Source organism: Chiloscyllium punctatum, chromosome 33, assembly GCF_047496795.1.
Source record: "Chiloscyllium punctatum isolate Juve2018m chromosome 33, sChiPun1.3, whole genome shotgun sequence".
Lineage (NCBI taxonomy): Eukaryota > Metazoa > Chordata > Chondrichthyes > Orectolobiformes > Hemiscylliidae > Chiloscyllium > Chiloscyllium punctatum.
In genome coordinates, this window is record NC_092771.1 from 38,700,131 (window position 1) to 38,772,219 (window position 72,089).

Here is a 72,089-nt window from a genome sequence, read left to right on the forward strand (position 1 = left end):
GGGGGCTGAGCGTGATGGAGGGGGAGGGTTGGGGAGAGTGAGGGTGATGGTGGGGCAGATTGCATGGGAGTGGGCGTGACGGTAGGTAGAGTGCAGGGGAGTGAGCATGACAGTGTGGGAGTGTGGCGGAGTGAGTGTTACTGTGGGGGAGTACATGGGGGAGTGAGTGTGATGATGGGTGAATGCGTGGGGTAGTGAGCATGACGGTGTAGGGTGTTCGGGGGAGTGAGAGTGACAGTGGGGTGTTTATGTGGGAGTGAGAATGATTGTGCCGGAGTGTGTCTGGCGAGTGAGTGTCACGGCTTCTGGTGTGCAGTGGAGTGAGCGTGACCACGTGGGAGAGTGAAAGGGAATGGAGTTGCCGTTAGGGAATGCGTGTGGGAGTGAGTGCGTCGGTGGGGGAGTGTGTAGGCGAGTGAGCTTGACAGGAAGTGCAGGAGAGGGAGTGTGATGGTGGTGGAGACTGCGGGGGTGTGAGTGTGACGGTGGAGGAGTGTGTGGGGGAGTGAGTATGACCGTGGGGAAGCATGCGGGGGAGGGAGTGTGAGGATGGGGGAGTGTGCACGGCAGTGAGTGTGACGGTGGGGGCTCGTGCGTGGGGGTGAGAGTGACAGTGGAGGTGTGTGCTTGGGAGTGAATGTGATGCTGGGGGAGTGTGTCGAACAATGATTGTGACTGTGGGGTTGTGTGCTGGGCAGTAAGCAGGATTGTCGGGAGTGTGCTGGGGAATGAGTGTGACGGTGCGGGAGTGTGCAGGAGAGTGAGTCTGACGGTGGTCGAGTGTTTGGGGAAGTGAGGGTGACGGTGGGGGAGTGTGTGGGGGAGTAAGGGTCAACCAAGGGGAGTGTGGGGTGTAGACTGTGCATCATGGTTGAGGAGTATGCAGAACAGTCAATGCGATATCAGGTGAGTGTGCAGGAGAGTGTGTGTGACGGTGGGTGAGTGTGAGGGGAGCGTGTTGGTGGGGGAAATGCAGGGGTGTGAGCTTGACGGTGATGGAGTGTGTTCAGGAGTGAGCGTGATAGTCGTGGAGTGCTATGGGAGTGAGCATGGTGGGGAGAATGCAGGGGAGTGACATTGACTGTGGGGGTGTGTGTGGGGAGTGAACGGGATGCTGTGGGAGTGTGCAGAGGGCTAAAGATGACTTTGGGGGAGATTGCAGGGGGTGAGCGTGATGTTGTGGGAGTGTGCAAGGGAGTGAACACAACATTGGGCGAGTGTCTGGGGGAATGAGTATGACAATGTGGGTGCGTGTGTGGGAGTGAGCGTGATGGTTGATGAATCTGTGAGGGAGTGAGCCTGACAGTGGGGAAGTGTGTGGCTCTCCCTGACACTCTCTGACACTTAGGCTCTCTCTGGAAACCTCTGACACGCTCTCTGACCCTCTGACACTCCGTGACTCTCCGAAACGCTCCAAATCTCTCCACGACATTCTCTGGCACTCTCGAAAACTCTGTATAACTCTCTGTGACTCTCTGACACTGTCTGGCACTCTCTGACTCACTTTGCGACTCTCTCCGAGAATCTGTGACTCTTCAACACTCTGTGTGACTCTCTGATGTTCTCTGACAATCTCGCAGACATTCTGTGACACGCTCTGACACTCTCTGTGACTCTTTGTGACTCTCTCTCACACTCTCTGATTCTCACTGACACTGTCTGTGACACATTGTGACTCATTGATATTTTATGCTATTCTCTGACTCTCTCTTTCACTCTCCAACACTCTCCGAGACACACTCTGACAGTCTCTAACACTCTCTGTGACTCTTTGTGACTCTATCTGACAGTCCGTGACTCTTAGGCATTCTCTGCAACTCTGTGGCACACTTTGACTTGTCTGTCACTCTCTGTGTATCTCTATGACTCTTTGACCCTCTCTGTAAATCTCTGACGCTCTCTGTGATATCTGACAGTCTGTGTGAGACTCTGTGTGACTCTTCGACGCTCCACGACACTCACCAACAATATCTTGGCTCTTGGTAGCTCTCAGTCACTCTCTGTGACCCTCTGTGACAATCTCTGTGGCTCTTTGTGACTCTGTCCGACACTCTTTGGTTATTAGGTATTCTCTTGGATTCTCTCACATTTTCCAGACTCTCTGACATTCTATGTGACTCTGCGACACACTCCAACACTCACTGACATTCTTGGTCATTCTCTGTTACTCTTTGAGATTCTCTCTGTCACTTGTGGACTCTCTAAATGTCTCTGTGACACTCTGACACTGTCCGAAGCTCTAGGACATTCTCCAACACACTATGTGTCAGTCCCTGACACTCTCCGACCCTCTTTGTGACTCTCTGTGACTCTTTGACACTCTCTGACACTCCTGGGAACTCTCTGACACTCTTTGTGACGCTGTCTGACACCCTGTGACTCTCTGACACTCTCTGTGACTCTCTGTGACTCTTTGACACTCTCTGACTCTCTCTGAGACTCTTTCACACTCTCCAACGCTCTCCGAGACACATGCTTACACTCTCTGTGACTCTTTGTGACTCTGTCTGACAGTCCTTGACTCCGAGACACTCTCTGTGACTCTGGCACTCTGACTCTGTCTGTCACTCTCGGTGTATCTCTACGACTCTTTGATACTCTCTGTAATTCTCCGACACTCTCTGTGACTGTCTGACACTCTGTGTGACTCTCTGTGACTCTTTGATGCTCTACAACACTCTCCAATACTATCTGTAACTGTCGTTGACTCGCTGACACTCTCTGTGACACTCTATGGCACTCTCTGTGACTCCTTGTGACACTGTCTGACACTCCTTGACTCTTAGGCACTCTCTTTAACTCTCAGACACATTCTTGGACGCACTGCCACTCTTTGTCACTCTCTGTGACTCTTTCACAATCTCTGACTCTCTCTGAGACTCTTTGACACTCTCCGGCACACTCCGAGACACACTCTAACACTCTGTAACACTCTCTGTGACACTTTGTGACTCCGTCTGACACCGCTTGACTCTTAGGCAGCCTCTTTGACTCTCTGATACTTTCTTGGACTCACTGACACTCCCTGTGATTCTCCAACACTGAGATACTCACTGACACTCTCGGTCACTCACTGTTACACTTTGAGAGTCTCTCTAACCCTCGTTGACACTTAGACACTCTCTGTGAATATCTGACACTATCTGTGACTCTCTTACACTGTCTGACAATCTCTGTCACACACTCCAACACTCTCTGTCGCAGTCTCTGACACTCTGACATTATTTCTGAATCTCTGACACTCTGCGACTCTTTGACACTCTCTGTGACTCTCTGATACTCACTGTGCCTCTCTGTGACCCTTGAACTCTCTGTGTGACTCTTTGACACAGTCCGACGCTCTAGGACACTCTCCAACACATTATGTGAGACTCTTTGACTCTCTTTGTGACTCTCTGTGACTCTTTGACACTCTCCAACACACTCCGAGACACACTCCGACACTCTCTAACACTCTCTGTGACTCTTTTGTGCTCCGTCTAACACTCCTTGACTGCTAGACACTCTCTGTGATCTCGGGCACTCTTTGACTCTGTCTGTCACTCTCTGTGCATTTCTGTGAATCTTTGACTCTCTCTCTAATTCTCTGACACTCTCTGTGCATGTCTGACACTCTGTGTGTCTCTCTGCGACTCTTTGACGCGCTACAACACTCTCCAACACTATCTGTGACACTCTGTGACTCTTTTTGAAGCACTCAGACACTCTCTGGCACTCCCTCACCCTCTCTGGCACTCTCCGACATTCTTTGTGGCGCTCTCTGACACACTCTGTGACTCTTTGACACTATCTGACTCTCTCTGAGACTCTCTGACACACTCCGAGACACACTGTGACACTCTCTAACACTCTCTGTGACTCTTTTTTACTCTGTCTGACACTCCTTGACTCCTAGACACTCCTAGAATCTCTGGCACTCTCTGACTCTCTCTGACACTCTCGGTGTATCTAGATGAATCTTTGACACTCTCTGTAATTCTCTGACACTCTCTGTGTGACTGTATGACACTGTGTGTGACTCTCTGCAAATCTTTGACGCTCTACAATACTTTCCAACTCTATCTGTGGCTCTCGATGACTCACCAATACTCTCTGCGGCACTCTGTGTCACTTTCTGTGAATCTTTGTGACTCTGTCTGACACTTCGTGACTCTTAGGCACTATCTTCGATTCTCTGACACTTTCTTGGAATCACTGACACGCTCTGTGACTCTCCGATACACTCCGACACTCTCTGAGACAATCATTGACACTCTTGGTCACTCACTGTTACACTTTCAGAGTCTCTCTGAAACTCGTTGACGCTTAGACATTCTCTGTGATTCTCGGACACTCTCTGTGAAAGTCTAGGTTTCTTGGACACATCTCTGTGACTCTCGGACACTCTCTGCGACTCTCTTACAATGTCCGACACTCTCTGTGACACATTCCAACACACTCCGTTGCACACTCTGACACTCTCTGACATTCTTTGTGAATCTCTCTGGTACCCTGCGACACTTTGACACTCTCTGTAACTCTCTGATACTCACTGTGACTCTCTGCGACTCTTGAATTCTCTCTGTGACTCTCTGACACTCTGATGCTCTAGGACACACTCTCCAAAACATTATGTGGCACTCTCTGACTCTCTTTGTGACGCTCTGTGACTCTTTGACACTCTCTCGCACTCTCAAACACTGTTTGTGATGCTCCGTGATTCTCTGACCCTCTCTGTGACTCTCTGACCCTCTCTGTGACTCTTGACACTCTCCAACACTCTCCAAGACACACTCCGATACTCTCTAACACTCTCTATGACTCCTTTGGTCTCTGTCTGACACTCCTTGACTTGTAGACACTCTCTGTGATCTCGGGCATTCTCCGACTCTGTCTGTCACTCTGTGTGCATCTCTATGACTCTTTGACTCTCTCGGTAATTCTCTGACACTCTCTGTGCAAGTCTGACACTCTGTGTGTCTCTCTGTGACTCTTTGACGCGCTACAACACTCTCCAACACTCTCTGTGACACTCTGTCACACTCTGACTCTTTGTGACTCTCAGTGATTCTCTGACACTCTCTGTGACAATATGACACTGTGTGTGACGTGTGACTCTCTGCAACTCTTTGGCGTTCTTCAACGCTCTCCAACATTATCTGTGACTCTCGTTGACTCACCGACACTCTCTGTGGCTCTCTGTGGCACTTTCTGTCACTCTGTCTGATACTTCTTGAATCTTAGGCATTCTCTTTGACTCTCTGACACATTCTTAGACTCACTGACACTCTCTGTGAATCTTCGACACATTCCAACACTCTCCGAGAAACTCACTGACACTCTCGGTCACTCTCTGTTACTCTTTCAGACTCTCTCTGACACTCTTTGATTCTCTCTAGCCCTCTCTGACACTCGTCGTGAATATCTCTAACACTCTGTGACTCTTTGATACTCACTGTGACTCTCTGATACTCACTGTGCCTCTCTGTGACTCTCGACCTCTCCCTGTTACTCTCTGTCACTGTCCGACGCACTAGGACACTCTCCAACACACTACGTGTCATTCTCTGACACTTTCCGACTCTCTCTGAGTCTCTCTGACACTCTCTGTGACTCTTTGAGACTCTCTGAGACTCTTTGACTCTCTCCGACACACTCTGAGACACATTCTGACACTCTCAAACACTCTCTGTGACTCTTTGTTCCTCTGTCTGACACTCCTTGACTCCTAGACACTCTCTGTGACTCTCTGGCACCCTCTGACTCTGACTGCCACTCTCTCTGTATCACTATGACTCTTTGACACTCTCTGCAATTCTCTGACACTCTCTGTGACTGTCTGACGCTGTGTGTGACCGTCTTCGACTCTTTGCCGCTCTACAACACTCGCCAACATGATCTGTGGCTCTCGTTGACTCTCCGACACCCACTGTGTGGCACTCTGTGAGACTCTCTGTGACTCTGTCTGACACTCCTCGACTCTTAGGCACGCTCCTTGACTCAATGATACTCTCTGTGACTCTCCGACACACTCCGACAGTCTCTGAGACAGTCACTGACACTCTTGGTCACTCTCTGTTACTCTTTGAGACTCTCTCTGACACTCGTTGACTATCTCTAGCCCTTTCTGACACACTTTGTGAATCTCCATGACATTCTATGACTCTTTGACACTCTCTGTAATTCTCCGGCACTCTCTGTGACTGTCTGACTCTCTGTGTGACTCTCTGCGACTCTTTGATGCTCTTCAATACTCCCCAATACTCTCTGTGACTGTCGTTGACTCGCTGACACTCTCTGTGACACTCTGTGGCACTCTCCGTGACTCGTCGTGACACTGTCTGACACTCCTTGACTCTAAGGCACTCTCTGTAATTCTCAGACAATTTCTTGGACTCACTGACACTCTTTGTGACACACTGAGACTCTTTCACAATCTCTGACTCTCTCTGAGACTCTCTGATACTCTCCGGCACACTCCGAGACACAGTCGGACACTCTGTAACACTCTCTGTGACACTTTGTGACTCTGTCTGACACTGCCTGACTCTTAGGCGCTTTCTTTGACTCTCTGATACGTTCTTGGACTCACTGACACTCTCTGTGACTCTCCAACACACTCCAACTCTCTCTGAGACACTCACTGACACTCTCAGTCACTCTCTGTTACTCTTTCAGATTCTCTCTGACACTCGTTGATACTCTCTGGCCCTCTTTGATACTCGTCGCGAATATCTTTAACACTCTGTGACTCTTTGATACTCACTGTGACTCTCTGATACTCACTGTGCCTCTCTGTGACTCTCGACCTCTCCCTGTGACTCTCTGTCACTGTCCGATGCACTAGGACACTCTCCAACACACTATGTGTCATTCTCTGACACTTTCTGACTCTCTCTGAGTCTCTCTGACATTCTCTGTGATTCTTTGACACTCTCTGAGATGCTTTGACTATCTCCGATACACTCCGAGACACATTCTGACACTCTCTGTGACTCTTTGTGACTCTGTCTGACACTCCTTGACTCTTAGGCACTCTCTTTGACTCAATGACACTCTCTGTGACTCTCCGACACACTCCGACAGTCTCTGAGACACTCACTGACACTCTTGGTCACTCTCTGTTACTCTTTGAGACTCTCTCTGACACTCGTTGACTCTCTCTGGCCATTTCTGACACACTTTGTGAATCTCCTTGACACTCTATCACTCTTTGACACTCTCTGTAATTCTCCGGCACTCTCTGTGACTGTCTGACAGTCTGTGTGACTCTCTGCAACTCTGTGATGCTCTACAACACTCTCCAATACTCTCTATGACTGTCGTTGACTCGCTGACACTCTTTGTGACACTCTATGGCACTCTCCGTGACTCGTTTTGACACTGTCTGACACTCCTTGACTCTAAGGCACTCTCTTTAACTTTCAGACACTTTCTTGGACTCAGTGACACTCTTTGTGACACACTGAGTCTCTTTCACAATCTCTGACTCTCTCTGAGACTCTTTGACACTCTCCGGCAAACTCCGAGACACAGTCTCACACTCTGTAACACTCTCTGTGACACTTTGTGACTCTGTCTGACACCGCTTGACTCTTAGGCACTCTCTTTGACTCTCTGATACTTTCTTGGACTCACTGACACTCTCTGTGACTCTGCAACACACTCTGATACTCTCTGAGACACTCACTGACACTCTCGGTCACTCTCTGTTACACTTTGAGAGTCTCGCTCACCCTCGTTGACTCTTAGACACTCTCTGTGATTCTTTGACACTCTCTCTGACACTCCACGTCTCTTAGACAACCTCTGTGAATATCTGACATTATCTGTGAATCTCTTACACTGTGTGACACTCTCTGTAACACACTTCAACACTCTCTGTCGCACTCTCTGACAATCTCTGACATTATTTGTGAATCTCTCTGACACTCCGCGACTTTTTGACACTCTCTGTGACTCTCTGATTCTCACTGTGCCTCTCTGTGACTCTTGAGCTTTCTCTGTGTCTCTCTGACAAAGTCCGACGCTCTAGGACACACTATGTGACACTATTTGACACTCTCTGTGACTCTCCATGCGCTCTAACCCTGTTCTTTGACACTCTCTGACACTCTCTTGCACCCTCTGAAACTCTTTGTGATGCTCTCTGATACTCCGCGACACTTTGACAAGTCTCTGCGACACTTTGACACACTGTGACACTCTCTATGACTCTCTGTGACTCTATGAAATTCTCTGCAACTCGCTGTCCCTCTCTGTGACTCTCTGACAACTCTTTGTAATAATCTCTGACACTCTGTGACTGACTGATACTTACCGTCACTCTCTGACACGCTCCGACACTCTCCGAGAAACACTATGACATCCTCAGAACTAACCTGTGACTCTCTATGACTCTTTGAACCGCTCCTGCACTCTCTTACACTCGTTGTGACTCTCTGTGATACTCTGTGACTCTAAGACACTCTGTGTGACTCTCTGACATTCTCTGTGACTCTTTGCCACTTTCTGTGACTATCTGATACTCACTGTGCCTCACTGCGACTCTTGAACTCTCTCCGTGACTCTCTGACACAGTCCGCCGCTCTCGGACACACTCTCCAAAACACTATGTGACACTCTCTGACTCTCTTTGTGACTCTCAGTGACTTTTGACACTCTCTAGCACTCTCTAACACTCTTTGCGACGCTCTGTAACTCTCTGACCCTCTCTGTTCATCTCTGTGACTCTTTGACACTCTCCAACACTCTCCGAGACACACTCTGACACTCTCTAACACTCTCTGTGACTCTTTTGGACTCTGTCCGACACTCCTTGACTTCTGGACACTCTCTGTGATATCGGGCATTCTCTAACTCTGTCACTCTCTGTGCATCTCTATGACTCTTTGACTCTCTCTGTCATTCTCTGACCCTCTCTGTGCATGTCTGACACTCTGTGTGTCTCTCTGCGACTCTTTGACGCGCTACAACACTCTCCAACACAATCTGTGACACTCGGTGACTCTCCGACACTCTCTGTGACACTCTGTGTCACACTCTGTGACTCTTTTTGACACACTCTGACACTCTCTGGCACACTCTTACCCCCTCTGGCACACTCTGACATTCTTGGTGGCGCTCTATGATACTCTCTGTGACTCTTTGACACGATCTGACTCTCTCTGAGACTCTCTGACACACTCCGAGACACACTCTGATACTCTCTAAGACTGTCTGTGACTCTTCGAGACTCTGTCTGACACTCCTTGACTCCTAGACACTCTGTGAATCTCGGGCACGCTTTGATTCTGTCTGACACTCTCGATGTATCTCTATGAATCTTTGACACTCTCTGTAATTCTCTGACACTCTCTGTGACTGTATGACACTGTGTGTGACTCTCTGCAAATCTTTGACGCTCTACAATACTTTCCACCTCTATCTGTGACTCTCGTTGACTCACCAATACTCTCTGTGTGGCACTCTGTGAGACTCTCTGTGACTCTCTGTGACTCTGTCTGACACTCCTTAACTCTTAGGCACTCTCTATCCTCAATGACACTCTCTGTGACTCTCCAACACACTCCGACAGTCTCTGAGACAGTCACTGACACTCTTGGTCACTCTCTGTTACTCTTTGAGACTCTCCCTGACACTCGTTGACACTCTCTGGCCCTCTCTGACACCCTTTGTGAATCTCCTTCACACTCTATGACTCTTTGACACTCTCTGACACTCTCTTGCACCCTCTGAAACTCTTGGTGTTACTCCCTGATATTCTGCGACACTTTGACAGTCTCTGTGATACTTTGACACTCTCTGACACTCTCTATGACTCTCTGTGACGCTTTGACACTCTCTGCGACTCGCTGCCACTCTCTGTGACTCTCTGACAACTCTTTGTAATAATCTCTGACACTCTGTGACTCTCTGTTAATTAGTGTGACTCTCTGACACGCTCCAACACTCTCCGAGACACTCTCTGACATCCTTGGACATAACCTGTGACTCTCTATGACTCTTTGACCCTCTCCTGCCCTCTCTTACACTCTTTGTGACTCTCTGTGATACTCTGTGACTCTAAGACACTCTGGGTGACTCTCTGACATTCTCTGTGACTCGTTGACACTCTCTCTGACTCTCTGACAAACTGACTCTTTCCGACATTCTGGGACACTCTCCGACATTCCCTGTGACACTCTCTGCGACTCTCTGTGATTTTCCAACACTTTGTGACTCTTCTGCCACTCCCTGACAACTCTTTGTAATAGTCTCTGACACTCTGTGACTCTTTGACACTCTCTGTGACTCTCTGAGACTCACTGTGAATCTCTGAAATGCTCTGACACTCTCCGTGACACTCTCCGACATCCTCGGACACAACCTGTGACTCCCTATAACTCTGTGACACTTTCTGGCACTCTCTGACATTCTTTGTGAATCTTTGCGAGACTCTGTGACTGTTTGGCACTGCGTGTGACTGTCTGAGTCTCTCTGACACTCTCCAACACTCTCTGAGACACTCTCTGACACTCTCTAACACTGTCTGTGACTTTGCGACTCTGCCTGACACTCCGTGACTCTTATACACATTCTGTCACTCTCTGTCACTCTATGACACTCTCCGAATCACTCTCTGACACTCTCGAACACTCTCTGTGACTCTTTGTGACTCTGTCATAATGTATTGAGCGAACCACAAAATAGACTACTCTTAACACGGAACACAAATAAAAGTGAGTAGCGAAATGTATTTTCAGACACATCTCACGTTTTGAGACAGGCCAAGGACAATGCGCCATAAAGTCATTTCGCAACTAGCAACAGGGCAATTCCAAACTGCTCTGCCAAGCACACTGGTGCCTCGGTGCACCAATACTTCGCAGGAAGCGCTGAGATGGGGCGGGGGGAGGGTGGGGGGAAGAACGCAATAAGAATGGACGATGACAAGTGAATCTTACCAATCACAGTCTCGATTTGATTAGCTTGCCCTTCCGATCAAGAATGCAGGAATGCCTCCAGCGTATCACCAGCCTATTCCTCCAACACACAAATGAAGGAAATAAGACAAATTGAAGAACATATGACATGGCGATTCATTGGAATTATATTCGCATTCGCCAGATCAGCAAATAGAGGTCGAATGGAGTCACTGCAGGATTTTATTTGACAACTGCAATGAAATAACAATTTCCCTTCCGTTTCAGTGAAAACGGGGAACAACCGAACTTGGCCAGCATTGGAGCTGCTTGAGACTGGCACTCTGCGTGTGGGGCGCGACTGTGATCATGACAGCATGGCTACTGACCCGCTGGAGAGTCTGCACTCTCCCAAATCTAAGATAAGCTGCTCCATATGGAACCGAGTCTGCTGCGCTAAATGTGAACACTTAACGCGCTCAGAACACACATGTATGATTGCAGTAAGATTCGAACCAACGTCTCATTAGCAATAGCCACTTGAAAGCAGCATCTTAAACCGCTCGGCCACACTTCCAAACAATTGAACAGCGCCTTTTCGTAATTGTTCAATGGTACACCTGCAAAACTACACAAGTAAACTTACAGGTTCTGCCATCCCGATCCTGCTCGCATCACTGCTATGATATGCCCTGCTGCAATATCGATTTCACAGCCGATGATAGCCCTTCAATCCACGCAATAAATCAATGGCAAGCTGAATCTATTACCTGAGATTTGCTTGAGCTACAAATGTAATGTGTGTGTGTGGGAGAATGTATATTCGGTTATGATTCGACAAAGAAACCATGAGCTGCACGATATCACTGGAATGAGGAGTATTGATTTGTTAAATGGTTTCACCCATTTCTCGAAGCAGAACAACATTTCAGGGTAACAGACAACATGAAAAATACCGCACTACAGGGAAAATGCACAAAGATGAGCAGGCCGTAATCGTGATCATACCGTGGTGCATAGTCACAGTTACCTCGCATGTTTTGCAAAATAAGCGCCCAAAGAATGTTCTCCACCTGAAACGCTGAGTTAGCATTAGAATCCGAGAAATGCAACTCACGTTGCGAGGTTGTTCGAACATCAGTGCCGTTACCAGTTGTCACTTTCCTTGTCTTTCACCTTCAACGTTCAATATTCTGCAGAGCCTCCCACACCTGAACGTGAGCCACATGGATGCCAGCTGAGATGGAAACCTGTGTGGCAACCGGAGAGGAGCGACTCGGGAAATTTTACGAAATACCATGCTGCTTAATACCGATGCGCAAAAGGCAATTTCTCAACAGAAGGCAAAAGGCGATTCTCTCGAGCCCAACCCCCACGAGCTGTCAAAGAGGTGCTAACTGTATGTGAGGGTTCAATTGTCTCGATGTAAAAAGCTCTCCCGCATGTGACCTTCACGTCACTTGTGGCTGACTGAATCAGACAGAAGAGGTTTTACCAGAGCTGCATGCGCCTTCGCTGTGTTATCCCCCTGCCCCCACCCCGTCTACATTTTCCTGCTCATCTCTTATTTAAGGAAAACCAAATGTCATTCGATAGCCTGTCTGTCATTTCGTCAGTTTCAGTAATAATATGGCTTAGATTTCGGGGCACACGTTAATATTAGTGTGTCTATGACAGCACAAGTCCAGAGATTCATCTGAGACTGTAAACTCATTAATTCATGTTGCTGATGGAATCATCCATTAACACGCTAACGACTCCAAAAAACGATTCAAAACTTCTGGTGCTGATGGTCGCACGTTGAAAAACGGCAGCCAGCTTGCAAATGACTACTTTGGGAGACATTTGACAGAGAGCATACGTCTGGAATCCGTGGTGCACAGTGACACAAGCACATCAGCTTTCTCCTTGGCTTTAAACCGGTCTGCCTGTGCAATGAAGCCAAATGCTGTACTGCTTTTAGTGGAAGGATCAGATAACGGTAACGACATCCTTCAACAAAATGGCCATCCATCGGCGCTGTGCACATCGGTGCATATTCAGAACCAGAGAGGAGAAGAACTTCACAATGTTTCACACAGTCATTAAATGGAATTGCATTCCTTTTCACCACTAAAGCAGACACTGGAGAGCAAATTCAAAGCCAGGTTTGCTGATGAAAGCAGCAAGCAAGAAAGATCAGTCCATGCCAATCCAAAGGACTGCCTTCATGAACAAAGCTGTTACTGCCTGGTTGCGAACCGGGGATCTTTCATGCGTGAATTGAATATGATAACCAGTACACTCCCCCAAATAATACGCCCCACGCCGAGCAACTGCTCAGAGTCGTCCAGCACTGAAATTTGAAGCCGTTCAACGCTTCATCTTTCTGTTTCCAGTTGCTCGATGCTGTCCAGCATAATTAGTATCTTTGAAAAAGTGAGAAAATCACCTGAAATTGCTCATAACATCTAAACAAACATGTTGTCAGGTTTGCGAGATTTGACCTGTAGGGCGAGGCTGAATAGACTGGGACAGTATTCCCAGCAGCGTTAGTGGCTGAGGTATGAGCTCATCGAAGGTTTATAAAGACATGAGGGAGATGGATGAACTTAATATTCAAGGTTTTATTCCGCAAACGGTAGGGCGAGTTGAAAGCTAGAGTACGTAGGTTTAAGGTGAGAAGGCTAAAATTTCAAAGGGAGCAGATGCACATTTTCCACGCGGAAGGTTATCCATGATTGGAATGAGCTCCCAGAGGAAGTGGCGGAGGCTAGTGCACTCTTAAGATTTCAAAGGCTCCTGGATGAGTGACTAGATAGAAAGGCTTTAGAGCAATAGGGTCAAATAGTGGTTAGTGGGACTTGTTTAATTGAGGCTTGCTGGTAAATGAGACTTGTTTAATCGAGGCTATGCGGTCAGCATGGACGAAGAGTCTGTTTCCAAGTGGTGCAAACCAACACGCTATGTTGCACACACACTGGCTTTAATAGATTCTTTTCAGCTGGGTTTGCCGTCCGTCTCTGTTTTGCAATAATTTAGTCACCGGACTGTTCACCAGAAAGGTAGTATTGTGAAACATTGCAGAACAGAAGGACCTGCTTACTTTTGCCCCCGCTGACCATACTCCATGAAATATGCTCATATCCTCCGTTGAGGACTTTTGATGCAGTAAGTTACCTCACAAACCGTGATACCTCGCAATGTATTGAGCGAACCACAAAACAGACAGCTCTTAACACGGAACACAAATAAAAGTGACAAACCAAATGCATTTTCAGACACATCTCACCTTTTGAGACAGGCCAAGGACAAGGAGCCATAAAGTAATCTCGCAACTAGCAACAGGACAATTCCAAACTGCTCCGACAATTACACTGGATCCTCGGTGCACCGCCACTTCACAGAAAGCACTGAAATGGAAAAAAAACACGCAATAATAATGGATGATGAAACGTGAATCTTAACAATTACAGTCTCCATTAGATTAGCTTACCCTTCCGATCAAGAATGCAGGATGCCGGCAGCGAATCACCAGCCTATTCCTCCAACACACAAATGAAGGAAATGAGAGAAATTGAAGAACATGTGACATCGTGATTCATTGGAATTATATTCGCATTCACCAGATCAGCTAATAAAGGACGAATGGAGTCACTGCAGGATTTTTTTTGCCAACCGCGATGAAATAACAATCTCCTTTCCATTTCAGTGAAAACAGGGAACAACAGACCTTGGCCAGCATTGGAGCTGCTTGAGACTGGCATCTGTGTGTGGGGCGGGACTGTGATCATGACAGCACAGACACTGACCCAGTGGAGAGTCTGCACTCTCCCAAATCTAAGACACGTTTCCCAAAAATGAAACCAAACCTGCTGTGTTGACCATAAATGGTTGGCATACGCAGGTGCACATGGCAACTCGCTCGCATGGTAGTGGTGAGATCCGAACCAACGCTTTCTTAGAGATTGGAGGCTTAATTTTATACCGCAGACCTCTCAACCACACTACCAGACATGCTCTGCATTAATTTTCGTACACATTCAATGGTACATCTGCAAAATAACACAAGCAAAGTTCCAGGTTCTCCCATTCCGATCCTGCTCGCATCGCTGCTGGGATATGCCCGGCTGCAATATCTCTTTCACAGCAGATAATGATAGCCCTTCATTCCACACAAGAATCAATGGAAAGGTGAATCAATCATCTGAGATTCGGTTGAGCTACAAATGTAATGCGTATGCGTTTGGGAAATGCATGTTTGGTTATGACACGACAAAGAAACCATGAGCTGCACGACATCACTGGAATGAGGATTATTGATTTGTTAAATGATTTCGCCCATTGCTCGAAGTAGAACAATATTTCAGGATTACACGCAACATGAAAAACACCTGACTACAGGGAAAATGCACAAAGCTGAGCAGGCCGTAATCCAGATCATAGGGTTTTGTACATCGCAGTCATGCTTTCTCTCAATCTTCTCTGCTCTGCGGCAAACATCCCAAAGTCTGTTCAATCTCTCTTCATAACTGAAACGCTTCAACCCACACAATATCCCGGTGAATCTCTCTTGCAACGTTCCCAGTGCTATCACACCCTGTTGAAACGTGATTTGCTGAGCTGCATACAATTCTCTAGCACGAGCCGAATGAACAATTTTAAATTGTGGAACAGAATGAGGGCTTTGCAGCATTTATTGCCTATCGCTAGTTGCACAGCGCCCAGTTGATACTCAAACCTATTGCAATGTGTCTGGTGTCATATGGAGGACCGTCCAGGTAAGGATGGCAGTTCCCTTCCTTCAAGGACATTAGAAAATCAGATGGTTTTGTTTTTCCAACAATTGGTCATGGATTTTAGGGGTCATCAGATTCTAATTCTAGATATATATTGAATTCCAATTTCATCCTCTGGCGTAGTGGAAGTCGAACTCGGTCCCCGGTTTATCAGCTGGATTACCGAATTGACAGTCCAGTGATACAAGCACTGTGCCATGGCAGAAACCCAGAGACGCTGGTCCTTTCTAATAAAGTCTCTTTCCCTCATACTGCCCTGTGTCCTTCTCCTGAGCCTGACGCTCCAATAATGTCTGCTCCATGTTAGTAAAAGCTGCAGCATGAGGATTGATCTCACAACTGCGCTATCTTAATGGATCAACTGGTTTGACCGTCCCGCTGGTGGGACAGGGGCGCGTTCACCCAGCAAAAGTGACAGCAGCAGCACAAACTGAATGTGAAAAAGAGTGTTATATTTTGCGTAGCCTTAACAAAATGAAGGAAAGGAGGGTTAGTGATTGTTGAAGGGAGTGGAATCTCGAGAACGGGTGAGTTTGTATTCTGATATATGAAACACAGAGATGTGAGCGAGTGGAATTTGAAGGAAAAATGAAAGCATCGCCTCGGAGAATATTACCATGTAAAAACAATTGACTTCTTACAGTGTTTCACAAAAGCTGGAGTGTGGAGAGCATCTAGGGCCGTGAGTCAGATTCGAAGCGCTGCTGCGTCGGTCACAACGCAGAGCACTAACCATTAACGATCACAGCACCACACTTGCAAAAGGCAATCAGTATATTAGCAGAGGAAATGTTAGGAATAGCACCACATACACACTATCAGTACTTATACAACAGTGACAGACATGTGGGAACTCAGAATGGGCTGAATGTTAAACACCGGTGTCCCCAGAGGTTGTAGTGATTCCAACATTAATTTGTTGAATGCTAAGATTGATAGATTTCGACAAAACATTCGACTCCGGGGACAGTGCAGGTTTTGTTGAAATGTCTGCTTTAATCACAATGTAGTTTAACATCGGTTAATTCATCAGTTTACCCACATAAGGCAGTACTCAATGCTGCAGAATATCATACTTAAATCCCAGTTGCCAGCCCTAAAATCAGAGAAACGGTGGCGCAGCAGCGAAGATCCGAACGGAAATCAGGACGGAAGTGAGTGCGCGGAGCTCTTCTCTGGCTCCAGTGACACAATAGGTGGTGCTTCTATAATGGTATTGAGGCGCAAGCAATTCCGAGGTTGAGAGTCCTCCTGATCAAAGACGGGGTGGAAGGGAATATTTATTCCCGATTGTAATATCATAGTAGTCTACAGTGCATCTTGCTGAGAAAGCTGAGTGCTGCAACTGGAGCGTGTTGAGCGCTAAGCTAACGGTAGCTGTTTTGAAATTTGAGTTTTCTATGTGGATCAGTGGTTCCAACATTGTCAGTAGCAGCTGCTTTTGCTTGCATCACCTCAGAATCAGCTTCTTGCTTCCAGTACATACTTCAACCTGTGGTAATATATTAAATCAGTCATTTTTGGCGACTGGGACACAGAACTGGTGACGTTTAACCTCCATGAATAAAACCTGGGATAGAGATCATGGCTTTAATTTCCTGAAATCCCGTTCATTTATGTCTCTTACGGAGGGGATTCTACCAAATTTACCCAGTCCCGTGTCCTTGTGACTCCAGGACCAGAGAAATGCCTGAATCCGAGAATCCCTACCCTGTGGGCAAGCACCCTTCGAATCCACACGGACACTTTGAAGTGCATTCCGCCAGACCCACACATTCTTCCCGTTCCCATTATCCTGCATTTCCCGTGGCTGATCCCAGTAACCTGCACATCTTTGGACTATGGGAGGAAACCAATGTAAACACGAACAGAATGTGCGAGCTGCACACAGGCATTCGCCCAAGGCTGAGATCGAACCTGTGCCTCTGGCGTAGCGGGACAGGGATGAACAATAAACACTGCCCTGGCCAACAACATCCACATCCTGTGGGAGAATGAGGAAGAATAAAACAAATTCACAACAGGGAAAACGGGACTTGTGTCTGTGTGGATACGATTTGAACCGATGGTCTACCCTGGTTAGATATAAGGACACGGACACCACAGTGATACCAGGGCAATGTGGGAACTGCTGGAAGAAATTGAATTATCAACTCATTTACTCAGTCACACAGAAGAGGCCATTCACCAGTCCCCTGTGTGGGGAGGGATTGCGGAGCAAATCAACCCTGGACGCGCCAGCAAGATTACATATCCCAGCAGGTGTTTGATTATGCTGTTATTGCTGCTATTCATCTCAACCCGCTGCCTGTTACATCGCGTCAAAGTATTACAGTCATACAGCATGAAAACACGCCCTACACTCCAACCAGTCATGCTGAACATGATGCCAAAGTAAAAGAGTCCCATCTGTCTGTTCAGTTTTCCTTGTAGTTTTATTGCCGTGTTTCTTATCCACAAGCCCAGGTGATATTATAGGGACACGTATTCAAATCATGGCATGGTAGATGGTGGAATTTGAATTCAATAAATACCAGGGATTGAAGAATCTTATGATGACCCTGAATCTGGAAAACCCCATTTGACTCACGAATGCCTGTTATGAAGTAAATTGCCATACCCATTTCGTCTGGCCTACATGTGACTCCAGACCCATAATATCGTGGTCGACTCTTAACAGCCCTCCAGGCAAAAGATGATGGACGGACAAAAATGAATAGTTTTTTAATGATCCCACTGAACCTTTCCCATTCATGTATCTATTCAGTTGTCATTAAAATGTCGTAATTGTCCCATCATCAATCACTTCCTCAGAAAGTTGTAAAACACATGTAAAACACCCACTATGAAAAAAATATGTCTCCATGTCTGTTCTTAACTGTCTCCCTTTTCCTTTTAAACATATACTCTGTCGTCTTGAAATTCCCCTACTGAGTAAAAGACAGCTACCGTTAACTCTAACTAAATTCTCAATAATTTATAAACTTCTATCAGGTAATCTCTCAAACTCCTAGGCTCGATTAAAAATACGCTCCACTAGGAGAAAGTGAGGACTGCAGATACAGGAGATGAGAGTCGAGAGTGTGCTGCCAGAAAAGCACAGCAGGTTAGGCAGCATCCAAGGAGCAGGCGATTTGATGCATCGGTCAAGAGCCTGATGAAAGGCACCTGCCCAAAACCTCAATCCTCAATTCCTCGGATGCTTCCAGACCTGAAGTGGCTTTCCAGCACCCCACTCTTGACTCAGAATAGTCTCAGCCTATCGTGCCATTCATTATAACTCAAACCTTCCACACTAGGAAACATGCTGCTATATCACTGCTGAACCCACGCCAGCTGAATAATTTCCTTCCTATGACTGGGTGAGCCAAATTGAAAACAATATTTTAAAAGTAGCCTCCCAAATGTTCTCACACAACATCAACATAACGTCCCAAATCCTATACACAAAGGACTGATCAATGAAGGCAAGTTTATCAAATACCTTTTTAACTTGCCTGTCCATGGTTAATGCAAACTACACAGAATTATGCAACTGCAAAGCTAGCTTTCGTGTTCTACAAAGTTACGCAGAGTCCTCCCACTAACTTTTTAAGCCATACTCTTTTTTGTCGTACAAACATGCATTACCTTCTTTTATCCAAAGTCATCTAATGTGACATGTATCAGTCCAATGACCCATTGGATGAAGATATTTTTGGAATCTTAGTTAACGTTCTTTCCTGTCTCCAAAGCTAGTGTCATCTGCAAATCTATAAAGCAGTTTGTAGATCATAAAACAATCAGTCATGTAGTTAAACGTAAGGAAGAAAATCGCAGATTGCAGCAAGTTATCAGCAATTGGAAAGAAAAATAGTGAAATGAATTTATTCCACAGAAGTGGGTGATAAAGAGTTAGGAGTGAAAATAATAAATGTATGAATACTAAGTGGTTTACATGAAAACAGAGACCTTAGAGTGGATAGTCTCAAATCTTTGAATGTGATTGGACAGGATATCATGTGCCCTCGAGGGTTTGGAGATACTTTCTGTTCTTGACCACAGGCTGGAATGTAAGAACAGGGAAGTGATTCTAGAGCTTCAGCAACTGCCTATTCAGAGAACAGTCAGAGGGCCGAGCACATGTCTGGTCTTTGTATTAATAGTCTTTTCAAAAGAATAATAATAGAGAAGATGGAGGACATAAGTAAGTCTTTTAGGCCATCAAGACTGGTTTACAGTTAAAAAAGGAGACATTGGAGTCTACAATCTCAAACTTTGGAAGTGATTGGACAGGAGATCAAGTGGCCTCGGAGGTTTGGAGATATTTTCTCCTCTTGATCACAGCCTGATATGTAAGAGAAGGGAGATTTTGCTAGAACTTTAGCAGCTGCCTGTTCAGAGAACAGTCAGAGGACAGAGGACAAGTCTGGTTCCTGCATTAATCAACTATTAAAAAGAATCATAAGATGGAGGTTAGAAATAGGTCATTGGCCTGTCAAGTCTGAATCACCACTCAATGTGATCATTGCTGACACTGCGCCAAGTTAAGACAGTGCGTTGCTTGGAGGGGAACTTGCAGATGGCGGTATTTCGATGCAAAAGAACATAAGAGATAGGAGTGGAAGTTAAGCCATTCAGCCTGTCGAGTCTGCTCCACCATTCAATCATGGCTGAAATGTTTCTCAATCACATTCGCCTGCTTTCACACCATGAACCTTGATCTAATGGAAACTTATGGCATGCCGAATAGCCTGGACAGAGTGAATGTTGGGAAGATCATCCCATTGATAGGATAGAACACGTCCTGAGGGCACAGCCTTGGAGTAAAGGGAAGACGTTTTCGAGCAGTGATAAGGAGAATCATCCAGAGAGTGGTAAATCCATGGAATTCCTTGACACCGAAGGTTGTAGAAGCCAGGCCATTGAATATATTTAGGATTGAGATACACAGATTCTTGATTGTCAAGGAGATCAAGGGTTATTGGGCGAAAGCAGGAGATTGCGGTTGAAAAGAATATCAGCCATAGCAGAGCAGATTCGATGCACTGAATGGTTTAACTCTTATGACTTATCGTCTTATGCATTGAAAGACTACCATCTGCAAGTTCCCCTCCAAGGAATGTATCATGCTGACATGGCACAGTGTTAGCAATGACCTCATTGACTGGTGATTCAGACTTGACAGGCCAATGGCCTATTTCTGCCCTCTATTTTTTATTTTGTCATTCTTCTGAAAAATTGATTACTGCAATGACCAGTCTTGTGCTCGGTCCTCTGACTGTTAGCTGAACAGGCAATTGCCAAAGGTCTGGCGTAATCTCCCTTCTCTTATATGCCAGGCTGTGGTCAAGAACAGGAAGTATCTCCAAATCGTTGAGGCCAATTGATCTCCTGTCAAAACACCTTCAAAGATTTGAGATGTTTACTCTAAGGTCTCTTGTTTTTCAATGTGAACAACTCGATATTCACACTTTTGTCATTTTTTTCATCTCCAAATTCATTATTATGCACTTCCCTGGATAGAGTTGCTTCCACTATTTTTCTCTCTGCACTCTACGGCTTTCGTCCTCATGGTTAACTACATGATTAATTGTGTATGATCTGCAAACTGCTAAATCACAGCCACTACAAATAAATATAAATCACTGACTTATATGACAAAACAATGGAACTCATAGCAGGCATGCTTCATAGGTTTGCAGAGGAGACCAGCATGGTAGACAGTGAATAAGGTTTATAACATTCAAAAGGACCTTAATCCAATGGGTCATTGATTGAAAAATGTCAATGGTGTTCAATCTCGATAAATAGAAGGTGTTGCATTTTAGTACAACAGAAAAAAACAGTAGGATTTATACAGTTAGACATAGGGCTTTGTGTACTGTTGTAGAACATGGAAGCTAGGATATAGTTACATAATTCTTTGTAATTTGCATCACATATAGATAAGATGGTCAAAAAAGCATCTGACGCACTTGCCTTCGTTGCTCACCCTTTGTGTATAGGAGTTAAGACGTTATGTTAAATTTGTGCAGGACATTAGGCGGGCCTCTTCTGGAATATTGTCTCCAGTTCTGGTCGCCCAGTTATAGGAAGGATATTATTCAGGTGGAGTGTGTCAGACGAGATGTACCCGCATATTGCCGGGGTGGAAGATTTGAGCTATATTGAAACTGAGATAATGATAAGCTGAGACAACTTTCAGATTCGAGATTCGGGTGCTGGAAAACCATAGCAGGTAAAGTAGTATCTAAGGAGCAGGAGAATTGACATTTTGGGCAAGTGCCCTTCATCAGACTCTTGACTAAAACGTTCATTTGCTTGCTCCTTGGATCCTGTCTGACCTGCTGTGCTCACATTCTCGACTCTGATCTCCTGCACCTGCAGTCCTTACCGTCTCCTAGTTGAGACTCTGTTCACTCGAGAATGAGGGGCGACCTAATAGAAGTTTATAAATTCTTGACAGTTTAGGTGGAGTTAACGATAGCTCTCTTTTCCCCAGTAGGGGGATTTCAGGATGAGAGAGCAAATGCTTAAGGTGAAAAGAGAGAGATTTTAAAATAAAGATATGTGAGGCTTTTCTTTCTTGGAGAGAGTGTTTAACGTGTGCAATTAAGTTCCTGAGGAAGTCATTGATGAGGGTACTTCACAACATTTAATGGACAATTGGATAGACACACGAATGGGAATGATTCAATGGAACTTTTTTAAAAAAGCTGTTCATTCATGCCTAGTCCATCTTTTATTTCCCAGAGGGCAGTTAAGAGTCGACCATGATGTTTTGCATCTGGAGTCTCATGTGGGAGAGAGCAGATGAGTATGGCAGCTTGCTTCCCTAACAGGCATGAGTGAATCAGATAGGCTTTTCAACAAAAATTGACTCAGGGTCACTTTGAGAGTTTTTAATCTCAGGTACTCAAAGAATTCAAATTAAACTTCTGCCATGACAGGATTTGAACCCGTGTCCCAAAAGCATTACTATGGCTTTTGGATTAACAACATAGTAAAAATGCAACACTGGCATTACCACTGCTAAGCAGCAGGATGCGGATATTTTAGTTTGGCATTAAGTTCAGCATGGACTGGTTGGAGTTAACGGCCTGTTTTCATTATGTATGACTGTGAACTTGACGCCATGAAACAGGTAGCTGGTTGTGATTAACAGCAGCATTGACAGCATAATCCAACAACTGCTGGGATATATAATCTTGCTGGTGTCTCTAGAGATTGATTTGCTCAAAGATCCCTTCCCATACAAGCGACTGGTGAACGACCTATTCCCAGTGTGACTGACGATGGTTAATTGAGTCCCTTCCAGCAGTTCCCACATTGCCCTGGTTTCTCTGTGGTATCCGTGTCGTTGTATCAACTCGGGGTGAATGATCAGTTCAAATCGGGTCCACACAGATCAAAGTCCCGTTTTCCATGTTATGAGTGTGTTTATCTTCGTTCTCATTCAGCCACAGGGTGTGAATATCGCTGCTCAGCACAGCGTTTATTGTTCATCCCTGATTAACTACTATCTGGCTGCACCACCGACCAGGGTTCTATCCCAGCTTCAGGTGAATGTCTGTTGGCAGTTTGCACATTCTCTCTGTGCTTGAGTTTTTCTTTCACCCTCAGACCAAAGATGTACGGGTTATTGGGATCAGCCATGGGAAATGCAGGGCAATGGGATAGGGTATGGGATGTGGGTCTGATGGGATATGCTTCGGAGTGTTAGTGTGGTCTCGTTCTTGGATTAAGGGTCATCTATATTGTTATGGTCCTGGAATCACAAGCAGGCAGGACTGAGTAAAGATGGTAGAATCCCCTCCCTAAGGGACATGAATGAATGGAATTTCAGGAAATTAAAGTCATCATCTCTTCTCCTGTGGTCAGGCTTTCATTCCAGGTTTTATTCATCGAAGTTAAACGTCATCAGTTCCGTGTCACAGTCCCCAAAGATGACTAGTTTAATATATTACCACAACACCACCTTCTCCAGCTTGAAGTATTTACTGTGAGCAAGACGCTGATTCTGAGCTGCTGCGAACAAAAGCAGCTGTGACAGCCAATGTCAGGCACACGGTTCGAAATAGCAAAATCAGCTTTCAAACCAACTACCGAAAGTTAAACGCTCAACACGCTCCAGTGATGCCACTTCGCTACCTCATCAAGATGCACTATAGATTGCTATGATAGCATAAACAGGAACAAATATTCCTTTCTGCCCCGTCTTTGACCAGGAACACTCCCAACCTCAGAACTGTTTGTGCCTCGATACCATTATAGAAGGACCAGACACTCCAACGATTGTGTTTCCGGAAGCGAGATCGGAGCTCCGCGTGCACATTCCCTCCCCATTTCCGGTTGGATCTTCTGGCTGCGCCACTCAGTTTCTCTGATTCCGGCTGTGGGAACTGGAATTGTGTGTGATCATCTGCAGAGGTGGGTACTGTCTTGTGTGTAGAAGTTGGTGAACTCGCTGATGTTAAACTGCAATGCTATTTGAAGCATACATTTCAACAATATCCTGCACTGTTCCACGAGTCTTTGATGTTTTGTAGAAATCTATCAATCTCAGTCTTCAACATACTCATTCATGGAATCACCACAGCCTTTGGGAGTTCGAAGTTAAAGGTTCAGCCCATTCTGAGCTTCCACAAGTCTATCATTGTTCGCTGAGTACTGATATTGTGCAGTTGGTGTTCCTCATAACATTTCCTCTGCTACGGCGTGGTATTCTGTGCGTATTTTGCATTATGGCCACAACAACCTCAGTTCGAATCTGAATAATGGTAGTAGGTGGTGTCTATGCTGTCCTTTTGTGACACATTTTAAGAATTTAATTGATTTTCCTTCAAATTCTGCTCTCCCACATCTCTGTGTTTAATATGTCAGGATTCAAACCCACCTATTCTCGGAGATCCCCCTCCCTCCCACGATCACTAACCCTCTTTTCCATCGATCCTCCCGTTTCGCTGAGGCACTGCACAATCTTGCATGCTCTTTCACTTTGATATCGTTCAGTCTGTGCTGCTGTGGTCAATGTTGTTTGTCAAATGTGCCCCAACCCCACCATCACGACCTTCAAACCAGTCGATCTATTAGGATAGCACGGTTGTGAAATCAATCCCAATATGGCAGCTTTTACACACATAAACCAGAGACAATTGGAGCATGGTGCTCACGAAAAGGACCTAGGGCCGTTTTGGGGGAAAGACACTTTATTAGAAAAGATCAGCTTTTGTTGCTTTCTGCGATGGTTTCGTGGCAATTTCACTGGGTTGATAAGCCAGAGAACCAGGTCATAGTTTGGGTGTTTGGGCTTGAATCCTATCTTGCCAAATGGTAGAACTTGGATTGACTGAATATCTACAATTAAGAATCTAATGACTACGATAGAACCATTGATTATCTTTGGAAAAATCTCTGATTCACTGATGTCAATTCGGGAAGGAAAATGCCATCCTTACCTGGTCTGGCCTCCAAGTGACTCCAGATCCATAGCAATACAGCTGAGTCTCAACTGCTCTCTGTCAATTAGAAATGGGTAATAAATGCTGCCTATCCAGCAACGCCCTCATACAGTTACCGAATAATAATAAAAAAAGTTCGTTAGGCTCTAGCTGGAGTATTGTGTGCAGTTTTGCAATTCACATTATAGCAAGGATGTGATCACACTGGAAACAGTGCAGGAGATATTTAAAGCGATATTGTCTGGGCTGAAGAGGTTCAGTTAGAATGAAAGACAGGACAGACTGGGGTATTTGTGACAGAACAGAGGAGATGTAGAGAAGACACGACTGAGATGTGTAGAGTAATGAGGGGCATGGATGGGGTAGACGGAAAGAAGATTTTCCCATTGATGGAGGGGTTGATCACCTGGGGTCATAAACTTAAGGAGAAAGACAGGAAGGTTTGAGAATATGTGCAGTGAAGCTATATCAGCCAGTGGGTGGTTCGAATTTGGAACTCACTGTCTGTAAGGGTCAGAGAGGGCAAAAACCCTTATAACCTGAAGAAATATTCAGATGTGAATTTGTGATGCCAAGAATATAAGGCAATGGGGTAAATTGGGAATGGGATTCAGTTCGTTTAGCAGTTGCTTTTGACAATTGTGGCCACAATTGGCTGAATGGCCTCTTTCAACACTGCTGTCCTTGTTAGAATTGTGGTTCATATCCCCGCGTGCTTCTCAGCTCAATTCCCTGCTGGAGGCAGTGTAGATGTTTTAAAGCTCTCGCTTTGTTCCCAAGTACGGTTATTGATACCTGTTGTTCCATTCTCGATGGGACATGTCACAGGATGTACAATGCTGTCTGAATCAGCTGGGGAAAGATTGACAGAACCTTCAAAGCTCAAACACTGTACTAACTATAAGGACAAGTTTGGACGATGCATCAAAACCACCATTTTCAAGTTACCTTCCAAGGCACATACCCATTGACTTGGAGAGGTATCAGTGATAAACTCATTGAGTCGTGAAGCGGACTGGATTGGCAAAGTGGCCGATTTCAGCACTTCATCTTTTATCGTACAATTTTTAAAAATATTGATTATTGTAGTTATTAATCTTGTGCTCATTCCTTTAATTGTTCCCCGAACTGGCGGTTGCTAAAGTTTTAGTATCATCCCCGGCCTGTGATCAACAACAGAAAATATTCAAAAACAGTCTCGAAATACTGACCAACTGTCGAACGATCTTCAGTGATCTGAGAATGCCCACTCCAAGGTTGAATGTCCACTCCAAGATCTCTTTGTTCCTGTACACCTCTCAGAATCCTCAATGGATTATGGCTATTACTTTCTCTCCCAAAATTCATTGCCACTGATTCGTCTGGATTTAATTCCATTTGCCGTTTTCCCTTTCCAACTGAATGCTACATCCCTGCAGTCTCTGATATTCTTCCTCATAGTCAATGATACTAGATTAGAGTGGTGCTGGAAAAGCACAGCAGGTCAAGCAGCATCCGAGGAGCAGGAAAATCGACGTTTCGGGCAAATGCCCTTCATCAGGCGTTGAAGCAGGGTGTCTGCAGATTATCCCATAGGGAAAGAGAATAGGACGTGTCCCTGTGTCGATATGAAAGCAATGTACGTTGGATTGGAGTGTTTACTGGGAGCAAGAGTTTGATGTGGTGTCGATGTGGGCAAAAGCAGCTCTTACTGTAATAAAACACCGCTTTGTTCAGGAAAACTTCAGAGGATGCTTTCAATATATCAATCTCTCGCTTACGGCTCCAGCAGGCTTCTGCTGAACAATTCCTCAGTGTGTGTCTAACCTGCTGCTGAATCTTAATAATATAATAAATGGAGACAAATGTGCCCTTCCTCCCCGCCTTTGACCAAGAGTACTCCCACCCTCAGCATTTCAAACTCCTCTATACCATCATAGAAGGACCGGGCGCTCACCGATCGCGTCACTGGTTCCACAGTGTAGCTCCATGTGCTCATTTCTATCTCCATTTCCGGTTTGATCTTCGCGGCTGCACCATTCAGTTTCTCTGATTCCGAGTCCAGGAACTGGGATTATGTGATCGACTGCAGCAATGGGTACTTGTTAAGTGGGGAAATTGGTGAAGCAACCGATGTGCTCCCTCATTGCTATTGAAATATACATTTCAACTATATTGCGCAATATCACTGTGAGCCTTTGATGTTTAGTAGAAATCTATGCACGTCATTCTTCAACATGCAGTACTCGATGGAACCTCCACCCCCTCTGGGGACATCGAATTTGACGATTCAGTCAATTCTAACTTCCCACCTGCCGGTTCTTGCGAGCCAAATATTCCTGTTGTGTATCTGCTGCTCTTCCCAACATATCCTCTGCCACTGTACTTACTGCTCTTTTCAAACGCGCTCATCTGTATGACCCAGTGATCGTATAAGAGTCATTATTCTGTGTTGTGGCCGCAGTAACCTCGTTCAAGTCCGAGTCATGTCGAGTAAAGTTCTCCCCATTTTACTTCTTGTGGCACATGCTGAAGAAACACAGAAAACAATTAGTTGATTTTTCATGAAAACATTCTCCGAGATTATGAATGTTTTTCCATCAAGCCCCTCTCTCTCACATGTCTGCAAGTCATATGTCAGGATTCAGACTCACCCATTCTCGGAGATTTCTCTCCCTCCTGCATTCACTTACCTTCTTTAAGTCCCCCCTCCCATTTCCCTTTCACATTGACCCCGTTCAGTAGTTGCTGCTGCTGCAGTCACTGTTGCTGGGTGACTGTGACCGTGTCTCACCATTGGGACCTTCAAACTATTTTGATACCGCTGTCGTGAGATCAGTCCTCATGTCCCAGCTTTTGCTGACATGGATTTAGATTGTTGAAACATCAGGTTCAGGAAAACGACACAGGGAAGCATTGATGAAAAGAACGTTTATTCGAAAATATCAGTTTCTGTGGACTTCCACAACATTTATTTCACTTGTACATTCGGCGCTAGCAAGGCTATTGTGTGCAGTTCCGCAATTCACATTATAGCAGGGATGTGATAACACCGAAAATGACGAAGGAGCAATTTGCCAGGATATTGTCTGAGTTGAAGAAGAGAGATTGGACAGACTGCAGTTACTTTTCTTAGAGCAGAGGAGATTGAGAGGGGACATGATTAAGATATACAAAATGCTGAGGGATGTGGGTAGCATAGACTGAAATAAACGTCTCTCTTTGATGGAGAGATCGATCACGAGGGGGCATAGATTTAAGGTCACACGCGGAAAGATTTGAGAGAATGCACAGAAAAACGTTTTCAAACAGCGGGTGGTTCAAATCTGGATCTCAGTGTCTGCAGGGATCAGAGAGGCAGAAATCCTTATAACTTTCAGCTGTGAATTTGTGATGCCAAGTTACAGAAGGCTATGGATCAAATGATTTAAAAAAGGAGTTGGTACAGTTAAGCGACTGTTATTGTCCAGTACTGAAACATACCCTGAGGGGCTGCTTTCTGCATAGAAGTCCTGAGTAGTATCTCCACCTGTCACCGCGTCAGATCGGGTTGAATTCCCCTCCAAGATGGGCGCTTGCATGTTGGCAAGGCTCAGTGGGTGGCACTGTTCCTTTCAGCGCCAGAAACCCGCGTTCGATTCTGTTCTTGTGCGACTGACTGTGTGCAATTTGAGTACTCCTGCTCTTTTCCTCCCGTGTGGGTTTCATCTGGCTGCTCCAATTTCTTCCCACAGTGTGCACTTCAGGTAGATGACAAACAAAACCTGAAAGGATTTTCAGTGCTGTAAACCAAAGACAAAAGTAGAAATTGCAGCCTCAGAGAAATCGGAATTACTATTTCGGGTCGACAGATTCTTCCTCAGAACTGTTCTTAATTCGGGAGGTCAACTCTGATTTCTCTCCATTGATGCTGGCTGACGTGCTGAGTTTTTCGAGCAATTTCTATTTTTGTAGGTGGATCGTAAATGCGGGTTTAGAAAGATAGGATGGGGGACTGTGAAGCTCATCGGCGGCACAGCGCAGACTCAATTGGCTCATGGTTTCTGTCTGTACTGTGTCTAATTCCATTCACTCTGAACCTGAGTTTTTGTCCTTCTTCCGTTATTGCGTTTTGACATTCCTCCTGTAATGTGAATTGCAGAATTGGGCAAAAAACTCTCGCTGTAGCCGACTGAACAAATGAAATCAATATTTGACTTGGAAATAGTCACCTCTGGTCCCAAATGTGTATCATTAATACCTGCTGTTCCATTTTCATTGGGACATGTCACAGGAAGAACTGTTCTCCCTGCAGTCCTGCAGCTCCCGTTTGACAGTGTCAGTGACAGTGACAGTGCAAACATGTGACTTTTAAGATGTACCTTGTGTCAGTTTTGGAATGAAAACCATTTGATAGATTTGTTTCTTAGTGAAGTATTTACTGATAGCAAGAAGATATACATTCTAACCCACTCCCTCCACTAGCCCATCCCACTAAATGCTACTCCTTACCGGCACTATGCCAGAAACTTTCCCTCTACTTCCACGTTCCTACCCTACCCACACAGGCCATCAGTTTGGAAGGCGGATCATTAGGCACGAAAATTATCTCTCCTGTCTCTCTCCAGATGAAATAGACCTGCTGATTTTGTTCAGATATTTGTGCTATTATTTAGATAATGTTGTTTTTTTCTGATCGCCAGTCTTCAGGAAGCGTGCGTTTGCACAAGAGGGTGTTCAGAGGAGATTCATCATGGTGCTGCCTCGGATCGACCATTTCCACTGTGAGGATAGGAGACAGTGAGGATTGGAGATTAGAGTCGATAGTGTGGTGCTGGAAAAGCAGAGCAGGTCAGGTAGCACCTGAGCCACAGGAGAATCGATGTTTCGGGCATAAGCCACCGCCAAACCGCCAAAGCCACCCGACACCTGGAGAAGGAACGTCTCATATTCAGCCTTGGGATCCTGCAACAACACGTGATAAATGTGGATCTCAACAGCTTTCTCATTTCCCCCTCGCCCACATTATCACAGTCCCAAGCCTCCAACTCGGGACCTCCCTCTGTACACATCCATCGCTCCCCCCACTACCTGTCATCTTCTCCCTCACCTTCGTCCACCTATTGCTTTCTCAGCTACCTTAACTCAACCCCACCACCCCCTCCCATCTATCTCTCAGCCCCGACACACATGCCTCATTCCTGATGAAGGGCTTATGCCCGAAACGTCAATTCTCCTGTTCCTTGAATGCTGCCTGACCTGCTGCGCTTTTCCAGCAACACATTTTCAGCTCTGACCTCCAGCATCTGCAGGCCTCACTTTCTCCTCTTTATCTGATTGCAGAGAAGGCTGAGTGAGGAACTTATTAACATGCACATTAAGGGGATATATATGTGTGATAGGAATAAACGTATTATGGGAAGGGTTAATAACCGGGATATATGTTAAATGCAAGAGATAGAATGTTCAGAGGAGATGTCGGAAGAATATTTTCACCCTGAGAGTGTTGTTTATCTGCAATTCACTGTCTGAACATGTGGTAAAGCTAAGAGTCATCAAGATATTTCAGAGTATTTAGCCAAACACGTGAGAAGCTAGAGCACACAAGGAAAGTGAGGCGAGGATAAACAGATGCTTGATGAAAGACCCAAACACCGCAATTTTGGGTGCAGTAAAATGGCGGCTAGCGCAGCTCTGTGGCGCAATGAAAAGCGCGTTTGAATTCTACAGTGTTGTTTAATGGCTATTCAAAGTTTGAGGGCTTGAATCCCACAGAATCGGAGTTTATTTCAGATTTAAGCTGAATCAATGATTTTCTGCTGAATAACGTCAATATCTGGCGTCTGGAGTTCCTCACCTTCTTGGTGGTGAGGTTTAAGCGAATCGTCTGGTATAAAACATGATCAGACCAGAATCGGCTGATCACCCCCAAAACCTATGAAGGTCGTGTTGAAACCGACTGGCTCGAAACATATTTCCCTCCCATAGTTGCACAGACATTTTCAATTTATTCAATGCCTATTTCCTGCTGGGTGACAGGTTGATGTGGATGGTCTGATGAAAGAGATTGAAGTGTTCAGTCAGCCTTGCAGAGATCAAATAGTGGGGTAGGGCCAGTGTTTGGAATGGACTCCTCCTGTTACTCTCTGTCTGTGCTGTTTCTGATAGATGGTTTAAAACAATAACATGATGAGGACAATGTGAATCTACTCCACAGAATATCAAGGTGCTCCCCTTTATCCCACCGCTCTCACTGCTGGAATAGATAGCTCCTGTCGCTTTAGATCAGATAGTGAAGACATAAGAATGTTATGTGAGAGTAAATTGAATTTCAGTTTAAATTGTAAAGTGGTAAGAATCCAGCGTAAGTTACAGAATGTCCGAAATTTATGCTTATTACCCTGGCCATAACTCCAGCACAGCAAAGGAGAAAACTGTCCCAGAATCCCTAATATCCACACGGCCACTTGCTCCATGTGTCCAGTAGGAAACCTGTGTGAAAGAGCATGCATTCTGACAGAGCGCCTGGAAGAATCCTCCACAATCACTGCATGACTGGATCCAGCTCTCTGTTCAAGGCAGTGAGATTGACAAATTTAGTGCTGCAATGTCAGGTGTTTAAAAAAAAACTTCCAGATAAAGGATTATTTATATATGCAATGGAGCAAAGTAACTTTCTGATCACTGCAACTATTCCAGAAGATAGAGGTTTTTCACTTTTGTCGACAGCTTAGACAATTACAGCTTTGGCAGCTGCCATTAGTTATGACGAAAGATACTTTAAACAAGCATTTGTATCCACAGTGTGTGTCAAGTGTTAGTAGATTCTGGAGACCGAGATTCGGTATTTTAACCTTTAAGAAAACCCATAGATTTATCAGAACTCACTCCCCTGACATATGGTTCCAAAGGATGGCGATTTTTGTCTTCAAAATCTTTCATAGATTTGAAGCACACAGTGGCTCCTGATAAGGGGCATAGATAAAAATAGGAAACCTACTCCTTTAATGTATTCATATTCAGAATTTAGAAAATGCCACAGATAAATAAATCAATCTTCAAGACTGAAACCCGAGGAATTTCACATTGACGTGTCTTCATGTCCTGACACAATTTTCTTTTTAAGGAAACTGTGAAGCACAAGAAATAATAAAAATATTAGAAGGCAGTGCTGTGACTGCTATGGTCTGCACTGCTATCTGATGTTTTCGTGAGGAATCCCTGACGGCCAGCTCACCAGCCATTGCCTTTCGTGTCCGTGTACTCCGAATGAAGCAAAACCTCGTCACATATTGTAGCAAACTTATTTTATGATGACTCCCTTGATTTCTCGAGAACACAAATTACTATCTGCCTGTCAAGGTTTTCAGAGCTGTAAATGGTCATAAAATTGCTACTAAATCATTTTAAGCTAACATCAACATTCACAATAAAAGCATTGTTGTTACACTTTTAATAATTACAGTAGATACTATTTATTTCAATGAAACAATCAACGGTAGTTTGTAGGACAAGAGTCATAGAGTTCGTCGAGATGTACAGCATGGAATCAGACCCTTTAGTCCAACTTGTCCATGACGACCAAATATTCTAAATTAATCTAATCCCATTTGCCAGCAATTGGCCCATATCCCTCTGAACCCTTTCTAGTCATGCACTCATCCAGATGCCTCTCAATTGTTGCAATTGTACCAGCCTCAACCACTTCCTCAGGAAGCTCATTCCATACATGCACCATGCTTTGCATTAGAAATTTGCCGCATAGGTCCCTTTTAAATTTCCACCTTCTCATCTTAAACTTATCCCCTCTAGTTCTGGACTCCCCTAACCCAGGGAAATGATTTTCTCTATTTATCTCATCCATGCCTCTCATGATTTTATAAACATCTAAAAGGTTATCCCTCAGCCTCCAACACTCCAGGAAAAACTCCAGTCCCAGCCTATCCAGCCTCTCCCTCGAGGTCAAACTCTCCAACCCCAGCAAATTCCTTGTAAATCTTTTCTGAATTCTTACAAGTTTCACAACATATTTCAGATAGGGAGGAGACTAGAATTGCCGACAATATTCCAAAAATGGCCTCACCAATGTCATGTGTAACTGTAACATTACCTCCCAGTTACGATACTCAATGCTCTGAACAATATTTGAAAGCATACCAAAAACCTTCTTCACTATCCTATCTACCTGAGACTCAACTATGATTCTATGGACATATGAACATGCCCTCCAAGAACTCTAGAGTAAAACTGAAGTATGGAAGCAAAGAAAGAGAAATAAAGATGCAATAAATCCATTTTTCCAACGCTTTATACTGATTGTGCAGTCCATAAATATCTCAAACAAATAACTCAAGTCTCAAATAAAGAAGGGTATGAAGTTTCCATTTTGCCCTGTGCCGATCTTTGGATATTGTCTCGAAATACAGGGCTAAATTTTCCCAGTCAACTGGCTGTGGCCTGGGACGTGGAAAGTTTGGCAAAGTGGAGAGAAACCCAGGAGTAAAGCCTCACTTCCTTCACGACAATTATACCACATTGTCAGAGCTGGGCAACCCAGGCTACAGGCCAGCACATTGGGAAAATGGTGGAAAAGAAAGGTTTGCTGCTCTGCCTTCACTCTGATTTCACTGTCAGCTCTTGTGATTGGGCCATTCCATTAATTGGCTAGTGACTGGGCAACACATTCTTGATTATCCAACATTCACACCAGACCACTCATCACAGCAGCACTGGCTCCAGCTCTCAATACAAACAGCAGAGCTCCACCACAATTCACAAAATTATTACTGGAAATGTCTTGCTTAAAAGAAAATCACCAAACAAATTCTATGAAATATGCACAGTTTGGAGTCAGAGACCAATAGTTTCCATAATGTACTAACTATGGCCTGCAATTATGTATTCTATTGGTTTCCAGGATGCATGCAGAAGGAAATTCGCGCATAACTTCACAGGAATTGTTTGTTATGCATTGATTGCCTTTATTCCAAATGCAATAGTCATCAATAATTAAATTGCACTTTAGAGTAAACATACTTTGCAATGCCTTTGAGATTTGAGAAGATATGTTGTGCATCCAGATAGTCTTCCAGAACTATCACTTACGTTAAAGTTTAGTTTGTCAGTACTTCTACATATGCAATTGGTCAAAAAAGATAAATTTTGTCATAAATTTGCATATCAATCCATCCACGTTTGGGATTCCTATGAGCAGCAGTTGAGAACTCTCGGTCTGTACTCAGTTGATGTTAGAAGGATGAGGGGGTAATTTGGACTGAAATTTACAGAATACTGAGAGGCCTGGAGAGAGTGGATATGAAGATGTTTCCACTCATCAGAGAGATTAGTACACAACTGCACACCTTCAGAGTGGAGGAATCACAGTGTCAAATTGAGATGTGGAGGAATGTATTTGGCCAGAAGTGCATAAACCTGTGGAACGCACTACTGCCGATAGCTGTGGAAGCTAATTCATTCAGTGTATTCCAGAAAGAAGTTCTTGATTAGTAAAGGGATCAAGGCCGATGGGGAGGAGGCAGGACAATGGAGATGCCAAATAAATCAACTACGATCAATGGTGAAGTAGACATAATGGGCTGAATGGTATAAAATTGCCCTTCATATCTTATGGACTGACAGCTGTTTGAAAGCTGAAGACTTTGGATTCAGGATTTCAATCCTTGGTCAGCGGCTTTTTTAAAGTGGTCGCGCCCCAGATGGAAGACTGCAGTAAGTGGTTATTTTTTTTTTCTTCAAACCCTTTCAGAGGTTTGAAGAAAGGCGTAGCGAGTGATAAGGGTGAAAGAGAGAAATGGGACATATTCACATTCAGAGTTGAGAAAAGGTAACAGAATATTAACTCCAAACTTCAATACTGAAAAGTGAGCAACTTTCCTCTGAAGTGTCTTCGGAATCATAACCTAACGCATTTTTTTAAAGAACCTCTGAACCCCAAAAAATAATGCAAATAGTAGAGAGGCATCATGTGGTTGCTATGGTCTGGAATGGTGGCCACTGCACTTCTGTGTGATGTTTTCATGAGGATTCCCTGTGTTATCTAAAAGTAACCATCAGTTCAGCAGCAATTTCTATTCACGTTCTTATACTCTGAATGAAGCAAAGTCTTTGTCACATCATGTATTCAAACTTACTTTTTCATGATCGCCTTATATCTGGATAAGCACAGATTTGCATCTCCATTATAGTTTGGTCTGTCAAGTTTACCTAGTCTGTAATTGATCAGATAAGATAAATTTAGTCATTTAAATTAGTATTAGCCTCCGTCTGCAATTGTGTGCAAACTATTGGAATGGCTGAAGGTTCTCGATTCAGTATTGTATTTTGCTGCTTTTGTTAAACTGGTCACGCTGCAGATGGATGACTGCAACAGAGAGTGGTTTGATTTCGAAAACCTTTTATCGGTTTGAATGACACGATAACTGGTGATTACTGTAAAAGAGGGAGATGGAAAACCCAATTTTTGGATATATTTATTTTCAGACATTGGAAACGTCAACAACGAAACACAAGCAATTTTCCATTGAACAGTCTTTGATGTCCTCTCCCAATACAATATTTTTGAAGCAAATTCTAAATCTCTCGGAATAATGCAGGTAAGTGAGACGCTGTAATTCTACTGTTATGGTCTCAAATGTTATTCATTATACTCTTCTAGGATGCACGCAGAAGGACATATCCATATAACTTAACAGGAATTGCTTGTTATCCAGTGGTTCATCACAGAGTAGAATCATAGAACCCTACAGTGTGGAAACCGGCCATTCGGTCTATCGAGCTCACACCAACTCTAGGAGCATCCCTTCCAAACTAACCGCCCCTCTCCTTTTCCAGTAACTCTGTTAACCCACACATTCCTGGATGCTATGGGCAATTTAGCATGGCCAATCCACCTACCCTGCACATCTTTGCACTGTGGGAGAAAACTGGCGCATCAGGAGGAAACCCATGCAGACACGGAGAGAATGTGGTTGCCTTTATTTCAAATGCAATACTGATTAAGAATTGAATTGCACTTTGGATCAAACTCATCTTTTAACTGTGGCAGATGTTTTTCAAGAACTATCAATTCCATCGCAGTTTAGATTGTGATAGCTTTGAGATATGCAATTGGTCATACAAGTTACATGTCGATTTAATCTAAAAATAGCACTTACATTCATGTACGTGTGCCCCCGTTTGAATGGCCGAAGGCTCTGGCTTCAGTTTTGCAGTCCTTAATTAGTTGGTTTTGATAAATTGGTCACACTGCAGATGGATGACTGTAATAGATGGTGATATTATTTTCTTCAAAACCTCTCATAGGTTTGAAAAACCCTAAAGCTGATGATCAGGGTTAAAGGTTGATAGGAAGCTACTGTGGTCTGGAATCGTATTCACTTTACTAGTGTGTGATGTTATTTGGAGGAGTCCCTATGTTTTCTTATAGTAACTACCAGGTCACTAGCAGTTTCATTTTACTTTATTGGATTCTGAATGAAGCAAAATCATAGTCACATATTGTATCAAACTTACTTTTGCACGACCGTTTTAGATTTTGAAGAGCAGTTTTCCAACTCCACCACAATTTAGACTGTCAAGTTTACCAGGCCTGCATTTGGTTAGACATGATAAATTTAGTCATTTAAAATAGCATTTGCCTCCATTTACAATTGTGTGCCAGCTATTGGAATGGCTGAAGGGTCTGGATTCAATATTGCAGCCTGGGTTTAGCTACTTTTGTTAAATTGGTCACACTGGAGATCGATGATTGCAATAGTTGATTTTGTTTGTCGGGGACAGGAGTGTGGATATAAAGCAAAACTCTGTGGGTTCAAGATTTCAGTATTAGAAGCATCGATTACTTAGTTTGTTAAAACCTTGCATTGAAACACTAATTTAGCATTTTATATCACACCTGGCACATATCATACAAATAGAGAGGAGTAAGGCATTTAATATGATGTTGTCTCATCTGAGTTTTTTCAATGGCTGAATGCAAAGTGTAGATTCAAGTGTTTGTTTAGAATCGCTTTGTGCTGTATACCAATTGCAAATATGGAAACTTTGACACTGGAAATGCTGTGCAGAAAATATATATAGTCACCAGGAGAGGCAGAGTTCTTCAAGAGGTAGGTCTTTTATTTGCAAACAAAAAATCATGACACTGAGAAAGCACATTCTCGAATGCCCACGAACCTCAGTGTCTGTGGATTTTTATATCTCTTTTTAATTATGTTTCTCTTAGCTTATCAGCATGTCCAACTATATTAATCGAAGTACATCACACTAGCTACACAATAAACCAGCGATGGTAGTTCCCATTATCTCTTTAGTTGTACATTCTACTTAATGTTATTCTAATGACACGGTTAGATATTTCTTGCGAACTCTGCTACAGTGTTTTTTTCTCCTGACTAACCTGTCATGATAGATATTTACTATTCCATCCATTACAACAGTCTCCTGTCTCAAGCAGACTCTACTAACTATTAATTAGATATTTTAATGTCATGTCCCAAATATGTATTGCCCAAATCCTGTCATAATAAGACTTAACAGAGAATCTTGCTTTATTACTTGTGTTATCTCATCAATCCATCATGAACTTTCAGCCGTAACCTTTTTCTGCTAATTAGTATAAGAGCATTCCACTATGGTTATTCCATCATGCCTTCCACAGACCACAGATTGCCAGTGGTCTTCATGCATTAATCCTTCCCATACTTTCATGTTCTTTGTTTTCCATAGAAAATTCAGAGACAGATAACATTCCAGTAATGACTCCAGTGACCAAAAATTAAACTTTAGTTCAATGAGTGTCTTTATTAAGTTTCATTCAGAAAACAACAATGTGAAGGAAAATTGCTGCCAAAAAAAACAGACTACAGCAGTCACAAAACAAAGTTGTTTGAATGTGTCTATGATGTCAGCATTTTTCTGAGATTTTAGAGATTTTGTTTATTTAAAAAACGTTGCATCAATACAAAACATCTAAAAGTGTCCAGTAGTAAATTGTTTGTCCATTCAATATTCAGATTTCCAGTTTCAAGATGACGCCAAAACATGATGACACTTCGCTTATAACATGCAAAAACCATTTGTAATCTAACATTTAGATAGCTGACCTAAATTGAGAACTGACGTCCCTATCTTGTCCCCTCCCCCACAGTCTTTCAAACCTCCTGTGAATGTTTTGAAGAACAACCTACTACTTTGTATTAGATTAAGTTACTTACCGTATGGAAACAGGCCCTTCGGCCCAACGAGTCTACACTGACCTGCCGAAGCGCAACCCAACCAGTCCCACTCCCCTACATTTACTCCATCACCTAACACTATGGGCAATTCACCTAACCTGCACATTTTTGGACTGGGGGAGGAAACCGGAGCACACCCTCGCAGACACAGGGCGAATGTGCAAACTCCACACAAACAGTTGCCTGAGGCGGGAATTGAACCCAGGTCTCTGGCGTTGTGAGGCAGCAGTGCTAACCACCGTGCTGCCCGGGCACTACGTCTGAAGGGGGGTCTATTTAAAAAAAAGTAAGTTGATCAAACAATATAATACTGAAACCCTGAGTATCCAGCGATTTTACAACAGCCATCAGGCAATTGTGGATACAAGAGTTAGCTTAAAATGTTTTTCTTCATGACAAATATCAGCTGCCGATGCTGTGAGGAATCTGAAATTTAATGTCTCCAGAGACAGTTGCAGTGATCAGAAAACAAGTTTGCTCCGCTATGCGTGTAAATGATCCTTAATTGAGAATGCAAAAATATGAAAAGAATTTGCTGAGGAGCATAATTGGTTTGCAAGAAAGCAGAGCACATGTCGGGAGAGAGGCAGAGAATGTAGGGGAGTAAGCGAGGAATAAATTAAGTCATTTTTTTCAATTGTTTTTTCCTTGCAGCAGAGACCAGAGAGATCAATTGGAGGTAAACATTTCAGGGCCCGGCTGATGAAGGTGTAGGAAATAGAACTCAATTCACTTCAATAATTTCAGTGCGAGACAAGATCTGAAGAAACAATATCGTTCATTATACTCTTGCAAAAGTGTAGGCACCCCGAGTAAACAAGGTAGGCACCCCGAGTCCAACGAGCCACAACTTTTATATAATACCTTTCTCCTTTTCTCCTCCCCCACTTATTCCATTGCTCCTCCCCTGTTTACATCTCCCACTTCTCTTAGCTGGGCGCCCATTTCTCTTGTTTATCTCTTGCCTTATTTGGCGTTGTACGTGATAGAGTGCAGGCACTTGCCTGGCATTTTCACCACTTCCCTCCGTGGTCTATTGTTGGCGTATATCCTCCTTCACTGCAATCTGCTTCCTTCCTTGCTAAAGCAACATTTCCTTCCATTTTTCGTCCACACAGAGCCTTATGACGTCTTGATTGTTTTTTTTTTGTTTTTGCAGAAGCGGGAAACAGATGTTTAAACAGTTTGTACAAGCATATCCAGCTCAACCTACAACCCCTTCTCCTTCATGATTCAGCCTTCCGATTTTTGCAGACAACAACATTTATAATTTCTCCGCGCAATTCCCCTTTTTATTTGTACATTCAATCGTTGTTTCTGCAATTTTTCTGCAATCTGGTTGCGAGCCTTGAAGCCATCAGGTACGCCCCCCCAGGGATTCCTAAGGAATTGAGATAAATGCTGTCATCGAAAGAAGTGTCTAACAGTGATCTCTTACTCCTTCCTTTATTCCCTACTATCTTTTCCTTCTCAAATGCCAGGGTAAATGGAATTACCCATTGTGCAATTGCTCATATCCCTCTCCAATCCAGAGGTAGGGTGGGTCTCAATATTTTACCTCCACAGTTCCACCACAGATCCGTTTGGGGAAACTTTAGTGGTGAGTAGTTCCCTCCTTTGTCCGTTTTGGTAACATTCTTAATTTCTGAAAAAAATTTCAGCCCTCCGAAATCTCTAGACAGATTTGTACCTCGTCTACGCACACATGATGTGTGATTTCCGACTCTGTCTGAAAGCATGGGGGGAGCTTTTAAGTCTTTCTTCTCAAAATTAGGGAATATCAGAGGTAGTGAGGTACAGTTCCTATCATTCCATGCAGTCTTATGTTGGGACAGGGCTATCATAGATTTCATGTCCTTCCCGTCTCGCTTCCACCCTAGCAGAAGGGGGAACCACCTGGACCACTGGCCTACCGGAGGCACATGCATTACAATTGCTTTTGTTCAGACTTTTTACTGCGTACATTACCCAATCTACTCAGGCATTTGTATTCCAATATCCTGTGCCTATTTCGATGGTCTGTTTCAAGTCCTTCAACTCTATAATTTTTACCATTTTATTGTCATCAGGAGGAGTGAAAGGTTGAATCTTATTATCCAGTAGTTCTACTCGCTTTCCCTTTCCTACGCTAATTCGAAAACAACTGCCCGAGAAATCATTCCCGTTTGTTTTCATTTCCATCCCAAATGTTTCATCTAATCATACCTGGCAGGTGACCACCCCCTCCCCCCCCCACCACCCCACCTCCCAGAATTGCTTTATGCCATGTGGTTTTCTTTATCATTAAGTATATTGGGTTTTACTCTTTATTGGAACAATCGAAAGCTGGTCAGAAGGGGGCCTGGTGTACTGTGATGAGACCATTATACCAAGTACCATCCCCAAGACCGTCCCCGTAGGACTTAACATGTATCTCTGAGCTGTGGTACTGTCTTTGATTATCCACATCCCCACAATTTACTAAGCTGCATGCATCAGCTTGTATTACTTGCGGGTTATCAGACTCGGGGACCGTTGATAACACATATGAAAATGATATTTGACAAAATACCAATACTAAGAGAGCTAGTATAACTCTAAGCATCCCCAGCATTCTAAACATCGTGCTGAAGAACTAAGAGACGAAACATACGATCCTCCAAAAATGATCCCGCGCTCACATCGCCACTATATAATCAGTTACTCAGTCTCTTTAGCCTGAGTGTCAGCGGTTCTTGCGTTGATTCAGCTGTCCAGACTTCTTCCTCAACTGGTGTTTCCATTGTTCCCTTAATCCTGGTGTAGCGAGTCCAGCCTTTCTCCGCCGTTCTTATCGCTGATTCAGTCGTCAAAAGAGCCTGGTAAGGCCCTACCCAGTCCGGTTGCAATTTAGCCTCTGTCCATGATTTAACTAAGACCCAATCTGCGGGTTGGATCTGATGAAAACCGAATTCAAGGAGCGGAGTATATGCATAAAAACCCTGCTTCCTGAGGAAAGTCAAAGAGGAGGAAAAGCCCAGTATATACTTCTTTAAGAACAAATCGTTAGTTCCTGGCATTGGCAGTGGCCAGAGGATATGGCTCCACCCATCCGGATAAATGATCAACTATTACCAACATATCCCTCAGTCTTCCCACACGGGTAATTCAGTATAATCTGCTTGTATACCCTGGAAGCGTCTCAATCCCGGGTTTCTTCCTCGCAGGACTTGTTTCCTAAACACTTTCTTGGTTACTTTTTATTACATGTTATGTATCCCTCACATATCTGTTTGATTATCGTATATATCCCATTGCATCCATATTTCCTTTAGACGAATTCACACATTGCTTGCATTCCCCAGTGGCTCCCCTGATATAAGGTTTCGACTCTCCTGTACCAATAAGGCTGTTGCTGCCACTGCCTGCCAGTAATGTAGCTTTCCATTCTTTAATTAGCAATTAATTAATGCAGCCATGTTTTAAATTAACCATGAAACAATATGTCAAATCATTGAGAATGTGTAAAGAAATCCTGCCAATTAACATTGGTTCAGGCAACACAATCAATTTATTATAAATATTATTTATTGAATATATATATATTACACAAATAAAATAATCATTATCTGTAATTCAGAGTGGAAACGCAACAAATGTCTAAAACATTTTTAAAACTGCAATTGCGCAGTTCTGTTTGTTTACCATTCACTTGTAACTTCTCACTCTGTTTCTGTAATTGTTTTGCTTGAGCACATTTATTTTTAAGAACCTCAACAGATTTCATAGCACCATTTGCAGTTAATTCAATCCCCAATTTGGTGGCAGTATCTTGTCATGAGTGCAAAACTGATTCTTCGTGCCTCTCATCACAAACCTGTCACCATAATCCTATAAACTCTTTCGTTCCTGCTGCCTTGGGCTAAACATTTAAGGATGACCATGCTGCCGCCGTATCGACTCGGAAAACTGCGTCCTCTTTGTAGGGTGCCACCTTTAAATTTATCAATGGTTCCTGGTCGATCTCCGGGGGGCAGGAAACCCTGACACCCCTTTTCTTCATCGAAGTTCATCAGCGGTATCACCCTTTCCTCCCTTTTCAGATCCGGGCACTCCCACTTAAAGTGTCCTCTCTTTCCACAGTAGTAACATCCCGCCTGTGGGGATATCCACTTTGATTATTGTTCCTGTCCACCAGACCCCTTAACATCTCCTCCCTTTATTTTCAACATGCTGCCCGCTACCATTCCTGTTTGACTCTCTTTTTAGTTTTGTCCTTTCCTTTATTATCTCTTCAACCATGGCTATCATTATTTTTGCCATTTGTTTCTGGTTCACATGTAACGTTGCCAGATCAATTGCTGAGCCAATTTGATCAATTGAACAACTTTAGGGCCACCTAATGCCCATTCTTCTTCATCCAATTTTTTGTTGACAGCTTGACATTTTTTGAAGAAATATTGTGATATTTCTTGCTTGCAAGTGGAAGAAAGAAGGCTTATGTTTGGATGAGATATGAAGGCTCATTTAGTGCGCTTGAGGGTTACACGTTACCCAGGAAAGACCGACAGAGAGCGCTCAGAAGAGCCAGGAGGAGACATGAGAAGTCGTTGGCGAAGAGTATCAGTGTAACCGAAGACTTTCGGTATTTAAGGGAAAAAAAATGACGAGAGTAATATTCTGGCCAATCAAGGATAGTAGTGGGAAGTTTTGTTTGGCTTCAGAGGAGATAGGGGAAGCATTAAATGAACATGTTTCAACATTATTCAGTCGAAAAAAATTCAATGTTGTCGAGGAGATTACTGAGATACAGGCTACTAGATTAGGAGTGATAATGGTTCACAAGGAAGAGGTATTAGAAATCCTGCAGAGTGTGAAAATAGATAGGTCCCCTGGGCCGGATGGAATTTATCCCAGAATCCTCTGAGCAGCCAGGGAGGAGATTGCTGAGCCTTTGACATTGATCTTTAAATCGTCATTGTCTACAGGAATAGTGCCAGAAGACTGGAGGATAGAAAATGTGGTTCCCCTGTTCAAGAAGGGGAGTAGAGACAATCCTGGTAATTATAGACCAGTGAGCTTTAATTCAGTTGTTGCTACAGTGTTGGAAAAGGTTATAAGAGGTAAGATTTATAATCAGCTCGAAAAGAATAATTTGATTCGGGATAGTCAGCACGGTTTTGTGAAGGGTAGGTCATGCCTAACAAACATTATTGAGTTCTTTGATAAGGCGACCAAACAGGTAGATGAGAGTAAACCAGTTGATGTGGTGTTTATGGATTTCAGCAAGGCGTTCGATAAGGTTCCCCACAGTAGGCTATTGTACAAAATGCGGAGGAATGTGATTGTGGGAAATATAGAAGTTTGGATCAGTAATTGGATTACTGAAAGAAGACAGAGGGTGGTGGTTGATGGGAAATGTTCATCATGGAGTCCAGTTACCAGTGGTGTACCGCAAAGGTTGGTGTTGGGTCCACTGCTGTTCGTCATTTTTATAAACGACCTGCATGCGGGGGTCGAAGGGTGGGTTAGTAAATTTGCAGAAGACACTAAGGTCAGTGGATTTGTGGATAGTACCGAAGGATGTTGTAGGTTACAGAAAGACATAGTTAAGCTGCGGAGCTGGGCTGTGAGGGAGCAAATGGAGTTTATGCGGACAAGTGTGAGGCGATTCACTTTTGGTCGGAGTAACCGGAATGCAAAATACTGGGCTAATGGTAAGATTCTTGGTAGCGTAGATGAGCAGAGTGATTTCGGTGTCCATGTACACAGATCTTTGAAAGTTGCCACCCAGGTAGACAGGGTTGTTAAGAACGCATATCGTGTTTTAACTTTTATTAATAGAGGGATCGAGTTCCGGAACCATGATGTTATGTTACAGCTGTACATAATGCTAGTAGGGCTGCTTTTGGAGTATTGTGTACAGTTCTGGTCACCACATTATAAGAAGGATTTGGAAGCTTTGGAAAGGGTGTAGAGGCGATTTACGAGGATATTGCCTGGGATGGAGCGAAGGTCTTAGGAGGAAAGGCTGAGGGGACTAGAGGCTGTTTTCGTTAGAGAGAAGAAGGTTGAGAGGTGACTTACTAGAAACATATAAGTTAATCAGAGGGTTAGATAGGGTGGACAGGGAGAGCCTTTTTCCAAGTATGGTGACGGTGAGCACGAGGGGGCATAGCTTTAAATTGAAGGTTGGTGGATACTGGATAGATGTTAGAAGTAGTTTCTTTACTCAGAGAGTAGTAAGGGTATGGAATGCTTTGCCTGTAATGGTAGTAGATTCGCCAACTTTAAGTACACTTAAGTCATCATTGGACAAGCATATGGACGTACATGGAAATATGTAGGTTAGTTGGGCTTCAGATTGGTATGACAGGTCGGCATAACATCCAGGGTAAAGGGCCTGTACTTCACTGTAATGTTCTATGTTCTTAATTTGATTATAGTTTTCTTCAACCCGAAGATTTATTGTATTTCTGATCACAGCAAGAGTTAAATATTTTAAAGCTAAAAAAAATTCAAATTTCTGATTTTTTTTGTAAACAAGAGAAAAGAATTTGTTCTTTCCTTTATCAGTCAGAGTTAATTTTTAGTTGCTGAAAGTTGTACATTTGTGTAAGGAAGGGGAGTTGTCTGCAGCTAAATACTCACAATGAATGACATTTTGTTTGCGATTCCATCCTGCTGCTAAACATTCTAATGATCTTTTTGTAATAAGAAATACTGATTAAACATATTCAGCAGTTTTTTTTATGAATTTACAACAAGCGCATTATATGTCTATTTACCTTTCTTTCTATTGTCATTATATTTATTTTTAAGTAAGAGCATATGTGCTTAGTACCATCATTATTGTGAATTACCATTTCATTTTCAGTCCGTTACACACAGAAGCAGTCTAATTAATTCCAAGCCCAATTATTGGAATGAAAACCTGTTAGTTTTTATTTGAGAAATCACAATTGATATTGGTCTGGCCCTGGGTAGTGTTGTCAATCAGAGACCAAGGGATGCAGGTACAAAGTTCTTTGAAAGTGGTGTCAAAGGTAGACAGGCTAGTGAAGCAGGTGTTTGGGATGGTTACCTTCATTGGTCAGAGGATTGAGAGTCAGGGTTGAAATGTCATGGTGTGTCTGTAGAAGACATTTGTGTGGCCACCATAAAAGCATTGCTGATCAGGAGGAAGAACTCATCTGGTTCACTTACTTCCTTTAGGAAGGACATGTAATATTTTACCCTGGTCTGGCTAACATTTGACTACAGACCCAAAGCAATATGGCTGACTCTGAGCTACCCTCAGGGTAATTAACACCGTTCAGTCCCTGGTCATTCTATGCATAACATCGTCACCACGTCCAGCATCTTCAGCTGTTCCTATCATGTCATTAAACACTAACAATGATTCCCCTTCCAACTACCCTCCTCCTGCTAGCAGACCTTTTGCAATCCCTTCAAAATGTATTCCTAAAACACTCTGTCACTTCAGAATTTTAAGTACATTTTGGTGATTTACTAAGCCTGATAAACTAATATGATCCATTTTGTTCTGAGTGAGGGACAGGTGGGAATTTCTTGTTGAGGTTTCGTCTGTTTCAATGGAATGTCATTTTGTTGAGTGTTTTACACTGTTCCTTCAAATGTTTTCCACTGTTCATTCACAGACACGTTTCAGTCTGTTCAGCTTGTTTACCTTGGTCAGATCTCCTCACAAACTCATGTAATTGGTAACATTTGTTTCTACTGGTCGCTTTCCTTTCTGTGATGCACTTTAAAAGTTTATATTTTTTAAAGTGCACGTTATCCCAGTTTCCTGGAAGATCTCTGCAGGTGACATTACTCATTCACTAACGGTCTATGTGAGAGGGTTATGTCCCTAGCCAGTTGTACAATGTGTTATTCAAGGAAACACTGAAAGAAAACTTCTCCCAACTCCTCTTCCAATATCAGTCTTACCGGTGTGATTGTCCCAGATTATAAGAAGGTTGAAGATTCCCAAAATTATCACATTGCCTTTATTAAAATTCCAATGAATTCCTGTTTAATGCAATGATGAGTAATGAAATGCTGTTTGGTAGCCTAAAACTGTTTTGCTGCTTGTCTCCTTGGCAAGTAGTAGCCAGAATTTACATTCAGACGGACTGTACATCATGATTTGCGGCCAAATGCTTTCACTGAACCATTGAATATTTCTTTCGCCCTGTAACAATGCCTCCCTGGTTTCTAAATCTCTTTTATCTTTGTGTCACAAATCCATCTACCTTATTGCTGAGAGTTTGTCCATTTAAAAAAAACATAGTTTACTCTTTCCCTCATTTTTCTGTCGCAAACTGTTTTGCTGATGTACAGTTTTCGCGAAACTCTGTCATTTCCTGTTCCTTCCAGCTCGTCTTCAATCACATTCCCATGCTATTCGGATGCGTCACCTTTTCTTTTTATTTTGGAAAACGACTTTCATCTGAACACTGTCTCTGCAACCTGTCTGTCAGTTCAAAGCCCTGTCCATAAACCTAGCGACATGATTGGTCAGGATACTGGTCCCAGCAAGGTTCCAGTGGGACCATCCTAATGGATAATTTTTTAAAGCAGGTATGAGATGTGGGTGCCTCTGGCTGACCAGCCTTTCTTGCCCAGCCCTAGCTGCCCTTGAACTGAATTGCTTGCTTGACCATTTCAGAGGGTAACTGAGAAGCAAAACAACTTTCTGTGGGTATGTTGTGCAGAGCACGCGACAATGTGCAAATGTCCTTTTCAAAAAGACAAGTTTTGGGGTTTTTTGTGCATCAGCAATGTTTTCTTACTTATTTATGTATTGTAAATTATAATTTTTTAAAAAATATTGGTTTGAAATTCCACCATTTCTGATGGTGGGATTCAAACCTGCCTCCCATGGACCTTTGCTGAGGTTTTGGATACATGCTCTAACAATAGCACCACGAGGCCATCACTTCGCCTGATCACTGGTTGCTCATCTCTGAAAACTGATACCAGTGCATCATGAAGCAAAAGCCATTCTTCCTACATAATTGGTTAATCCTGACACATTCCAGCACTGTGGTGATATCACTCAGTATCTCTCCATGTGGTGTCCCTCATTGTGTGGGTCTAATTTTTGCCTCTGTCAGCGCCTCTCGCTCTTGCAGTCACTCGAGATCCTGAGCCAACAGAATTCTCCACTCCAGAGAGACGCAACAGCACAGGCCAAGACGGAAACTGGGATTTTCCATATCTCTGTGGAACTCAGTATCATTTCGCTTGTGTAACCCTCACTAAATCAGTTTAATGTGCCATTCTGTCTATTTCTATGTCTCCTGTAGGTACTCAGCAAGGTTGTGACACAATCGACTTCCACCATCACATTGAAGGGGTTGGACAGCCAGAGACACAAAGGAAAGGGAAATCTGGAGCCTTCAATAAATCCTGAAGTGAGGTATGATCACTCACAGTGCATCGAGCAGGAAGCAATGACAGGGCTCCAAACATCGGCTAACAAGACATGACATAGGTACAATGCTGAAAGGGGAGCACAGTGCAGACACACCTCAGGCTCGATCACCACCGCTACTGTAAGTTCTGTTTTACTAAGACAGCATCGGGAGTTCACAGTTATCAATCCAGGCCTGTGCTGTCTTCATAAGCATTAGGATAATAGAGAGGAAAGCAGGCCTCCCATGGGAGGGTGGTATTGCTAACTGGAATCCGACAGTTCTGTGTTCCATCTCCAACACTGTATTTACGGCATATCTCGTGGACCGGTGTCTTCAATAATTTATAACTCCTACATGAGTTCCTGTCCCTGTAACCTCCTCCCTTCCCTACAGACCTTCCACATATTTGAAACGTGTTGCATTCCAGACTACCACTTCGATCTCTGTAACTTATTTCAGTGTCTACCACATGCCTTATCTCAGTAGTCTCCTCCTCCAATAACTGTAGACAGAGTCCTGCAGCAAGGTAACAGAACCTTCGGTCCGACTAGTCCATGCTGACCATGGTTCCTGAACGAGTCGCATTTGCATGCGTTTGATCCATTCCCCTTCAAACCTGCTCCTCTCCATGTATCTGCCCAACCGTCTTTCCCATGTTGTCATTGTACTTTTCTCTACCACTTCTCCAAAAGCCCATTCCATTCCTGCACTATCCTCTGTGTGGGAAATGTTCTCCGCTGGTCCCTTTAAAGTATTTCTTCTCTCACCTCATATTTATGCCCTCTGGCTATCGATTCTCCTATCCTGGAGAGGAGACCTTAGCCATTCACCTTGTGTATACCCTTCATGGTTTTATAAACCTTGAGAAGGTTATCCCTCAGCCACCTACAACCAAGGGAAAGACGAAGGACAATGATTCAAATATCTCTTTCGGGTCCCCGCCACTACTTTGCCACAATGTTCTGGGATACACTTATTCAGGACCCAAGGCTTTCTCTACCTTTGTGTTCTAAGACCTCCAGCACCACCTCTTCCATAATGGGGAATCTTTTCAAGCCATCAATGTTTCTTTCCCTTTATGTTCTGTCTTTCTTCATTGTCTGTTCTGAATATGAAATATTAATTTGGGATCTCACCCATCTCATCTCCTGTGGTTCCACACATTGATGGCCTCATTTAATTTGTCTATTGTCTCTCTAGTAGCTTTATGGTACTTGTATGCTGTAGAATCTCGTTGGATTCTCCATAATCTTATCTGCCAAAGCTATCTCATCCCTACACTTTGCTTCCCAGCTTATCCGGTCTCTCTGTATAAGTCAAATCCTTCAGTAACGGTAACATCTTTGTCAATCTTTGTTCCATTAGCCGTTTCAGAAAATGCTTCCTACATCAGGATGATCAGAATTCTTCACAATACTCCAATGTATTGTACAGCCGTATCATGATGTACCAACTCATGTACTCAACGCTCTGACCCGTGAGGGTATGTGTGCCAAATGCCACTTTCACCACCTTGTTCACCTGTGATGCCACTTCCAAGGAGCAATGTAACTGCACCCCTTGGTAGTTTATAACACTATCCAGGGCCCTACTATTAACTGTGTTAGTCCTCCCTAGTTTGTCTTAACAAAATCCAAAACCTCAATGAAAATCCATTATTCAATCCTTGATCTACTCACCCAGTTGTTCAAGCGTCCCTTCGATAACTGTATTCACTGCCCACTATAACACTTATTTTGCTATCCACAATTGTACTAACAATGATTCCTATGTTCTCGTTTATGTAAATAATGCACATGTGTGGAACATGCACCAATCCTAGTGGCACACCACTGGCAAACAGGCCTCCAGTCTGCACAACAACCTTCTCCCATTAAACTCTGTCTCCTAGTGACCAGCCACTTTTGTGTCCGTTTAGCTTGCTCTGCCTGATCCCATGTGATCTAACCTTATTTCAAGTACTCCACGCAAAACCCTATCAATGGCCTTGCTGAAGTCAGGATAGACCACGACTGCTGCTCTGCCTTCATCTGTTTTCTTGGTCACCTCTTTGGCAAACTCAGTCGAGTTTGCGAGACACTACATTGTACACACAAAGCTATGCGGACTATCCCTAATCAATCCTTGTCTTTCCAAATACATGTAATTCCTATCCCGCAGATTCACGTCCAAGAACATTCACACCACGGCCATCATGCGAATTGTTCTTTAGGTCCCTGGATTTCCCTCGCAGCCTTTCTTAAACACTAGCACAAAGTTAGCCTCCCTCTAGCTCATCATCCGTGGCTGTTAATGATAGAAATATATCTTCAAGGTGTGCCCCACAATTTCTTTCCTAACTTCTCCCAATGTCCTGGGATGCACTTGATTAGTTCCCAGGAGTTGCCTAATTTTTATGTGTTTTACATCCTCCAGCACCTCCTGTTCTCCAATATGTAGTCTTTTGAAGACATCACTGTTTATTTCCCTGACCTCCCCAGGCTATTTTTTCCACAGTAGATTCTGAAGTGAAATTTTTGTTTCAGATCTCACCCATCTCGTGTAATTCCACATATGGATGCTTCATTGATCTTTAAAGGGTCACATTCTGTCCCAATTTAATCTTCTGTTGGTAATGTACCTGTAGAATCTCTTTGGATTTTCCTGAACCGTATCTGCCAAATTTCACTCAGGTCCCCTTTGCCATCCTGATTTCCCTCTCAAGAGTATTACTCCACCTGCAATCTTCTTCAAGGGATTCCCTTGATATAGCTGGCTATATATGACATGTGCCCCCCTTTGTCCTGACCAGATCCTCAATATCCCCACTCATCCAGTGTTTCGTACTTTTTTCAGCATTGTCCTTCACACTAACAGGAATGTACTGGTCCAGAACTCTTAATTTATGTCTCTTTTGAAAGCATCCCACTTGTGAAACGTCCCTTTACCTGCAAATTGTCTCCATGAATCAACTTTTGAAATGTCTTGCCTAATACGTTCTGGGTTGGGGCAAGGCCAGTTTTGGTCTTTACCTTGTGGACCAGGCCTGCCCTTTTTTATGACTATTTTCAAACTAATAGAATTGTGGTCACTTTGCCAAGGTGCTCCCTCACGAACACCACGTTCCATTTCCCTAACTTGTTTCCCAAGGTGAGGTGAGGTTTTACACCTTTCTCCAGGTGGGCCATTTACAATCTGACTGAGACAGTTACCTTGTGCATGCTTAACAAATCCCTCCCATCCAATCTCTGAACACTTTGGCTGTCCCAATCTAGTTTTATCAAGTTCAAATCCCCGGCTATTACAACCCTATCATTCTTACAGATATCAGATCTCCCGACATACTTGCTGCTCAAATTCCCACTGATTATTGGGGGCCTGTAGTACAGTCATTTGAAAGTGATGTCTCATTGCTATTTCTCAGTTCCACTCACATAACTTCACTGGGCGTTCCCCAGGAATATCGTCTCAGTGCTGCTGTGATGTTTTCAGTGATAAAAAGCTGCACTCCCCCTTCTTACCTGCCTCCCCTTCTATCCTCTCTGTAGCATCTGTCCATGGAACATTGAGCAGACAGTCCTGACGCTCTCTCAGCTGTGTTTCTGTCATACCTATGATATCCCTGTCACATTTTACCATTCGTGCACAGTGTTTATCTGCCTTTCTTGTCAGACCTTTTGCATCAAAGTAAATGCAGTTTAATTGATACGCTTTCGCCTCATTGCCTGCTGTGCTCTTGCCTGCCTTGTCGATTGAAATGACTCTGTTGAAACCTTGTGTCAGCCTCAACCTTTTTATGCAATGTATAAACCGACTGATGATACCTTCAGCTTTCTCATCCGAGTTATTAACGTACATAATAAACAGCAATGGTTCCTGTAGAGATTAATGTGGTGCCCCCGCTGGGAAAAGGCTTTCATTCACAAAAACAACCCTCCAGCAATTGTGGATCCAGTTTGCCAACTTGCCTTGGATGCCATGGGCTCTTCACTTTTGGACCAGCCTTCCAGGTGCGACCTTGTCAATGGCCTTAATGAACTTTATGTCACCCACATCATCTGCACGGCCCTCATCAATATTTTTAATCGTAATTTCAAAGAAAACTCAGCTGAATTCATAGGACATGATCTTCCTCTGCTAGATCCGTGATGACTGTCCCTAATAGGAATTCTTGCACATCATCAGAAATATACACATAGACAAGGAAGAAACTGTGGTCTCATTCGATGTAACGGCACTGTTCACCTCCATCAACAAAACACTAGCCAAAGAAACAATAACCAACCTGCTGGACAGACATAACAGACAACAGGACGTTGAACCTATCAACAAAGACGGCATACTTAACCTACTGGACTTGTGCCTCACAACACACTTCACATTCAACAACCAAATATACGTACAAATCAACGGAAAACACATGGGCTCACCGATCTCAGGAGTCAGAGCAGAAGCTGTAATGCAAAGGTTAGACGAAACAGTCTTACCACAAATTCAACCCAAACTCTGGGTCAGATACGTGGATGACACCTTTGTAATAATTAAAAACACAGAAATAGAGAACACACACCAGATCATCAACGCCACACTCACAGGAATCCAATTCACTAGAGAGGAAGAAAAGGACAACCAACTCTCATTCCTAGAGAACACCGAACAGAGAATTCACTACAAAGGTTTACAGGAAAGCCACACACACAGAAGAAGTTCTAAACTATGAAAGCAACCACCCCAACACACACAAACGAAGTTGCATCACTATTCAAAAGGGCCACAACACACTGCAGCACACCAGAACTACAAAAAGAGGAACAGGAACACCTATACAAAATATTCGCCAAAAACGGATATCCTCGCAATTTCATCAACAGATGTCTCAGGGAGAGACAACGGAACGAGGACATGCCGCAACCCAAAGGACTAGCCACACTACCATTCATCAGGAGCATTTCTGAACTGACAGCCAGACTACTGCGACCACTAGGACTCATAACAGCACACAAACTAACAGTCACGCTCAGACAACAACTCACCAGAACAAAGGACCCGACAGCCAACATGAGCAAAACTAATGTCGTGTACAAAATCCCATGCAAGGACTGCACAAAACACTACATCGGACAAACAGGAAGACAGTTAACGACCCGTATACACGAACACCAACTAGCCACGAAACGATACGACCAGCTATCCTTAGTAGCCACACACACAGACGACAAGCAACATGAATTCGACTGGGACAACACTACCATTATAGGGCAAGCCAAACAGAGAACAGCCAAGGAATTCCTAGAGGCATGGCACTCATCCACAGACTCTATCAACAAACACATCGACCTGGACCCAATATACCGGCCACTAAAGCAGACAGCTCGAACTGACAATCAGAAGCGGCAGAGACAGGCCGCTATAAATGCCGGAAGAAACAACACAGAAGCGCTTCACAGGAGGCTCCCAAGCACTCAGGATGTCACCTAGACAGGGGACGAAACGTTTGCAAGACAAATTCCCAGCTCGGCGAACAGAAGCACAACAGATCCCTGCCTTTCGAAATATTAATTCAAACTGTTCCTCAGAATTGTTCCCAATAAATTCCCCAACCCCACCCTGCTGTTGTCAGACTATCTTTTTTGTAAATAACTGGCCTACCACTGCTGTATATCTTGAACAAAGGAAACACATTTGCGATCTCCAGTCATTCGGCACTTCACTTGTGGCCACCAAAGTATTAAATATATCCACCAGGGACCCAGCAGTCTCCTTCCTTCCCTCTGATAGCAACCTGGGATACATTTCATTAGACACTGGGATATCTCCATATTTATGCCTGTGAAAGCATTTACTACCTCCTATTTATTGATCTTGCCGTGTTCGAGAATCTCACCATCCCGACTGAAATCGTTGGCGATAATGCCTTTGGCCTGTATGAATACATATGGGAAATATTCATTGAAGACGTCACCTACGGCTTCTGGCTCCATGCAGATTGTTGGCTTTGGTGTCCAACATGCCCCACTCTTTCCCCAGTAATCTTCTTACTCTAACTGTCCCGGTAAAATACCTTGTAACTTTTCCTGAACATGATCTGCCAAAGATATTTCGTGACATTTGTTTGACCCTCATTTTTAAGGAACCACTTGCCCTCTCTATACTTGTGAAGGACGTCACCTATTTATATTGCACTGTATTTTCTTATCAAACACACGATATTACTTGACTAGTATTCGCTGGACTTGCTGTCTTTGCCCTTCCATCTTCATAAACACACTCGCCATGAATTATCACTGTATCACATTAAAATACTCCACTTTCCAAATATAGCCCCAATCGCAGGTAGTTCATCCCAGTCTATGTTTGTCAGATCCTATATAAGGGTAGCAGTAACGGCAGGAGACTCAGTCGTGAGGGGGACAGGCAGGAAACTGTGGGTGCACAAAAGACCCCAGGATGGTGTGCTGCCTCCCGGGTACTCAGGTCAAGAATGTCTGAGTGCTTACAGAATATTCTGAAGGGGAGGGTGAACAGCCAGACGTCATTATGCACATCGGTCCACATGACAGAGGTCGACATAGGTATGGGACCCTGTGAAATAAGCATTGGGAATTAGCTAAGAAGTTAAAAATCAGGATCTCAAGGGTAGCGACTTCCAGATTACTCCCAGTGCCACGTGCCAGTGAGGACAGAAATATAAAGATAGGTCGGAAGGATGTGTGGCTGAGGAAGGGAGAAGGGTTTTCAGTTCTTGGATAATTTGGATCTCTTCTGGGGTAGAGGTGACTTGTACAAGGGGGACGTGTTGGACTTGAATCAGTTGTACACCAGTATCACTGTGAGAAGATTTGGTAGTCTTACTTCGGAAGGTTTAAGCCGTTTCGGCAGTGACTTTGAATAAGAGAGAGTCCATTGAAAGGTCAGGGGAAAATATATTGGCCATTGAGAGCAAGTTTCCTATTCAGGATATCCAGGGGCACAGTCAAGGGAGCGAAAAGACCTCTGTTTTAAAGGGTATTTATTTCAACGCACGAGGCTTGGCTGGTAAGGCAGATGAGCTCAGAGCTTGGATTGGCTCTGGGGACTGGGATATTATAGCCATAACAGAAATATGGATGAGAGAAGGGTAGGACTGGCAGCTCAGTGTTCCAAGATAAAGAAACTACAGGCGTGACAGAAGGACAAGTAAATGAGGGGGGATGGGGGTGGGGGGTGGGGGAGAGTTGTCCTTTTGATGTGGGAAGACAGAACGACAGTGCTCAGACAGGATACTCTAAGCGATCATCAAATAGGCCACATGTTCAGAACTTAGTAACAAGAAATAGTGGTCACTCTCTTGGAACTGTATTATACACCCCCAAATAGCCAGCAGGTACTAAATAAGCAGATGTGTAGACAGATTGGAGATAACAGTCGGAATAATATAGTAGTATTGGTTGGAAATTTTAATTTCTTCTGTATTGTCTAGGCCACCAGAGAATAAAAGGTCCGTACAGAATATAGTTTGTCAAATGTATTCAAGAACGTTTCCTAAATCAAGATGTAGATGGTCCTACTCTACTCAGGCGGGTGCAACACGAGACATCCCCTCAGAAAATGTGGTCGGGAAAGTGACTGAAGTGTCAGTCGGAGAGTACTTTGGGTCCAATGGCCACAACGTTGTTTTAAAGTTGTGGTGAATAAAATCAGACAGGTCCACAGATTAAGGTCGTAAACTGGAGCAGGGCCAGGTTTGGGACAATTAGGCAGGATCGAGCACAGGTCAATTGGGTGAATTAAAAATATCTCAACACCAGGTTATAGTCGAACTGGTTTATTTCGAAGTCCAGGTGATCATTCTAAAGGGTGAAAGGCTTCAACTAAATGAGTTTGATATTACATTCCATGACACTGCAATCCTGTTGCTATAAATTCTGTGCCTTATGATTGTGCTGACAAAGAGGCAGCGCTTTGAAAACTAGTGCTTCCAAATAAACCTGCTGGACAGTAAGCTGGAAGTGTGTGATTTTTAACTTTACCCATCCCAGTCCAACACCGGCTCCTCCACATCATGACTACCATCAACAATGTGAGTCTATTTGAAGGAAAATGAATTACTGACAAATGGGAGGCTTTGAAAAGTGTGATCTCAAGAATCCAGGTCCAGTATGTCCTGTTAGACTGAAGGGAAAAGCAGGCTGGTTTAGGGCTCCCTGGCTGATGAGGGATATTGAGGCTCTGGTCTGATGATGGTATACATTGAATTTAAGGTTTCCGTATCTACCTAAACTCTTCCAGCCCTAAAGACACACTCAATCTGTGGAGACCCTAAATCCTTCTCAGGTCTCTGCCGCACTCCCTATATGGGGAACCCAGTCCAATCCCTGTGACTCTCCTGATCAAGTTGCTATAAGACTCACTATCTGCGTAACCTCCCCCCGTCGGTATCTCCCACCCTGTCAATGTAAGCTTCTCCAGACTCTCCATCTATCTACTCATTTCCATAACCGTCTCCAGCTCTTACACCCCTATCTGTGTAAACTGCACCCTCCCGTACAAATCTTCCCACTTTGACCAACTGGAGGAGGTTACTAATGCTCCCTTACCTGAGAAACTGTTCTCCAACCAAAATTACTCTCCTTTTATTCTGAAAAGTCTGGCTAATTCTATGCCTTCCATGTCAAAATAACCTGCTGAAACTAAGCCTTCCTGTATCTACAAACATCTTCAGTCACAACTACCCTCCATATAACTGTTTGTTCTTCCAGTCTATACAACAGCATTTTCTCTGAAATCTGCTCCATTCCCTAAATAATCCCTGTCTGTGTAAACCACACCAACTATCAACATCCGTATCCCTGTAAAGTGCTCCGTTTCTCCCAACCTCCCCAACTCCATGAATCCCTGTCAGCTCTACAGCTCTCCACATTTCTGTAACCTCCTGTGGTTCTATGGTCCTCCCTCCCTGTGAAACCACCTCCAGTCCCCACACCCCTCCCAGTCTGGGTCGTCTAATCTAGATCAGACCATTGCTTTCTCTGTTGCCACCGAAACTCCTACAAAACCTTCCTATTTGTGTCGCTTCCTTCAGATCCCATCCTCTCCAGTTTGCCGAAACCTCTTCCTGCCATTGTAACCCTCCCTATGTAGAGCATGAAACAGTACAGCATAGTACACACCCTTCAGCCCTCGCTGCTGTACTGATCTTTTATCCTACGCTAACCTGTGAAGGTTTACTGCCGAAACCTCCGGTCTTAAACCCGCACCATTTGGTAAATTGCTCCAGTCCCTACAACATTCAAGTGCCTACAAGTCCCTTCTTCAAGTCGCTAAAATCCTCCTTCGCTCTATGACCTCCTTTATGAACATCAACCCTCATAATTACCAAAACCTCTTTTGGTCACTACAATGTTCCTAATATCTGCAAAACCCACCAGTCCTGATATCTGTCTCTTTCTCTGTAACATCCACTTTCTTCCAGTGCCTTTCTGGCGAACACTGCAGTGGATGGAACAGCTGTAGAGATCGGGCCATAATGTCGGAAGGGACGTGGATTCTGCAGGAGGCTAGAGGTGGCGGGATTGATAGAACCTGTAGGATGGGACCGAGAATAGGTTGTGGAACCTGAAGGATGTTACCATTTGAACCATGGATCTGTTTTGATTGGACCATTGGACTGATCATGATGTCTTAATTCTGGATGTCTTTACCAGAATTGTTGAGCACAGCTTCAGATTGCCAGGCTGGGAGATGCGAGTTCAGATGTGAATCTATTTGCCCAATTTGTCTGTGTGCTTGACACTGACCTGGTGCTGCTCTGATACGAAGCACTGTACGTGTATTTGCTAACCTCCAGATCTACAGGACTGACCAGAGCTCACCTCATCAAAGTCTTCCTTTGGAATGATTTTCTTTTAATATTTTTTAGTGACAATTACATGAGATGTCGGAATTGGGAAGTTTCCATTTTGAGAGAATGAAAATTTATCATTGCCCCTGACCCATGAAATGGAGTTTCGTGGATTCTGTTGTTGTCTGCAGACTGTCACTCAGAGGATTGAATAAGCAGGGAATCTGAGTGCAGATCATCTTTGCTTGGGAGAGTTTGTATTTACCAGTTTATGTTGACAGGGGGACTGTGTTCCTGGAGAATGTATAACTGTGTAAATACCTCACCGACTTGTTAAGGGGTGAGTGCACTGGGCCCTGAGCACCAGGTATTGGGAACCTTCATGCTGTTCATATGTGAGGCTTGGCACCAGACTGGGTGAGCGCAGCTCTCTGAGTAAATGATAGGTATGGAGCTTGGGATCCTCCTGCTTTGTTTGACCTTGTGTCATATCATTATCTAGAAGAGGGCACTGCTGTTATGATCATCAAGTTTGCAGATGACACAAAGATTGTTGGAGTAGCAGAAAGCATAAGGAACTGTCAGAGAATACAAGAAGATATAGGTAGACTGGGGAGTTGGGCGGAAAAGTGGCAGATGGCTTTCAATCCAGACAATTGTGAGGTGATGCATTTAGGCAAGTTTATTTCTAGGGCGGATTATACAATGAATGTGAGAGCCTTGGAAAAAGTTGATGGGAAGAGAGATCTGGGAGTGCAGGCCCATTGTACCCTGAAGAAGCCTGCACAGGGGAATAGATTGCTCAAGAAGACATAAGTTATGCTTACCGTCATTGGACGGGGTATTGAGTTAACAGCTGGCAAGTCACGTTAAAATTGCACAAGAAATTAGTTCGGCTGTATTTAGAATACTGTATACATTCTGATCGCAGCATTACCAAAAGGATGTGGACGCTTTATATAGGGTGCAGAGAAGGTTTACAAGGATGTTGCCTGGTATGGAATGTACAAGCTATGAAGAGAGGTTGAGTAAGTAAGGTTTATTTTCACTTGAATAAAAAGGAGTTGGGGGAGCTGATTTAGGTTTACAAAGTCATGAAGGGTATAGACATGATGGATATAGACAAGCTTTTTCCCAGGGTGAAGATTTCACTAATGAGAGGACATGCTTTCAAAGTGAGTGATGGCAAGTTTAAGGGGGATACATGTGGCAAGTACTTCTCACAAAGGGCTGTGGGCGTTTGGAACGCGTTGCCAGTAGAGGTGGTAGAGGCAGGAAGGGAAGATTCATTGAAGATGTGTCTGGACAGGTGCATGAGTAGGTGGGGAGCAGAGGGGTACAAATGCTGTGGAATTGACAGACGGGTTTAGACAGTACATTTGGAACGGCTCAGGCTTGGAGGGCCGAAGGGCCTGTTCCTGTGCTGTAAATTTTCTTTGTTCTTTGTTCTCTCATGAGTAAGTGCGTCATGTTCTCCAGTCCTGACAGTGTCCACTCCCTGTAAACACTTCCAACTGTTGAACATCTCCTTTCTCTATCACACCCTCCAGCCCTTCCAAAGTGGCCTTCATCTCGCATCTCCTGCAGTCCCAAACGACCTTGTTCTTTGTTATTGCATTGCATTCCTTTGAGCTTGATGCGAACAAACCTGAAGTAGGTTTGGGCCATTGAAAACAATGATAATGCCTCCAATCTCCATTTTTGTCAAACAAAGACTCCTTGTTTGTCCCTCTCCCATATGTGGAAGGGAGTGTTCTTTCAGGATCCACCCTGTCCATTCCCCTAATAATGTGTATGTTTTAATAAGTACAGCGGTAATCCTGATGTCCTTCAGTGGCACAGCACCGAAGTGGTATGTTTATGTTCCTCTATTTTCTGCAACCACCTCCTTTTGCTCTCTCCCTCCCTCATTCTGAAACCTCCCATAGTCTGGGCAGTGCTCCAAACCACTAATTACTGGGAATGCTCCAGTCTCCCTATCTCTGTAAACTTCCCACATTCCTACAATCCTCCTTGTCTGTGTGAACCCTTTCAGTTTCTACAGTCCATCCAAATTATTGCATCTCCTACAGCCCTCACAATCTCTGTATCCTCCAGTCACTACATTTCTCCATGCCTCTGTACAACGCTCCAGCGCCCTTCAAATCTGCCTATCTCTTAAGGTCCTGCAGTTCCAGAAAACAGCCATTAACGTGGAACGTCCACCAGAGTCCACTACCCTGCATATCTCTGCAATCCCTTGCTGATCTCTTTATCTCTGATCCCAGCTTCAGTCCCGACAACCCTACTTCCATGTATATCATCAGGTCATTGCAATCCTCCCAATCTGTGCAACCTCTATCAGACCTTACAACAATGCCATGATTTCTGATTGCCTGCATTAATTTCAAAGTTCTGCAATTCTATAACATCTAATTTCTCCATGCCCCTCCCTACCATAGTGAGCTACTCCAAACCTTTCTGCCTGTGTACACCATCACGTTGATACATCTCTTATCATTCCTGTAGTGCCCTGCCGATCCTACAATCCTCCCCGTTTTTGTGAATTCTGCCTATCACTAGTCCTATCCCTACTGTGTAATTGCCTCCAGTTACTCCAAACCCCTTTACTGCGTCGCATCTTCCAGGCCCTAAAGCCATCGCTCTGTGGGTAACCTCCATCAGTTCTATATCCTCCAAATTGCTCTCACAATTGCTACCCCCATTAATTCTTAACATTGATTCGTCTCCAAAACTATCCCAATCGGTGTGATCTCCTCCACTGTGTACCACAGAATCATGAAGGGTATGGACAGGGTGGATAGAGACAAGCTTTTGCCCAGGGTGAAGGATTCATTAACGAGAGGTCACACTTTCAAGATGAGAGGTGGAATGTTTAAGGGGGATACACGTGGCAAATACTGAACACAGAGTGTGGTGGGCGTTTGGAACGAGATGGTAGAGGCAGGCACGGTAAATTCATTTAAGATGTGTCTGGAAATATGCATAAGGAAGTGGGGAGCAGAGGGATACCAATGCTAGGAACTGGGGTACCAGTTTAGACAGTAGATTTGGATCGGCTCAGGCTTGGAGGGCACAAGGGCTTGTTCCTGAGCTGCAAATGTTGATAGTTATTTGTTCTTTATGTACAACACTCCTGGTCTGTGTACTCTCTTCAAATACTTCATTTCCTATATACCTACCTGTTGGTGTTACTGTTTTGAGACCATTATATCCTCCTTTCTATGTGTAACAGCTCCACACACAGTGTAACATATTCTTTGCTCATAAGCAACTCGAGTCTCTCACAACCCTTTCTATGATTGTAACCTCCTCCAGTATCAACAAGCCTCCTGATCCCTGTCATAAATTCGTACATGCACAACACTCACATTCATTGAAATATCTTCCAGTGCTTAAAATCAGCTCTCCCTCTAACTTTCTCCAGTCCATGACTTACTCGCCATCTCTGGAGCATTGTCTAGTCCGTACAATACTCCCTAACCCTGTCATATTCTACTGTCCATAACTTCCGCCCTATCCCTGTCATGTTCTAAGGTCTATACTATGCACCCTATGCCTGTAACATTCTCCAGTGCATACCATCCTCAGTATCTGTTTAATATTCTCGAGTTCATACCAAGCTCCCTACCCCTGCAATATTCTCCAGTCCATACCATCATCCCTATCACTCTTAACTGTTAAATGTACCACATCCTCGTATTCTGTGAATGATTCTACACCCTGCACAACGTAATCCTTGTAATGAGCCACAACTCTACACACATCCCCATCTGGAATCTATTTAAAGCGGCTCTATTTCTGTAATTTCCTCCAATTAATGAATCTTTTCTCCTGCAAACATGCTCTGTAACTATCCTTAAACTTGTCGATCCCCCAAACGTGTCCCTAACTCTGTGACCTACATCCATCCCTCAAAGGCCCACTCTCAGCATTAAGCGCCCTGCAGTTGTAACAAGGCAGATGGAATGACGGCATTGCCTGTAGTGAACAGATATGTTCGCACTGTGATTTTGGAGATGTGGCTGCAGAATGACCGTGGCTGGGATGTGATTATTGAAAGGTTTAAGCAGCAGCAGATAATAGCCAAACAAAGTCCAGATGTTAGGTAAGGATACAGTCCATGCATTCGTGAGACAGCTAGTTTTATCGGGGAATCAAAATTTAGAGGGTATAGATAGTGTAGTGAGTGGGGAAGGGCCTCACAGATTGAGTACGATGTTGGTAAATGTGAATTCATCCATTTTGGCAGGAACAGCAGTACACTGGACAACTTTTTATATGGTAAAAAATTGCTGCATGCTGCTATGCAGAGGGTCTTGGTTTTCCTTGTGCAGGACTCACAAAACATTAATTTGCAGCTAACTAAGAAGGCAAATAGAATATTATCCTTCATTGCTGAATGGATACACTTCAAGAACAGAAAGATTATGCTGGAGCTGTAAATGGCGCTGATGACGCCACACCTCATGTATCGGATACAGGTTTGGACTCCTTACTTGAGAAGGAATATACTAGCACTCGATGGGTGCAGAAGAGTTACACTATGCTGATTCTAGAAGTGAGAGCGTTCAATAATGATGAGAGATTAAGTAGATTGGGACTCTCCTCATGGGGACTTAGAAGAATGGTTGGGGATTTATGCTAACATAACATTGTGAAGGGAGTAGATACGGTAATAGAAGTGAGGATGTTCTTACTGTTGGGTGACACTAGCATCTAGGGGGATCCTGAAAATGAATGGGAGCAGTTTTTGGACAGAGTTGTGGAGGAACATCTTCACTTGAATCTGTAGAATACCCTGTTGAGTGAAGTACTTGAGGCTAGTTTTCTGAACGCTTTTAAAGCAAAGCTAGATTTGGGAACAGTAAAGGAATCAAGGGTAATGGTGAGAGGGCGGGTAAGTGGAGCTGAGTCTATGAAAAGATCCGCCCTGACGTTATTGCAGTGCAGGCTTGAGGGGCTAGATGCTCGACCCCTGCTTCAAATCCTTCTGTTCTTATGGATTCATATTAATAATTAATGTTTGTTATGCAAAGTGCCTGTTGATTTGGTTTTGGGGAGAGATTTCTAACATAAGGCTGAGGGGATCTCACCAAACTCCCCACATAATTGGTGTTTGAGTCCTCACTATGAGAATCACATTGCCCTTCCCCCACTTCTTATTGCACACCATTCCCAACACGGGAAAGCCTGGAATTACCCAGCATCCCAAGGAACCTGTGCATTCTTTGAAACCCCATAGTGCACTGTGACGAGCACAGTCGTGTGGAGATAACCGGCACACCCCCTGATATTGAGCCTGTACGTGGCAGGCAGGGTGACATTTCTGCCCTGCCAAAACCTTTGGGCATGGGCATGAGCTCTTCTCGGGTGTGAAGGGTCACAGGCAGGACCTCTCCTACCCCCAGGTCGAGGAGTGAGGGCCATGACAGCAGACTATGCCTGCCTGCTCTGAATTTGCTCCCAAGATTAGAGCAGGTATCGGGAGCAACATATATAATTGTAGGGAGATCATTGTGAATCTCCACTCAGCCAGCACAAGGGGAGCCCCGGGAAAAATCTCACCATTCCCCTTGAGAACGACAAACACGATGCAGCAAACTTATCTTAACATCAAGGAAGGCCTCAGGGAACATCTCACTGAATTTATAATTAATCTTACCACAGCCCACGGCGCTCAGAATATAAAGAAACATTTTGTCTGGAGTTTGCAAATAGCAAGAAGAAACAAATACTGGTGGGAGTTATCGCTCAAAGTCAAACCTGCAAATTTTGTGCATATTGTAAGCAGGGCGTTAGATATGCAAGAAATTGCTGGCAAAACTCAGCAGGAGTCGTAACATCTGAAGGAAGAAAGCAGAGTGAACATTTCAAACCTGAAGACGCTGCATTAGAAGAACTTTTGGTTCAGATCTCCAGCATATGCACTCTGTTTTATTTTTCAATCGTCAATTATTGTGCATACCATCAGTAGTAATGGTTGACTTAATCTAGGAAGAGGGGAGGGAGTGAGGGCAGAAGTGCAAGACATGGGTCAGTTTCAGCTGAAGGCCTTGTCCATCAAAGTTTAGGAGGGGTAATGTAAATCCTCGTGTGAGAGAAAAGGTGAGCATGCTGAAAGAACTCCACTGGAACTCGTGATCATCTGAACGGATGTGAAGGTTCCAGAGAAAGTAGGAGAATGCAGTCACTCTACGCTGGTCACGGGGGTAGAATGTGGCTCACTGGTTAGCACTGCTGGCTCAGGGCACCAAGGGTCTAACTTTGATTCCGACCTTGATTGACTGCATGTGTGGTGTTTGCAAATTCTCCCTGGGTCTGTGTGGGTTTCAACACCATTTTTGGCTTTCGTCCCACAGTCCAACATGTGCAGTGACCTTGCCAAACTGCTGTGCAGTATCCTGGGTTGTGGTGTATTGGCTGTGGGAAATGTCAGGTTAGTGGGGTAACACATGGCTGTATTAGTCGAGATGCTGTTTTGCGGGTCAGTGTGCACACAATGTGCCGAATGGCCTGTTTCTACACTACAGAGCTTCTATGATTTATATTTTGGTCTCTGTGGCTGGTAATATATCCCACGATCCTACCTATAACTTCTGCCCCCAGTTGCCTCATCAAACTGGAGTTTGTCGAATATAAATCCCTTCAGCAAGTCCTCGACAGTTTGGCTCATCTGATCTGGGTGCCGTTGTACTCTGAGTTAACCATCTTCACTGTTCACTAAATCACCAATGTTGGTATTACCTGCCAACCCACGACGCATTCCTACCTTATTCACATCTAAATCATTTATGTTCATTGCAAAATCCATTAAGTCGTTATGGTACTCAGCAGAAAACAGGCATCCAGTGCAAAATAAACCTCTCTACAAACATTTCCTTCACCTCTTACCTTCCGTTCAATTACCTCTGACTCTCCCTGTATTTCATGTAATCTAATAAGTGCTACCCAGTTTACCATGAGGAATCTTTTTCAACACCTTACCGATGACCATATGGACAACCCATACTTCCGCCCCTTCATCAATGTACTTCGTCACATCTTCATAAATCTAAATCAGATTAGTGAAATATGATTTCCCAAACAAAAAGCCATATTGACTATCTTGCTCAGTCCTTGCCTTTCCAAAAGCAAGTTTCTCAGAGTCCTGTGGAGCAAATTACCCACCAATGACATCTGGAAGACCGGTCTACAGTTCCTGGCTTTTCCTTCCCAGTTGCTCTTTAAAAATCGCACAATATAAGCCACCCTGCAGTCTTCTGGCAGCTTACGCGTGACTGTCCGTGATACAAGTGTCTCAGCGAGAGGCTGAACAATTACTTTCCTAGCTTCCCAATGGGTTCTGTGAAACACCTGATTAGGTCAGAGAACATCGAACAGTACAGGCCATTTAGCCCTCGATATTGTGTAGATCTTTCATGCTTCTCCAAAACCAAACTAACCTGCATGCCTTTCATTGTACTAAGTTCCGCGTTCCTATCCAGGAGTGGCTTTAAAGGCAGGGAGTTCCAACTCTATTTTGATTTAATCATTGCCCTCCCCTTCACCGTTTGATCACGCAACATTGCCCTTTGGTGTTAAGGGCGCTGCTGGTCACTGGCCACTTTGGTGTTTCATTTCTTCATGGTCATGGAAATGGAATAATGGATTTGTACACCTTGTGTCTTTCACTGCCTCAAACCTGCACACGCACAAAAAAATAACAGGAGTGTCAAAAAATAAACAGGGGTGTCAGTGGTTCTGTCACCCTGAGAGCTGCCTCTGAGATAGCAAGATCAGTGTCATGTACTCTCTCTGGTGATGGGTTGCCAGCCTCTGTGGAGTTATTTCAGTAGCATCAAGAATAAAGCACATTCCCGAAACTTGATCCTGTTACGACACGGGAGATTACCCCTGCAAAAAAAGGGGAAAAAAAGACAGGGAGTCATTCACCTTAATGCATTTTAAAATGGACAGTTCCTCATCTTCTGTCATAGGCACACTTGTCAAGGCATCGTTGTTCATTTCCTCAAGTTATCTGCATCACGTATCCTTCTCCACAGTACATACGAACGAGAAATATTGATTTAGTGTCTCCCCAAATCCTGTGATTCCACATTTTAGTCGCCTTGCTGAACCTTCAGAAGCCTAGTCTCTCCCAGTTACTCGTTTGACCTTAATATGTTTGCAGAAACTCTTTGGATCATTGCTTACCATATTTTCCAAAATCATATTATGTCGCCATGTTTCCCTCCTGATTTCCCTCTTGAGTATTATCCTACTGCCCTTGTACTGCTCGATGGATTCAGTGGAGCTTTGCTACCTACACCTATCACATGCTTCTTTCTTTTTGTTCAACAGAACCTCCATCCTTTTCGTCATCCATCATTCTCTACACCTACCAGCCTTACACTCCTCATGAACAGAAATATACTGTCGCTCGACTCTTTAATATCATTTGTGAAGGGCTCCCACTTTCAAGCCAATAGCTTCTCTCAAGCATCTTTTCAAAGTGCCAGCCTAAAATGTAAAAAGTTGTCCTTACTCAACCTTTAACGTTTATGTCAGGATTAATTTCTCCATAAGTATTTAAAACTTATATTTACTGCATAACAGAATAAAGAGGTAGAATGGCTTCCTCCTGTTCCTCTGTGACAGGGTCAAGGGGCTGAATGGCCTCCTTCTGTCCTTCTTTAACACACTCGAGAAGCTGAATTACCCTGGTATAACAGGGAGGAGAGGCTGATGGCCTTCTCCTATCCGTCTGCAAATGGCACATGGGGACAGAATTGCTTCCTCCTGTTCCTAAGCAGCAATTTAAATGCTTTGGATGATTCCTCGAGGTTTTGGAATGATTGGTAAAAGGGCACTTAACATTAGGAATGAAATTACAAAACGCAATGGGCAATAAATCTTGTTACCCTATTTTATGGTGTCGAGAAAATGCCCACCAGGCATTTTGTGAAGGTGGTCTGTTATTTTATCTCTGTCATTAACAATCCTGCAGTGTTCTGACAGTGCTCCTACATACAGGGAGGAAAGATTTAAAATATTGAAAATTTATAGTCAGCCAACCTCGTCCATTCCATCCAGATCGAGGACATGTTTCTTTTGTTGTGATATGTGAAGTGATGTAAGGAAGGGGTTAATTTCACCTATTCCTTTGGTGACTGTGATTAATGTCAATCTCCAAATAATCTAAGCATTCCAGTGGAGGGTTTCCATCTTTTAACCGTAAGTCGGCTCCATTCAAAGTGTTAACCCATCGAATGAGTGGAAGCGTCACCAACAGTACTAACAGGAAACAGCAGCTCCACAGAGAGGGACTGGAGAGATCACAATCTGAGAACGTTAGACTGGGATGTTCTAAAAATTGAACAGAATCTGAAAATATTAGACGGAATGTTCCAACAATGGATAGAAGTTTATACTGGGACATTTGGCTTCCTTCTACATATCATGATCGAAGCTCATTATCATGTTGGATCGAATATGCACCTAACAAACCACTACTGACAGCATCCGTGAATTTGATAATTCGTTGCTTCGGGCAGTCTTACTATGGGTCTATCTGTTGACCGACTCAATTTCAATTGTGAAACATGTTTTATTGTATCACTGTCCTTGATATTTAAATATTGGGAGCATAGAGCACTGTTTTCTGATTATAAAATCAATTTCCTTCCTTTGACTCCATCCCATCCCTGACCAATATCTGAGGCTGAAACAGATAAATGACAACTGTAGTGATCCCTTTGGCCCTGTTTTGATTCCTGATACCAGAAACTGCCCACTCCTAATTGTAATTACTGACACATGTAGGATATACTTCACTGGCTCATCCCGTCTGCTATTTGAACTTGGTGCTATGATAGACAGTCTTAATAATGCCAATAATCAACTGCTAATACTCCCAGCTTCAAACCTGCCGATGTAAATCTTCATCGATTCAATGTGGCTCTTATCTGAACTCTCAGAAAAATTCCCCATCGTTCTATCATTCCTTTGTGCGCTGATGTATGTTGTTACTGGGTCTGGCAATGCCTTTATTTTAATACTCTCAAGCATATCCTCACATCTGTCCATGAACTGTTTCTCACTCCCTATCTGTCCATCATCGCAATCCCTGCAGTTATTCATATTTAAACTGTTATTCTCCATATGTGTTCTATCTTAGACAATGATTTTCACATGTATCATCGCCTTAGTCGTACACACACGCATGCATTCTTAAAAAAAATTGCATCGAGCTGATGCATGGAGACACTGAAACGTAAATTTGTGGGAGCCCCATTTACCGTCATTTACAGTATGGACAACAAATCTTCCCATGCATAACAGATATCTATTGCACATATAGCAGGAATATACTGTCCAAGATTTTCAATATTCCCCATGCTGGGCAGATATTCTAGCTTACTAAGAATTACACGAGCATAGTGTGCACTGCTCTCCATGCCAAGTTGTTAACCTATCTCAGTTAAGACAGTCTGTGTTTGTTCTGTGAGGCATGGCTTTTATTCAATGTTCTCATTCTTGTGATTGGATCTATCAAGGTCTCACTCTTCCAATTAGATGTACTACCCTGTGTCTTCCTCCATAATTCAACATTTTCTGTTTCAAACTTAATTGTCTCTTTCTATCTTTAACACGAATCTTTCTGTTCCTCAGTATTGTTCCCTGACATTGGGTGTTTGGCTTCTGAATGTATCGAGTGCTTGCATCGTGAGGCTCAGAAACAATGACATGAGGTTTGTCAGGCTGTTGTTCACTTCCCGGTGTTGGTCGTGTGGTGCTCCATGTTGGACTGGATGCGCAGCAGCTTCACTCACGTCTTTGAAGGTTGGTCAGTACCTGTCCACTGCAAGCCTGTGTTTGTCTTCTCAGCTGACAATGTAGTCAGTAACATGAGGAAGCCGATAGTTTAGTATTTTAAAGAAACAGGCATTTACCTTGTGACTGATGGGCTTCAGCCTGATTTCTGCATTGAAAAGTTGGTAGATGTGTTGGGGATGATTTGCTGGAGGTTGTGCTGTAAGCTGGCTCAGACATTCACGGAGACCTGAGGACTTGGTGATCCAATTCTGGATTAAGCATGAAGACTGTAATTACAGCATCTGGGTGAGTAACTTGAACAACAAATGGAGCAGAGGCTGCAGAGAATGGAAGCTCTGAAATTACAAAGTGAGTATGGGGAAAGATATCTGCTATATCTGTCCTTGTGTTAATGTCGATATACATAATCTGACTTTCCCCTTACACATACTCACACTCACAGTCTCTCTCTCTCTCTCACACACACACATATCTCTCCAACCCCTCCCAAAGACACACTCCACCCTTGCCATACTCACAAGCACATACATGTAAATCTGCAGTGTGGATTTGGATTTGCAAGTTTGATTTTGCAGCTGCATTCTATTTTGTTCAAAAAGCACGCAATTTGTCAACAGTCAATGTCGTACTTTATAAACTCCTATGTAGGAAATTAAGCCAGTCTGACGCCGGGTTAAGACACAGACAGACGATAAACAAGACCTCACGCTTAAAATACATTGTCAGACCAGAGATGTCACGCACTTTGCATCGATAATACTTGAAGTTATCTCCAGGCATTGACTTGAAGAAAATTGTTGGATTCTCATCATCAAAGAAAAATCTGCCCCTCCAGTCTAAATAATGAAATGTTTAAGAGCTATATTAGATGTGTTCATGTCATGTGCATGAATTTTATGAGCTCTTGGTGTTTTCCTTATCAATTCTGTGTTAAGGCCTTCCTCTCTTACTAACACCTAATGAAGGAGCAGGGCTCTGAAAGCTAGCATTTTCAAATAAACCCGTTCAATTTTATACTGGTGTCATGTTATTTTTGACTTTGTCCAAACCAGTCCAATAACAGCATCTCTACATCATGGTTTCTTTTTTATTGGTTAGCCAGTCCTCTCTCCAAGAAATTAAATTTTCTTAACCCTCTGTGCTCTTACCTTGCATTTGAATCTTTTATGATGCACGTTATGCAATGCCTTCTGGAAGGGCAGATATAATACATCTATCGGATCCCTTTTATCCACCATGCTTGTCACATTAAAAGAATCTCAGCTAAATAATTCAAGAACAATTTATCCATCATAAAATCATTTTGTTTGGGATGGATTAAGGGCTGACTTTGATAATCACCTTACTAACGGAATCTAACAATTTGACTTCAATTGTAATAATTTGCTCACTACTTTTCATTCCCTTCTGAAATTGGTTATTCAAAGTTCTTCCCTTTCTATAATCTCCACGTTCCCTTTCAATTCCTGTGTAACAGGCACAAGACGGCAAAAGGTACAGCTCCAATTGCCGTGAAAGAGGCATGAGTGGTTGATTGGACTGATATTGTTCCTAATTTATACACTCGAGTGCTGATTGGGCTTCTTGGTGTTCCAACATTATAGTCTTGACACGCTGAAATTCGTCCTAATGTTCCGCTATTATTGTCTCAAAGGGCTGAATTTCCTTCTCCTGTTCCTGACCAAGCCACTCGAGACCTGAATGCTTTCTGCTTTTTCTTCATGTGAGGACTGGGGACATATGGAAACTTACTGCAGCAGTGCACCGTTTCAAGTGGCTGAAGTGTCTCCTCATGTTTCTTCATAAAAGGCTGGAGAAACTGAACAGTCTCGTCCTATATCCCTGAAATCGCAACGATGGTGTGATTTGACTTCTCCGGTTCCCATAGAACATAAATGTGAATGAATTGCCCTCTCCTGTTCACATTAAAAAAAACACCTCAAACGGTTTCATGCCAGTCTGCTATTCTTGTGCAATTGACTCAATCGGCTGAATAGCCTTAACCTAGTGTGAAAATTCCCAATAACTTTGTGGCCTCTTCCAGTTCTTGTGTTGCAGCATTTAGAAGGATGAATAGCCTCATCCTGTTGTTGTGTAACACGATTTAGGTGTTATATGGTCTATTATGGGTCCTGTGTTGGAATGTGGAGGTACTGATTGGTCTCTTCCTGAAACTCTATATCAGGATCCAGACACGAAAAATCCTCCTTCTCCATCTGCTGTAACAGTTTCGAATAATCTCCTTCTGCTTTTCCTGTGTTCCAGGTTCGAGAAGTGAAACGGATTCCAGAATTCGATGTGTAATTGATTTCCATTGCTGAGTCCTAAAACAAGACCATTGTCATTCTTGCAAACATTAAGAGGTAATGGATCAACCTGCTCACCCCTCCCTCCTGGGTTCACGTGACACTGTGGTTTAGTTTATTGAAGTTCCTCCTTAATAAACAGGTAGAATTGGGGTTAAGAACCTAGCAGCGTCTGCACCTCACATGCGCTATTCCTTGTTAAACCTCTCTCAAATGCCATGTTGCTGTTCTATCAGGTTGTTGATCCAACTTCGTGGTGCAGAAGGAGACGGTTACTTGTTGAACGTGTGTCGTGGAAATTAAATTGACATTACTCAAATGCTAGCAAGAGGAATGCAAAAGCTTTACTGTAACCTCTGCAGGAGGCCCAATACACTTTGCAAGATGCTGCATGTAAGGGGCTGAACAACTTGCACATATTATTTCTATACTACATTTCACTTATCCTTATCACACGCTCAAGGACAAAAACAGGGAACATTCGGCTGTTGGTATGATTGCGTAGTTTTCCCTGACTCCTGTTGAATCTGACTGCTTTCCAAGACTTGCAAGGCGAAGCTGTCTGCTTGCAGAGTCGATCAATGTCAGGCTGTCTACTTAAAATTTTAGCAAAGTGTTAGTTTTATCAAAATATTAGATTTAGCAAAGTATTCTCTTTCAGATTTCACAGTAAATGTTAATTTGGCTAATTTTCCATTACATCCCCCCCCCCCCCCCCCCTTTTGGTATTTTACAGTAATGACAAAAACAACAACAAAGAAACTATACAAATCTAGATAACTATACATCAAAATTGATTAGGTAACAGCAGGCCTTTCCTCAGACAACATCTAACTTTTACACAGTTATGTGTTCGTATCATCACTTGCCCTTGTGTGCTCTGTACACAGCCCTTTTTCACACGTCATACTCGCCAACGTCATGGTATAGTGTGGCCCTCGCAATCGGATCCTCTTGTTGCGGGCCAATGAATGTTTTACCATTTGGAACCCCACTGCACTCATAAGCAAACGGCGTAGCCAGGTACACAAGCAGGGTCCTATACAAAGCATTGTGAGTATCACCAGTCCTACAAGTAGTAGAATGTGTCGGATTCAATATCCCCAATCCTCCCCAAAGGGAGGGTAGCCTTTTGTGCAAATACACGTTTCTCCACTGCCTTTCACCATGTGGAAGGCTGTGATCGGAAGCGTGCCAGCCTTGGGTTTGCAGTTGGCCTTGAGTTCGGGGGGTGGCGCGAGGTTTGCCATAATTGCTCCCCTTATCAGGGGCAGGGGAGTCACCGCCGTGGAAGCAAAAAGCTTGCATTTCTCGCCAGGCTCTCTGTAATTCGTTCAGCAGTCCACCGTTGGGCAGTGTAGCCAGCAATGGCTGGCGTGTATCAAAGTAGCCAACGTCTAATTTCCTGAGTTGTATTAGGGCCAAAGAACGTGCTCTATTCCCTTCACATCTAGCAATGTTCCTT